General features: G+C 43.3%; 2 protein-coding genes and 1 pseudogene across 2 annotated transcripts; 1 reads left to right on the plus strand and 2 right to left on the minus strand.

Annotated features, from left to right (window-relative positions):
- Nucleotides 1–6,566: 6,566 nt before the first annotated feature.
- slc6a14 (solute carrier family 6 member 14) lies at nucleotides 6,567–30,354 on the minus strand. The gene is made up of 15 exons (XM_020484140.2): nucleotides 30,169–30,354; nucleotides 29,571–29,745; nucleotides 22,539–22,670; nucleotides 19,886–20,047; nucleotides 19,512–19,650; nucleotides 19,214–19,346; nucleotides 17,715–17,855; nucleotides 17,499–17,634; nucleotides 17,284–17,376; nucleotides 17,060–17,185; nucleotides 13,076–13,194; nucleotides 12,871–12,970; nucleotides 9,569–9,678; nucleotides 9,264–9,431; nucleotides 6,567–7,052 (listed from the first exon to the last, which is right to left on the minus strand). The coding sequence occupies exons 1-15, from the start codon at nucleotides 30,229–30,231 to the stop codon at nucleotides 6,891–6,893; spliced, it is 1,959 nt and encodes a 652-aa protein (XP_020339729.1). The 5' UTR covers nucleotides 30,232–30,354; the 3' UTR covers nucleotides 6,567–6,890.
- Nucleotides 30,355–31,705: 1,351 nt separating this feature from the next.
- On the plus strand, nucleotides 31,706–35,069 carry LOC109891614 (piggyBac transposable element-derived protein 4-like; annotated as a pseudogene).
- A 9,065-nt stretch (nucleotides 35,070–44,134) lies between these two features.
- Nucleotides 44,135–48,955, minus strand: LOC109890259 (fibromodulin-like). The gene is made up of 6 exons (XM_020482249.2): nucleotides 48,795–48,955; nucleotides 47,023–47,437; nucleotides 46,771–46,893; nucleotides 46,397–46,537; nucleotides 45,960–46,227; nucleotides 44,135–45,265 (listed from the first exon to the last, which is right to left on the minus strand). The coding sequence occupies exons 2-6, from the start codon at nucleotides 47,392–47,394 to the stop codon at nucleotides 45,114–45,116; spliced, it is 1,056 nt and encodes a 351-aa protein (XP_020337838.1). The 5' UTR covers nucleotides 47,395–47,437; nucleotides 48,795–48,955; the 3' UTR covers nucleotides 44,135–45,113.
- Between the last annotated feature and the right edge of the window lie 23,134 nt (nucleotides 48,956–72,089).

The raw sequence follows: 72,089 nt of genomic DNA on the forward strand, positions 1-72,089 counted from the left end.
TCAGTGTCATATCATGTACAATATATGGAAAGATCTAGGCAATGGGGACAGTCTAATTGTTATGATTTGTTACAATATTGCAGAAATGCAGAGAATTAAGTTGGTTAACTTAGTAACTTTGGGTTACTCCTAAGTTATCATCTTCAATATTGTGACCTTCCATTATAGAGCTTTGATTTGGTGTTGCTATACATTCATGGGCAATTGATGTGGCCTGTTATTTGTGTCCAATGAAATATTTTATATTTAAAAAACTATAAATACAAAAAATCTTCTTACAGTACATTTCTACATGTTCTGTTTTATTTGGCACTGCATCAATTTATCACAAGGAATGATCCATTTTTACAGTTATGGCATATCAAACTGTAAAAATGTCATGTGGTGGAACCGTCCAAGGTTGAATTTCAACAGAAAAAGTGTTGTGAAATTGTTGTAACCCAAAAGAAAACTGCAAATATTTAACTATGTGATTATATAATGAAATATTGTCAAAATATTGAGTTTATCAGGACTCAGGCTAAAACCCAGATGCAGACACAGGGGTCTCATAGTTTATTACAGTACAAGGGGCAGGCAAAAGGTAAGTCAAGGCAGGCAAAGGGTCATAATCCAAATCAGATTGTAGACAGGTACAGGACAGCAGGCAATCAGTAGGTGCAGGCAAAGAGTCATAATCCAAATCAGAGTCAGGCAGGTACCGGACTGCAGGCAGGATCAAGGTTAGGAGGACAGGCAAAAAGGTCAGAACTAGGAAGACCAAGAAAAACAAAAACTAGAGCACAGGAATCACTGCAACACGCTGGTAGGACTTGATGGGACAAGACGAACTGGCAACAGACAAACAGGAAACACAGGTATAAATACACATGAGGTAATGGGAGACACCTGGTGGGGGTTTGAGACCATCACAAGACAGGTGAAACAGATCAGGGTGTGACAGATAGGAAGGAATAATTTTATTTTAAATACTTTTGTCTGAGCATTTGAAAAACACTAATATCATATGGTGCAACCAACATTACAAAGCCAGTTTTGACTACATAACATCATTTTTCTCCATGTGTTGTGATATGACATCAACGACTAAACTGTAGGAAACCATCCTATTCAGCGGAAAGATATCAAATCTCCCACAAATTTCACATCTCTTTCCTCATTCACCTAACTAGACTGATGATGTCATCTCATTTGCATAGCCAGGTAAACAGAAGAGGGAACAAGATAACTTGCAGTGATCAGTAGTGTGGGTAAAATCATTTGCGGAAGCCTAGCTTCCATTGGCATCCATGAATACATTCCACCGGCAATGACAGCTACTGAGAGGCAGTTTAGGATAATTTAATTACACATTATCCATCTCGATAGCTGGGTTTATTAGCTATACCATTATATAGCTTACTGTGGATAAAATTACAACTCTTTAGCTAGCTAGATTAATATGATGAAGCATATTCACTAGTTAGTTTAGTTAGCTTTCTTATTAGCTATAGCTTACAGGCTTAAATGATTGCTTATTAGCCTATGTTTTCTAGATGGTTTACCAAATACCTTTCTAGCTAGCTATGATCAGGGGTGGAAATGGGCCGAACAAATGGGAAAAGGCAATAGCTTCTATCCCTAGCCAGCAGGGTATTCCCTGAAAGATGGTTTAACAAATTCAGGATTCCCTGAACATATCCGCCTTCTCTAAACCAGATAAGGGAGTCCGGGATTTCTTGGTTCCAGAACAGCTACTTCTCGTTTAACCCCCTATAGTCGATTGACACACCGGTGCATCAACCTAATTAACATAATAACAAAATCCCCATCAAAATGTGTCAATTTAAGCTAGAGATATCTGTTATTTTGCACTTTATATATGGCTGCATTGTAATACATTATTACAATTACACTACAGCCAGATAAACCAACCTAACTATTTGGCAAGTACCAAAACTTTTGCCAGGCAGATCATGAGGTTACACAGGTCTGTCTTAAGCCCGTTCATTTTTAAATCAACCCCTTGTCCCTTACCCTTTAGTCACTCCTCATACCCCTATCCCAGAGGCACTTCCCTACCCCAACCTCCAGCCTACTGCAAGTAGAACAGAAACATAAGATAGGTATATGGGCTGAGCTCAACCTTGAGCTGGACTTGGTGGAATGTTCACCATATCATTTACATCTATCCCATTTCAAGGTCAATTTTTACAAGTATATAGGGGGTTGGTGGTAGGAGAAGGGGGCTAGCTAAGGTGCAAGGGCTAGTTCTAGGGGCTAGGGTGTACTGAAAAGGCTAAGGGTTTATTAATTATCCCGTCCCTATGGTTGTACTTTTCTGCAAATTATTACAACTGAAAACAGACTTGCTTTTTAATTGTCAGCTAATAATATCTTAAAACAAGGATGTATGAAGTTTATCAGAGTTTTAGTGAAGGCAGCAGAAACCCTTGTTCAAACAGGTGAATGAGGCTTATTGAGTTTTGTTGTATAATGGAAAAGCCATAGAGATATGAGAGAGATAGGAGAAGTCACTGAGAGTATAAAAGGGTTCAGCAGCCCATGGAGCAAAGTACAGAGCAACCATGGAGCAAAGTACAGAGCAACCATGGAGCAAAGTACAGAGCAATCATGGAGCAAAGTACAGAGCAACCATGGAGCAAAGTACAGAGCAACCATGGAGCAAAGTACATAGCAACCATGGAGCAAAGTACAGAGCAACCATGGAGCAAAGTACAGAGCAACCATGGAGCAATGTACTCATTGGCATTGGTAAGTGGAAGCACTTTCTGGCTTATTTAGCTTATAACTAAATGTACCAAAGCTAAAATTGTATTTATATTTTAATTGTAATGACAATCACCGATTGAATCCGGAACATTCAAACATACAAGGCTCTATACTAAGGCTCTGGCTCCCTGGTGAGGGAATAGGCCACTGGCAAATGTCCTCTAGCTATGCATTTTGTCAATGCTGCTGTGGTCAGTCTGTTTCTAAGGACTGGGGTTGCCAGCCCCATGAACAGCCTACACTCTGTTCTAAAAGGGTTCTTTGGCTGTCTCCAGAGGACAACCCTTTTTGGTTCCAGTATAACTCTTTTGGGTTCCACGTAGAAGCCTCTGTATAAAGGGTTCTACATGGACCTCAAAAGGGTGCTACCTGGAACCAAAAATGGTTCCTCAAAGGGTTAACAGCTTCTACCCCTAAGCCATAAGACAGCTGGACAATTAATCAATTGGCCACCCAGACTATTTACATTGACCCCCCACCCTTTGTTTTTACATATCAGCTATTCGCTGTTTATTATATATAGTCACTTTACAAAATTACCTCGACTAACTTATTAGATTTTTTTTACTTCAGTTTATTTAGTAAATATTTTCTTGACTCTGTTTCTTGAACTGCATTGTTGGTTAAGGGCATTTCACAAGTAAACATTTCACGGTAAGGTCTTCACCTGTTGTATTCGGCGCATGTGACATTTTTGTATTTATTTGAGGTACTGAGAGGTTGCTACCAGATAGACGTCCTCACGGTCTGCTAGAACCAAGGGGTTCACAGAGGAGACAGCATTCCGTGGAGCCCAGAAGACGGTAACCCGGAAGAGGTCTCCTGGAGGAGACCAGTTTCTTTTATTTTTCACTTCCGGGTTACCGTCTTGTGTTTATAATTACGTGATTAAATGAATCAGGTAATTATTAATTCAGTAACCTGGGGCACCATGGGAAGGTTTGGCTTTATTGAGTTTCTATTTCCCAAATTAACTCAAAGAATATCAGAACATTGATTTTACAACAGTCGCTAATTAATTAATTTCCTCTACTGTCTCATTCTGAATGTCGCATAATCCGTGAATCTGCACTAACCTGAGTCACACTAAATAAATCCATACCACACCAATTGAGTTGATTATTTATTTACTATCAAGATAAAATGATAATATAAGATACACATACACAAACACACAGTCTAGGTTATTGAATAGATCTTAGTACACTGAAACAGGTCCCTAGCGGACCAACACAATATGACACGTGTTACACAAAATGGGGATTTCAAAAGAGAGAGAGAGAGGGAGAGAGTACAAGAGAAAAGCACACTTGGGTACATTTGTAAACTATGCTTAGTTTAACCCTAACCTTGACCCGAACTGCCGCTCTTATGGGTCAGAATATAATGATGTAATGATGTGTCGAAGGTCTCCAATGGGGTGCCTCTTCGTGGACTGGGTTCGCCTTCTCCTCAGATGACGGCACTTCTTCAGTTACCGGGTGTAACTCTCTGATTGTCCTCAAGATGTCAGTGTCCTTTCTCTTAGTGGTCTGTAACTCTGCATTATGTCGTTGTTTAACCTTTAATAACATAACAAAAACGACATTCATTTTCATATTCCATCTATCGTCATTACTCCATTTTGGCTGGCGAAACTTATTGTCCCAAAGTCCATTTATTGCATGTTACTGTTCTGAGGTAGGTTCTCCATAGGCCCATCATACATTACATTCCTTCACAGTTTAATTTTTTATTTTAATTTTACTAGGCAAGTCAGTTAAGAACAAATTCTTATTTTCAATGACGGCCTAGGAACAGTGGGTTAACTGCCTGTTCAGGGGCAGAACGACAGATTTGTACCTTGTCAGCTCGGGGATTCGAACTTGCACCTTTCGGTTACTAGTCCAACGCTCTAGCCACTAGGCTACCCTGCCGCCTCAAAGTATCTGGTAGTGAAAAGGACAAAGGGAGAGGACAAAGGGATTTTGTCTGCTACTTTAAGATTTACAATGGGTGTGAGGTGTCAGAACTCCCCACCTCCATACCTCTCCATCTCTCCCCCTCTGGCGGGTGTGAGAGATGTCTCTTGTAGAAGTGTGGTACACGGTAACCTGACCCAAACAGGCTAGTCATGACACACCCATCTGTGTGCTGTCTCCCTCTAGGAGCTGATGGCTGTCTTCGAGGTTGAGGGAAAGATGACCAACCGTCCTCGTCTGATTCTGACTGCAGCTGTGTCCGGAAAGAGGACCATTGACACTGCATACCAGATCCCCAAGATTGGACGGTCAGTACATACACACTGGGCCTCAATGATATCAATTCTCATGCAAAATGTGTACACAAAAACATGCACTATCAAATAATACCTTGCATATTGGAAATAGTTTGTTTATTCAAGCCACTAAATATATATTTGTATCTCTCTCCCTAACACTCAGGCTGCTGGCCTTCTGAATGTGATGACCTATGACTTCCATGGATCTTGGGAATTCAACACTGGAGAAAACAGCCCTCTACCAAGGACCGGCTGATCAGGGAAACCATATCTACTACAATGTGGCGAGACACTTTCACTCTACTTCCCTCTTTATCTCCCTCATATTTCTCTCTACCCATCTCTTCCCCTGTTTATCAAATCAGTCTCTTCCTGCCTGTCTAGGTTCCAGTTGAGTGTGAGTAACATCTTTATTTTTCCAACCTTTGCTCTCTAGTGTTTTCACTACCAGATACTGTGTGTTCTAAGGACTATGCCATGAAGTACTGGAAAAGCAACAGTGCCCCTGCCGAGAAGCTCCTGGCTGGATTTGCCACACCTCTCAGCAGGCCAGTGGCTCTAACACTGCTGTGGGTGCTCCCACCATTGGCCCCGGCCCTGCCGGACTCTTCACCAGACAGGCTGGCTTCTTGGCCTACTATGAAGTAACTGACACAGGACCAGGATACAGTAGGTGTGAAATGACACCCTATTCCTGCCATACTTGTGTACTCTGGTTAAAGGTAGTGTACTATATGGGGAACAGGGTGCCATTTTGGACTCAAACACAGTGTGTGTGTGATTACATCTGCAGCTTCCTGAAGCAGGCTTCCCTTTGAAGATGATGTAAACTCCCAACCCTAACGTAAGTGTGTCTTTAGATCTGCACCTTCCTGAAGCAGGGAGATCGAGGTCTGGGACTCTACCCAGATGGTGCCCTACAACAAGCAGAACGTGCCGGTCAGATACGATAACATCAAGAGCTTCCAGATCAAGATCTGTGTTTGTATATGTGGGGGAAAATATATGACTAGAGGGTAATGGAGTAGCATACTACTCTGTTACATTCACAACCCTCTCCATCACTATCTCAACCAGATCTGGGTTCAAATAGTAGTTGAAATGATATCAACCCAATCTCATCTCTCCCAGGTCGTTTCATCAGCTTCATTAAATAGTTCCGACTCCTAAGTATGTCATGAAGGAGCTGGGTTTAAAGGCTGTGTTGTTGTTAGGGCCAGTTGTCATGGCCCATTCTAACATCTGCACCATGTAATGTCTAACCCACTCTAATAAACTCCCAAAATATGAATGCATCCTGCTGTATGTCACTTTACTTCCTTTGTGGTCAACTACATTGCACTTGAACTGTGCAGAATCACTGATCTACAAATCACCTTGCATCCCACATAACTACTCAGTAAGTGATCAATATTAGCAACTCAACTTTAATAAAATAAAATGTTTAAGTATTCAACTAGAGATTATTATTATTATTATTTCCAATGACGGCCAACCTTGCTCAAACACCCTCTGTCAGTTTAGTTTCAATAGAATCCATTTAACAAACAGCGAATAGCAGAGAGAGTAGTCCTTTATTACGGTCAAACGTTACCAGGCTAAGTGGTCATTAACATGACAGTTTAAGTTAAGGCATTGACATTTAACAAGTAGAAAACATGTACACAAAAAAAAAAACATTTAAAATCTGTGATGTTAAAATTTTAAAAGCTGACCACACCACAGTGCAAAGTGAAACAAAGCATGAATCATTGTGATCAGATAGTGGTAAAAAGAAATAAGTATACAACGCTTATAAAAACCTTATGAAAAGTGGTGATACCAAATGTTGACACACACACACACACACACCAGGGGGTTAGAGGCGTGTGAGGTGGTTGGAGATGTGGTAAACATTGTTGTCTGGCAGGTGGAGAGAGTTCTTCCTATAGTACCGTTGTCCGTCTGCATAACGCCCGCCACGGTGGACCTCCAGGTATGGACCCCAACCCTCCACAGGAGAACACACAGCACACATACGCTGCAGACAGAGACACAATGCACTGTAATAGAGAGGATGCTTGGAGATACACAGGCAGAATCATATGACCCACCCTTCAGTGGGTCATATGATTGAATGTAGTCTGGCCCAGGAGTGGGAAGGTGAACGGAAAGGCTCTGGAGCAACGAACCGCCCTTGCTGTCTCTGCCTGGCCGGTTCCCCTCTTTCCACTGGGATTCTCTGCCTCTAACCATATTACAGGGGCTGAGTCACTGGCTTACTGGGGCTCTTTCATACCGTCCCTGGGAGGGGTGCGTCACTTGAGTGGGTTGAGTCACTGATGTGATCTTCCTGTCTGGGTTGCCCCCCCCCCCCTCCTCTTGGGTTGTGCCGTGGCTGAGATCTTTGTGGGCTATACTCGGCCTTGTCTCAGGATGGTTAGTTGGTGGTTGTGCTTTGGCAAAGTGGGTGAGGTTATATCCTTCCCGTTTGGCCCTGTCCTGGGGTGTCCTCGGATGGGGCCACAGTGTCTCCTGACCCCTCCTGTCCCAGCCTCCAGTATTTATGCTGCAGTAGTTTATGTGTCAGGGGGCTAGGGTCAGTTTGTTATATCTGGAGTACTTCTCCTGTCCTATTCGGTGTCCTGTGTGAATTTAAGTGTGTTCTCTCTAATTCTCTCTTTCTTTCTTTCTCCCGGAGGACCTGAGCCCTAGGACCATGCCTCAGGACTACCTGACATGATGACTCCTTGCTGTCCCCAGTCCACCTGGCCGTGCTGCTGTTCCAGTTTCAACTTCCACCTGACTGTGCTGCTGCTCCAGTTTCAACTGTTCTGCCTTATTATTATTTGACTATGCTGGTCATTTATGAACATTTGAACATCTTGACCATGTTCTGTTATAATCTCTGCCCGGCACAGCCAGAAGAGGACTGGCCACCCCACATAGCCTGGTTCCTCTCTAGGTTTCTTCCTGGGTTTTGGCCTTTCTAGGGAGTTTTTCCTAGCCACCGTGCTTCTACACCTGCATTGCTTGCCGTTTGGGGTTTTAGGCTGGGTTTCTGTACAGCACTTTGAGATATCAGCTGATGTACGAAGGGCTATATAAATACATTTGATTTGATTAACACTAGAAATGCTAAAGAAGTAACATTGGCTGCATTTGATTCTTTTTTTATTACTCCACCATTAAAGTCAAGCCCCCTGACGACCTTCATTTTTACTAAATAAGTCTATATTACACACTGCAGTTAGAATCTTAATATCGCAAACAGAACTGGAGTTATAACCAGTTTTAGAAGGGAATGTCATTTTTCGTATGGTTTTGCTGTAAGTTATGATGGGGAGAAAGGGTGCGTTGATGAGCGAGGGGAAGCGAATAATGCATAATGAAGAACAGGGTGGGCCATTCTATTGCATTGGCATATTCTAATCATAATCTCAATATGGTATGTACCTTATATCAGTCCACTGAATCCAAGCAGTCTTAGTCTACTCTGGTCTACTTGGAGTACACAGTGAGATCGTGTGTAATTTACAATAAGAAGACCAAGACGAATGGATGCACATGCTGCGTTAGCGCCGCTACAAGATCTGAATGAAAATGACTCGGATGGTGGGGAAGAAATGAATCATGACATATCTGATGCTGACCGTCAGCCTGAATCTACAACTCATAACATGCCACACACATGCTACTGTCTATCTATCCTTTTGCCTAGTCACTTTACCCCTACATATATGTACACAGCTAACTCAATTACCTCTGAACATCGACTTGGTACTGGTACTCCCTGTATACAGGGCATTAGGAAAGAATTCAGAACTCTTGACTTTCCACATTACTATGTTACAGCCTTCTAAAATGGAATTTGTTTTAATCCCTCAATCTAAAACACAATACCCTGTAATCACTAGGAAAAACAAAAAACAGGTTCGTAGTCATTTTTGCAAATGTATTAAAAATAAACAGAAATGTCACATTTACATAAGTATTACATAAGACCATTTACGCAGTACTTAGTTGAAGCACCTTTGGCAGCAATTACAGCCTAGAGTCTTCTTGGGTATGACACTACAAGCTTGGCACACCTGTATTTGGAGAGTTTGGTTTGATAAACTGCATGCTTTTGACCTGAACTTTCCAGGACCTGGGTTTGATACCTGGCTAAAAAAAGGATTGACAATTCCAGGAGAAGTTCCAAACACTCTCAGAAGTCCTAAGCATCCACATCTCTGCCAGACACACCTACCTGCCACGGGTTTCCTTGGGCACAGAGTATTTTCCAGACGGCGACGAGGGGTATCCAGATGAGACAGAAAGCGATCATACACCATCCCAGAGCCACACCCCACGCAGGGTACTGCACCGTACCGTAGGATGGCGGACGGAAAGTCAACAACGACCACACCAAGATCACCTACACAATACACACATGCATTAGAGAAGTGTGTATGCGTGCCAGAGAACAGGGGTTAAAGAAATGAGGACCCTGGAACAGAGAGCCAGGTAGGATAGAATCTAAATTATTAAGAGAAAGACAGAGAGATTACTCACAGTGATGACAGCAGGAGTGATGAAAAACCAGCATGCTCTCCACCACAGCCAGAAGAGAGAGCTCCTCGTCCCAATCATCATCTCTATGTCCTTAATGAAACGATTTCCTCCTTCAAACAAACACAGAATGTGCCATACTCTATAACATGTACTATACTGTATATAGCTATAATATAACATGCAATATATACACTGAGTATACAAAACATTGAGAACACCTGCTCTTTCCAATGACCAGGTTAAGCCAGGTGAAAACGATGATCCCTCATTGATGTCACTTGTTAAATCCACTTCAAAATCAGTATAGATGAAGAAGAGACAGGATAAAGGATTTTTAAGTCTTGAGACATGATTGTGTATGTGTGCCATTCAGAGGGTGAATGGGCAGGACAATATATTGAAGTGCCTTTAAACGGGTTATGGAGGTGCACCAGTTTGTGTCAATAACTGCAATGCTGCTGGGGTTTCATCCACCACCCAAAGGACATCCAGCCAACTTGACAACTGTGGGAGGCATTGGAATCAACATGGGCCAGCAGCCCTGTGGAACGCTTTCGGCACCTTGTTGAGTCCGTGCCCCAATGAATTGAGGCTGTTCTGAGGGGGAAAATGGGGGAGGGGGGCACCCTAATGTTTGGTATACTCAGTGTATGTGCATTGTGATTGGACAAAAGCAATGACAATACAGCCCCTCCATAGCCTCTCTTGAAAAAGCCCAACCTTGACCCAGAAAATAGAAAAAACTATTGGCCTATATCGAATCTTCCATTCCTCTCAAATTTGTTTGAAAAAGCTGTTGCGCAGCAATTCACTGCCTTCCTGAAGGCAAACACTGTATAGGAAATGCTTCAGTCTGGTTTTAGACCCGATCATATAACTGAGACTGCACTTGTGAAGGTGGTAAATGACCTTTTAATGTCATCAGACCGAGGCTCTGCATCTGTCCTCGTGCTCCTGTCCTCCTCCTTTTGATACCATCGATCACCACATTATTTTGGAGAGATTGGAAATGCAAATTGGTCTACACGGACAAGTTCTGGCCTGGTTTAGATCTTATCTGTCAGAAAGATATCAGTTTGTCTCTGTGAATGGTTTGTCCTCTGACAAATCAACTGTAAATTTCGATGTTCCTCAAGGTTCCGTTTTATGATCACTATTGTTTTCACTATATATTTTACCTCTTGGGGATGCCATTCAAAAACATAACGTTAACTTTCACTGCTATGCGGATGACACACAGCTGTACATTTCAATAAAACATGGTGAATCCCCAAAACTGCCCTCACTAGGAGCCTGTGTTTCAGACATAAGGAAGTGAATGGCTGCAAACCTTCTACTTTTAAACTCGGACAAAACAGAGATGCTTGTTCTAGGTCCCAAGAAACAAAGATCTTCTGTTGAATCTGACAATTAATCTTGATGGTTGTACGGTCATCTCAAATAAAACTGTGAAGGACCTCTGCGTTACTCTGGACCCTGATCTCTCTTTTGACGAACATATCAAGACTGTTTCAAGGACAGCTTTTTTCCATCTACGTAACATTGCAAAAATCTGAAACTTTCTGTCCAATGATGCATACAAATGTATCCATGCTTTTATTACTTCTAGGTTAGACGACTGCAATGCTCTACCTTCCGGCTACCCGGATAAAGCACTAAATAAACTTCAGTTAGTGCTAAATACGGCTGCTAGAATCCTGACTACAACCAAAACATTTGATCATATTACTCCAGTGCTAGCCTCCCTACACTGGCTTTCTGTTAAGGCAAGGGCTGATTTCAAGGTTTTACTGCTAACCTACAAAGCATTACATGGGCTTGCTCCTACCTATCTCTCTGATTTGGTCCTGCCATACATACCTACACATACGCTACGGTCACAAGACGCAGGCCTCCTAATTGTCCCGAGAATTTCTAAGCAAACAGCTGGAGGCAGGGTTTTCTCCCATAGAGTTTCATTTTTATGGAATGGTCTGCCTATCCATGTGAGAGACGCAGATTCGGTCTCAACCTTGAAGTCTTTCCTGAAGACACATCTCTTCAGTGGGTCATATGATTGAGTGTAGTCTGGCCCAGGAGTGTGAAGGTGAACGGAAAGGCTCTGGAGCAACGAACCGAACTTGCTGTCTCTGCCTGGCCGGTTCCCCTCTCTACACTGGGAATCTCTGCCTCTAACCCTATTACAGGGGCTGAGTCACAGGCTTACTGGTGCTCCTTCATGTCGTCCCTAGGAGGGGTGCGTCACTTGAGTGGGTTGAGTCACTGACGTGATCTTCCTGTCTGGGTTGGCACCCCCCGTTGGGTTGTGCCGTGGCAGAGATCTTTGTGGGTTATACTCGGCCTTGTCTCAGGATGGTAAGTTGGTGGTTGAAGATATCCCTCTAGTGGTGTGGGGGCTGTGCTTTGGCAAAGTGGGTGGGGTTATATCCTTCCTGTTTGGCCCTGTCTAGGGGTATCATCAGATGGGGCCACAGTGTCTCCTGACCCCTCCTGTCTCAGCCTCCATTATTTATGCTGCAGTAGTTTATGTGTCGGGGGGCTAGGGTCAGTTTGTTATATCTGGAGTACTTCTCCTGTCTTTTATCCGGTGTCCTGTGTGAATTTAAGTATGCGCTCTCTAATTCTCTCTTTCTCTCGGAGGACCTGAGCCCTAGGGCCATGCCTCAGGACTACCTGGCATGATGACTCCTTGCTGTCCCCAGTCAACCTGGCCGTCCCCAAGCCACCTGGCCGTGCTGCTGCTCCAGTTTCAACTGTTCTGCCTGCGGCTATGGAATCCTGACCTGTTCACTGGACGTGCTACCTGTCCCAGACCTGCTGTTTTCAACTCTCTGGAGACAGCAGGAGTGGTAGAGATACTCTTAATGATCGGCTATGAAAAGCCAATTGACATTTACTCCTGAGGTGCTGACTTTCTGCACCCTCGACAACTACTGTGATTATTATTATTTGACCATGCTGGTCATTTATGAACATTTGAACATCTTGGCCATGTTCTGTTATAATCTCCACCCAGCACAGCCAGAAGAGGACTGGCCACCCCTCATAGGCTGGTTCCTCTATAGGTTTCTTCCTAGGTTTTGGCCTTTCTAGGGAGTTTTTCCTTGCCACCGTGCTTCTACACCTGCACTGATTGCCGTTTGGGGTTTTAGGCTGGGTTTCTGCCCAGCACTTTGAGATATCAGCTGATGTACGAAGGGCTATATAAATACATTTGATAACATAAAAAAATCCTCTATATGTACCCATCACACAATATATTCTGTAGATGTAGCTATAACATGTAATATACTTCCATTTACCGTAGAAGTAGAAAATCCCAACAAGCTCCAGCAGAGCAGCGATCAGTAGAACAAAGCCAGCACAGAACTGATCCATCAGAGTCACCCAATATATCCCTGCCTGGAGTGACACACAGACAGTAATCACACGCATTCGCAAGAAATTAATGTGAACGAAATTGTGGTATCTAAGGACCTATTTTAGTTATGGTAACTAAGGACTTACCTGGGTTACGCACGGCAGGCCGAGCAGGAAAAGGATGGCACAGGTTCCCACAGAGATGATAGAGCGTTTTGATTTGAACCTTTCAGGGAAGGCATCCTGTAGGCAGGTGGAGATGACCTCTGAGGGAACACGGCAAGAGTCAGAGGTCACTGTCCAGGTCTAGTTAGTAGTGTGTGTGTGTGCAAACACACACACGGAAAGTATTCAGACCCCTTCACGATTTCACGTTACATTTTAGGCTGTATCAAAACTTTTCCCCATCAATCTACACAATACCCCATAATGACAAAGCACAAACAGTTTATTTTAACACATTTATAAACAAATGTAACCTGAAATATCATATATTCATATGTATTCAGACCCTTTACTCAGTACTTCGTTGAAGCACCGTTGGCAGCGATTACAGCCTTGAGTCTTCTTGACTATGACGCTACAAGCTTGGCACACCTGTATTTCGGGAGTTTCTCCCATTCTTCTCAAGCTCGGTCAGGTTGGATGGGGAGCGTCACTGCACAGCTATTTTCTGGTCTCTCCAGAGATTGGGTTCAAGTCCAGGGTCTGGCTGGGCCACTCAAGGACATTCAGAGACTTGTCCCGAAGCCACTCCTGCATTGTCTTGGCTGTGTGATTAGGGTTGTTCTGTTGGAAAGTGAACCTTCTACCCATTCTGAAGTCCTGAGCAGGTTCTCAGCAAGGATGTCTGCACTTTCCAGCGTTTATCTTTCCCTCGATCCTGACTAGTCTCCCAGTCCTACTGCTGAGAAAATAAAAATAAAACTTCACACAGCGTGATGTTGCCAGATTTCCTCCAGACGTGACATTTGGCATTCAGGTCAAAGAGTTCAATCTTGGTTTCATCAGACCAAGGAATCTTGTTTCTTATGGTCTGAAAGTCCTTTAGGTGCCTTTTGGCTAATTACAAGCACGCTGTCATGCGCCTTTCACCGAGGAGTGGCTTCCGTCTGGCCACTCTACCATAAAAGGCCTGATTGGTGGAGTGCTTTAGAGATGTTGTCGTTCTGGAAGTTTCTCCCATCTCCACAGATGAACTCTGGAGCTCTGTCAGAGTGACCATTGGGTTCTTGGTCACCTCCAAGGCCCTTCTCCCCCGATTGCTCAGAGTTTCCGTGCGGCCAGGTCTAGGAAGACTCTTGGTGGTTCCAAACTTCTTCCACTTAAGAATCATGGAGGCCACTGTGTTGTTGGGGACCTTCAATGCTGCAAAAAGGTTTTGGTACCCTTCCCCAGATCTGTGCCGACACAATCCTGTCTCAGATCTCTACGGACAATTCCTTCAACCTCATGGCTTGGTTTTTGCTCTGACATGCACTGTGTAACGGATATCGTCCTCTTCGTCTGAGGAGGAGTAAGGATCGGACCAAAGCGCAGCGTGGTACGTGTTCATGATGATTTTAATAAAAGAAAGCACTGAATCAAAACAATAAACGATGACGTGACTATACCAAAGCCGAAACAGTACCATGTGACCAAACACTCACACGGAAACAAAACACCCACAACCCAACAGTGAAACCCAGGCTACCTGAGTATGATTCTCAGTCAGAGACAACTAACGACACCTGCCTCTGATTGAGAACCATACAAGGCCGAACACAAAAACCAACATAGAAAAACAAACAGACTGCCCACCCCAACTCATGCCCTGACCATACTAAAACAAAGAATAAAATAACAGAACTATGGTCTGAACGTGACACACTGTCAACTGTGGGACCTTACTTAACAGGTGTGTGCGCCTTTCCAAATCATGTCCAATCAATTGAATTTACCACAGGTGTACTCCAAATCAAGTTGTGGAAACATCAAGGATGATCAATGGAAACAGGATGTGCCTGAGCTCAATTTCAAGTCTCACCTGAACAGAGCAAAGTACAGAGAGAGATCATTGATGAAGTCCTGATCACTCTAGAGCAGGTTCTCACATTGGGGCGAAGTTCCACCTTCCAACAGGACAACAACCTTAAGCACACAGCCAAGACAAAGCAATATTCTTGAGTGGCTCAGCCAGAGCCCGGACTTGAACACGATGGAACATCTCTGGAGAGACCTGAAAATATCTGTGCAGCAATGCTTCCCATCCAACCTGACAGAGCTTCAAAGGATCTGCAGAGTAGAATGGGAGAAACTCCCCAAATACAGGTGTGCCAAGCTTGTAGCGTTATACCCAAAGAATACTTGAAGCTGTATTCACTGCCAAAGGTGCTTCAACAAAGTACTGAGTAGAGTAATTACACTACCAGTCTAAAGTTTGGACACTCACTCAAGGGCTTCTTTATTTTTTATTACTTTCTACATTGTAAAATACATCAAACCTAAGCAATATGGAATCATGTAGTAACCAAACAAATAGTGTTAAACAAATCAAAATATATTTCACACTTGAGATTCTTCAAAGTATCCACCCTTGCACACTCTTTGCATTCTCTCAACCAGCTTCATGAGGTAGTCACCTGGAATACATTTAAATTAACAGGTTTGCCTTGTTAAAAGTGAATTTGTTGAATTTATTTCCTTCTTAATGCATTTGAGCCAAGCAGTTGTGTTGTGACAAGGTAGGGGTGGTTTACAGAAGATAGCCCTATTTGGTAAAATACCAAGTCCATATCATGGCAAGAACAGCTCAAATAAGCAAAGATAAACAGTCTACCATAACTTTAGCACATGATGGTCAGTCAATCTGGAAAAGTAAGAACTTTGAAAGTTTCTTCAAGTGTAGTCACAAAAACCATCAAGGGCTATGATGAAACTGGCTCTCATGAGGACCGCCCCAGGAAAGGAAGACCCAGAGATACCTCTGCTGCAGCCCAAATAAATGCTATTCAGAGGAGACTATGTGAATCAGGCCTTCATGGTTGAATTGCTGCAAAGAAACCACTACTAAAAGGACACCAATAAGAAGAGGAGACTTGCTTGGGCCAAGAAATATGAGCGGTGGTGTGATAGTGCTTTGCTTGTGACACTGATTTATTTAGAATTCAAGGCACACTTAACCAGCATGGCTACCACAGCATTCTGCAGCGATACGCCATCCCATCTGGTTTGCGCTTAGTGGTACTATCATTTGTTTTTCAACAGAACAATGACCCAACACATCTCCCGGCTGTGTAAGGGCTATTTGACCAAGACGGAGAGTGATGGAGTGCTGCTTCAGATGACCTGGCCTCCACAATCCCCCGACCTCAACCCAATTGAGATGGTTTGGGATGAGTTGGACCGCAGAGTGAAGGAAAAGCAGCCAACAAGAGCTCAGCAAATGTGGGAACTCCTTCAAGACTGATGGGAAAGCATTCCAGGTGATAACCTCCTGAAGCTGATTGAGAGAGTGTGCAAAGCTGTCATGGTGGCTACTTTGAAATATCTCAAAAATATTTTTTTGTTGAACATTTTTTTGGTTACTACACGATTCCATGTGTTATTTCATAGTTTTGATATCTTCCCTATTATTCTACAATGTAGAATAAAGAAAAATCCTGGAATGAGTAGGTGTCCAAACTATTTGTTGTTTAAATACTTATTTTTCTGTGCATTTTAGTATTTTGTACACCAACGTCAAAAAGCTGAAAATACAATATTTTTTGTTATGGAAAATATATTTCATAGCGTTTTAGATGCTACAATGACTCTCTACACTATACTTGCTTGTTTTGGCACAAACTGAAATTAGGTGAACTATTCCAATTTTAGCAGTCAGGAAGTGGCAGAGCAATTTCTACATAGTGCATCTTTAAAAATGCATGGGAGTGTATGAGTATTTTCAAAAACTTTCCAAGTGTATTTCCAAATACATTCCAATATTCACCTACTGGTCTTTAAAAAAAAATATATATATATATATATATATCTAAATACTTACTTCCAAATGTTTTTGAAAGTAATTGAAATACCCCAAATAGTTGGCAGTAAGTGAAATACCCTGGCGTGTGTGTCCCATGTGCATGGGTGTGTGTGTGTCTGACTGACCTATGCCAGCGAACTGCGAGTCCAGTCCAAGGGTGAGCAGCATGAAGAAGAAGAGGATGGACCAAAGAGGAGAAATTGGCAGCTTGGACAGGGCATCAGGGTACGCAATAAATGCTAGGCCAAAACCTACACGCATGCACACGCGCACACTTTGTTAGTGTTTGTTAAGTGGCTATTGTGTCAGTAAGGTAAAGCTAAACACAGTACAGTGGTGTACTACTCACCTGCCTGGGCCACCTCGGATACAGGCTTTCCATAGACATGAGCCATGTGACCTAAGATGGAGAAGATGGCGAAGCCTGCAAACACACTGGTACCTATAGAGTGCCATTAAACGGGAAAGGAAAAACGATGTACTGGAACAGAATGAAACCTTGAAAGTTCTTCTTTATGATGCCATTAGCATCCATCTGGTGCGTGTGTGGTGTTTGAGTCATACCACAGTTGGTGAGGCAGACCGTCAGTGCGTCCTTGAACACATTGTTGTGGAACTTGTTATATGAAGACAGGGCCGTGACACCACCCCACGCTACTGACAGAGAATAGAAGATCTGTGTGGCTGCATCTCTCCACACCTGCCAGAAATACCTACTATTTAGTTATTTCAGTCAAGCATGTGTATTTTGAGTTGACAGGTAAGAGGTTAGGCTCTAACCTCTGCCTCGCCCAGTTTTGTGAGGTTGGACTGGGAGCCAATGTAGAACTCTATCCCGTCTCTGGCGCCCTCTAGTGTAACTCCCCGGATCAGAAGAATCAGCAACACCACATAGGGAAACGTAGCGGTGAAATACACAACCTGGGGACAGACACACACAAAAATATTAGAGGGACACATGCACATCCGAAAGACACACATTAGAAAGACAGGACCAACTCACACACTAGTGGGGAGCAGGTCAGCTCTTTGTTCGCCCGCAATTGCTAATAACCCATCGACAACCACCCAAGTATATGTAATAAGTTTAAATCGAAGGCCCGCACCCGACCCTAACCCTCTAATATAGAGAATGTTGTAGGTTACCGTTAGGTTTTTTTAGTACTAAGTTTGCCTGATTTCAGATATGTTTTTGCTTGTAACTTCTAATGATTTGGTAGGCTATTTGTAAGTCAACTTGTCTATAATTAGATATGTGCAGCATCTCTTCTGTCATTGTTGCCCAAGACTAAATAAACCCTTGCTTACCAGAATCTAGTTGATATCGATAAAGTTCTCAGTCATCTCTGATACTTCCATGGAGCAAAGATGTTTAGGGCCCGGCAAGAAAATGAAATAACTAAAACTTAAAAGATGTGTAAAATTTCCAAATAATATCAGTTTGACCGGTTGTAAGGAAATAGAAAGCTGTGAAAACAACCCAACGTGTTTCTCATAAGATTTCAGTTCAGCTTGGATGCATATTTTGTGGTTGAAATAGTATCAGCTTTTATGATGCTGATAAAGATTGCACTGCGACAAACTGTATCTAACTGCAGATTTGCATTCTCTCAAGAAGCTGAAAGAAAGAAATCATATTTCTCCACTCCACTTTTCCCACTGTGAGTAAAAATGGTGCCTACATTTGTATCATGCTGTATCATTTTACTGCAAGAAATGCTTAAATTCTGCAGTTGTTAATATTAAGGCTAAGTGAGAGGTTATAGACCTACAGTCAGTTTCCATTTAACCCATCAACAGTAGGCTACAATTCCCTTGACGTGCCATAGGCCTATTTGAAGTCCCCGTCTTGTGACTGTGAGGCACTGTACAAATTTGACAACCACACATAACATAGCCAGCACTGCTATCATCCTCTTTGACCACTTCAAATATTACTTTTCTGGCCCTCCCTTGTCTTTATTTTCAACTCTCCATTTCACAGCTTTTCTCTAAACTCAGACATTGTCCTTTTTTTCCCTCCGTGGATCGACGTTAACTTGTCCTGCCCGTTCCAAATGCATTTGGCGACTGACATGTAAGCTACTTGGTGCACGTACAGTTAGGCCCTAAAGCTTATGCCAGCTAGCCTAAAATAATGAAAGGTAGCATTTTCCCTTTAAACAATATTTCATGACCCTAAACCTGCTTGCCTCGTGGATATAACTGCGGCGATTGTGGGTTATGGGTCAACCCGCACATCACTATCACACACACAAACAGGAAATGGTCATACAGACTTTTCCTGAGGACTTGATGCCTTTGTAAAGGGCAGCAGCGATGAGCAGCCATCCCAGTAGCAGACAGAGAGCCAGATGCCAGACCACCGGACCGGTCTCATCCAGACCACTAGACCTTTGTAAGGCCACCAGGCTGGGGATAGACAAAGAGATTGTCTGACTGTAAGGTGGTCAATCTTACAGACAGGATCAGTTTCAACATAGCATTATAGAGACAACCTGGCATTCAACACAACCTGTGTGACCTCTGAAGTATTTTCAACTTAGTGAAATTGAATCAAGTGTGTGTGTTACTCACTCCCAATACTGTTCGCTGGGGCTCTGTACTGGGATGCTGATGATGTTTTCCTTTGGGCAAGTCTCATTCTCCCACAGCGTCATGTTGGCTACAATTACTGGTTCACTCCAGTTGGTAGCTAGGGTATTGTTGCACACTTCTGTAGAGGTCAGAAGCCATTGTCAGAGTGGTAACGTTACATGGCACTCTGTTCAGGTTCACCTAGGTCATGTTCATTAAAGCATATCATGGAAAACATTAATGTCAGGTAATGGAAAATATTGGTCAAGGTTATTTTGTTTGGAGCCTAATTAACATGATAGAAGAGTAAAAGCTGCACAACAGGGCAACTTCACTACATCTTTAGATGTGACACTACATTATAAAACAGGTACCTCTAGGTGTGAGGCTACAGTTGCTGTTGGACCAGTAGAAACAGTCACTCCATGGCAGAGGGGACTGGAATGAGGCAAACATGTAGTAGAGACTGTAGGAAATGATGACGTTGTAGTAGATGCCTACTAACGTACTGACCAAAACCATAGCTACACCCACACCTGGAGAGGATAGGGAAAGGGAGAGTGAGGAGAGAGAGCAGGAATTGAGTTAGATGTAAATCAAGGCGGATTCTTCAATATTTGAATTTCAATTAACTTTCTGAATAGATTGAATCGTCACCATCCCTGATAGCAGTGACTTTATTGACAAGTTCTGTGAAGTTCCATCTTTATCACATACTGATTCAGCCGAAGGTAAACAGCCAGAACCAGTGCTTCCTGGTATACTGGTCAACCGGTCACATTGTAGTTCCTCATCTTGAGATTTATCTAATCAAGGAAGTCCCATTGAGGAAAACATTCTATTTTCCAAGGAAGACGTAACAGAGAACACATGATAAGTGAGACATTCTATGGCAGGAGGTATCCGCCAAAGCATGTGAAAGAATAACTACAGTGGCAATGTACAAAAATTACACTGACCACAAATACACAATTCGAAAGATTTTACTGAGTTACAGTTCATATAAGAAACTCAGTCACTTTAAATAAATTCATTAGTCCTTAATCTATGGATTTCACATGACAGGGAAAACAAATATGCATCTGTTGGTCACAGATACCTTAAAAAAAGAAAAAAAGAAATAAAAGTAGGTGCGTGGATCACCATTTGCCTCATGCAGTGCGACACATCTCATTTGTATAGAGTTGATCAGGTTGTTGATTGTGGCCTGTGGAGTATTGTCCCACTCCTCTTCAATGGCTGTGCGAAGTTCCTGGAAATTGGCGGGTACTGGAACACGCTGTCGTACATGTCGACCCTGAGCATCCCAAACATGATCAAGGGGTAATTTCATTTTCATCTGTGTACATTCAAATTGCCAGTAATAAAATGCAATCGTGTTCGTTGCCCGTAGCTTATGCCTGTCACCACATGACACTCATCAAATCAAATTGATTTATAAAGCCCTTCTTACATCAGCTGATATCTCAAAATGCTGTACAGAAACCCAGCCTAAAACCCCAAACAGCAAGCAATGCAGGCGTAGAAGCACTCATCACCATGTGCCCGGTACAGTTGAAACAGGGAATCATTCATGAAGAGCACACTTTTCTAGCGTGCAAGTTGCCATCGAAGATGAGCATTTGCCCACTGAAATCAGGTAAAACGCCAAACAGTAGTCAAGTCAACGAGCAAGCTGATGAGCTTCCATGACACGGTTTGACAGTTTGTGCTGAAATTCTTCAATTGTGCAAACCCACAGTTTCATCAGCTGTATGGGTGGAAGTGAAAAAGCTGGATGTGGAGGCTGGCGTGGTTGCAGGTGGTGTGCAGTTGTGAGGCCAGTTGGACGTACTGCCAAATTCTCTAAAACATAAAATTCTCTGGCAACAGTTCTGGTGGGCATTCCTGCAGTCAGCATGCCAATTGAACACTCCCTCAAAACATGTGGCATTGTGTTATGTGACAAAACATTTGTGGCTTTTTGTCCCCAGTTCACCTGTGTAATGATATACCACACTTATCAGGTGGATGGATTATCTTGCCAAAGGAGAAATGATGAGGATGTAAACAAATTTGTGCTAAACATAATAACAAAATAAGATGTGCTTATGGGCAATTTCTACAATTTCTCTTTTCAGAGAAATTTTCAGCTCACAAACAAGTATTACTAAGAAATTGCTTACATGCACATCCTAGAGCAATTTTTCTTAATCCTGGTTCCGGGGATCCAAAAGGGGTGCACATTTGCTCTAGCGCTACACACCGGATTGAAATAAACAACAAATGTGAATCAGGTGCGTTACGTTGTGCTAGGGTTAAAAACAAAAAACAGGATTTGGAAACACTACCCTTGACAGTTTTATAACTAACCAATAGCAGTAGAGAAGGACTTGGTCCAATATGCACCATGAATGTGTTCTGTGTTTTGGCACATTCAGCAGCTAGAGGCCAGTCTGACAGAGTGATACAGTAACCCATTGGGCTTCGTAGGGTTATAGGTTAGCTCAGGGGCTGGGTACATACAGTAAATGGACTAGCAGCCTTATAGGGTTAGCCCTGGGTATAGACTGATAGTTCCTCCAGCTCATACATCGAGTTTAGATTCAGGTCATATGGTTAACCATTAATACACTGCTCAAACAAACTTGATACAATTTTCCTCTAAGGTCAATAAAGCTGATCCCGTGGTGTAATGGGCTGTCTGCTCACACAACATTCAAACAGAGAGTAGTAGCAAACACTCCCCAAAAGGTCTGAGTGGTGAAGGGAATGGATGAGTTCCTAGAAGTGGAAAGAAAGTCATACAGCTGGTCCCAATCCACTCCTTAACCATTCCCTTTGGCCCTTTACCCTTCAATGTCTGCAGATCTGAAGAGTCTGGCTAGGTATAAGCAGTGCAGTGGTGAAGGTTCCAAAAACATAGCTTATACCTTACATACTGTATCTGCAAACATCGAAGGGTTGAGACGAAGAGTAATGGGTAGACATTGAATTGGGACCGGTTTGGGCTTAGGTGGTAAATTAGGGGTACAGGCTTAGTCTTACCCTGAAATATGGGCAGAGCCCGCCACACATTGACAGGGCCTTGGCTGCAGAACTGACCAAAGGAACTCTCCAGGAAGAACAGAGGTATACCAGCAACAGCCAGCATGATGACATACGGGATGAGGAAAGCACCTAGAGACAGAGAGGACAGAAAACTTGACACTAATAACAAATGAAGGATTATGAGGTAGCCAGCAGATGGTGGAAGCGTATATGGGCTTAACTACAATAATCTGAAATGAATCTTTAAGAATGTTCTGCCATGGTCTAGTTTATAAGTTATTATAGGGTAGGATTCCCAAATAGGCGGCCTGCGGGACAGAGTTGGCCAGTAGGTGATTTTATTAGGCCCCCCAAGTTCTGACACTTATAATTATTTTGGGACATAAGACTAAAATCACCAGGAAATAAGCTTCAAGTGATTTTAATTTAGGAAATCTATTGCCATGTAAACCCACACATAAAGAGGCATGTGAGCTTATCAAGGTTTTAAATGATTCCGTTTTTTGTCAAATATGTGATCGGTTAGTTTTTTTGCAGTCAATTTGCAATGTTGAAATTTAAACTCAGCAAAAGAAACGTCCATTTTCAGGACCCCGTCTATCAAAAATAATGAGTAAAAATCCAAATAACTTCACATATCTTCATTGTAAGTGGTTTAAAACACCGTTTCCAATGCTTGTTCAATGAATTAATGAACATGCCCCTGTGGAACAGTCGTTAAGACACTAACAGCTTACAGACGGTAGTCAATTAAGGTCAGTTATGAAAACTTAGGACCCCAAAGAGGCCTTTCTATTTACTCTGAAAAACACCAAAAGAAAGATGCCCAGGGTCCCTGCTCACCTCCGTGAATGTGCCTTAGGCATGCTGCAAGGAGGCATGAGGACTGCAAATGTGGTCAGGGCAATAAATTGCAATGTCCATACTGTGAGACGTCCAAGACAGCGCTACAGGGAGACAGGACGGAGAGCTGATCGTCCTCGCAGTGGCAGACCACGTGTAACAACACCTGCACAGGATCGGTACATCCGAACATCACACCTGCGGGACAGGTACAGCATGGCAACAACAGTCAGAGTTACACCAGGAACGCACAATCCCTCAATCAGTGCTCAGACTGTCCGTAATAAGCTGAGAGAGGCTGAACTGAGGGCTTGTAGGCCTGTAGTAAGGCAGGTCCGCACCAGACATCACCGGCAACAACGTCGCCATTGGGCACAAACCCACCGTCGCTGGACCAGACAGGACTGGCAAAAGTGCTCGTCACTGACGAGTCGCGGTTTTGTCTCACCAGGGGTAATGGTCGGATTAACGTTTATCGTCAAAGGAATGAGCGTTACACCAAGGCCTATACTCTGTAGCGGGATTAATTTGGAGGTGGAGGGTCCGTCATGGTCTGGGGCGGTGTGTCGCATCATCGGACTGAGCTTGTCATCATTGCAGGCAATCTCAATGCTGTGCATTACAGGGAAGACATCCTCCCCCCTCATGTGGTACCCTCCTGCAGGTTCATCCTGACATGACCCTCCAGCATGACAATGGCACCAGCCATACTGCTTGTTCTGTGCGTGATTTCCTGCAAGACAGGAATGTCAGTGTTCTGCCATGGCCAGCAAAGACCCTGGATCTCAATCCCATTGAGCACGTTTGTGACCTGTTGGATTGAAGGGTGAGGGCTAGGGCCATTCCCCCCTGAAATGTCCGGGAACTTGCAGGTGCCTTGGTGGAAGAGAAGCAAGCAAGAAGCAAGAACTGGCAAATCTGGTGCAGTCCATGAGGAGGAGATGCACTGCAGTACCTAATGGAGCTGGTGGCCACACGAGATACTGACTGTTACTTTAGATTTTGACCCCCCTTTGTTCAGGGTCACATTATTCAATTTCTGTTCGTCACATATCTGTGGAACTTGTTCAGTTTGTCTCAGTTGTTGAATCTTATGCTCATACAAATATTTACACATGTTGCTGAAAATAAACGCAGTTGACAATGAGAGGACGTTTCTTTTTTTGCTGAGTTTATAACTATGTTCCGGCCCCCGACCATCTGCTCAAGGAAATAAAATAAAAAGAATTGGCACACGGCTGAATGCAACTGGGGACCCGTTATAGGGTATTGAGTTACTATTGAACAGGTGTGTCATTAGCGCACACTAAGCAAGCTTAGGTCACTGTGTAGGTGTGTGTCAGTGGAGGCTCCTTCTCAGATGAAGGGGAGGACCATCCTACTCAGTGAATTTCAGAAAAACCTAATGTCAACATAAGATAAAACTATACTAAATATATTAATTTTACCAAAATTATTAAAACTGTTTTGAAATGAGGGTCTTCAGTAGCCTCAACAGCACCTTCTAGGGTAGAATAATAATAGTGTAGGTGGAGGAAAAATATATTTTCCATCCTGCTCTTGGTACTTTGACTTCAATACAAAACCTAGGAGGCTCACGGTTCTCACCCACTTCCATAGACGTACACAGTAATTATGACAACTTCCGGAGGACGTCCTCCAACCTCAGAGCTCTTGCAGCATGAATTGACATGTCCATCCAATCAAATGATCAGATATTAATCTGGAACTGAAAGCAGAAGCTACAGCTAGCTAGCACAGCCGTGCATCAAGTGTGGTGTGTTGTTGACTCAGAAAGTTGAACAGTTCTAAACAAATTATTTTCCTAAATTAAGGATAAGCAGTTCATTACCTTTCACTTACTTAGCTAGCTAAGGCAGCTAATATAGCCTACTCAACACCCTGACTCAAACAGCGAGGAATGCCATTTATGTTAGCTAGCTGGCTAAGGCAATCCAACACTGCAACTCTTCCAAGTCAAGGTAAGCTTTCGGTTTTAGTAATGTACTGCCGCCGATGCCTGCCAGTCTAACTGCTAGCTGTACACATAGATTGGATTGTGGGTTTACTAATGCGTTAGTTCTAGTAGGCCTAGCTATGTTGACTATGACAATAGCAAATATGGTACGTTTACATGCACACTAATAATTTCATATTAAACTGGTTATGGTACTAGGCAGATTATGCAATTTAAAAAATTCAAAAAGGCATTCCAGCAGTGTATTTGTTCTGTGCGTGTGCTTACACCTGCCAAGCGAGCCTCCCTCTTTAGGGCTAGTGAAGTGTGTTGGGCGCAACAATGTACAATACTGTTCAAAGGTTTGGGGTCACTTAGAAATGTCCTTGTTTTTGAAAGAAAAGCTCATTTCTTTTGTCCATTAAAATTACATCAAATTTATCAGAAATAAAGTGTAGATATTGTTAATGTTGTGAATGACTATTGTAGCTGGAAACGGCTGATTTTTATGGAATATCTACATAGGCGTAGATAGGCCCATTATGAGCAACCATCGCTCCTATGTTCCAATGGCACATTGTGTTAACTTATCCAAGTTTATCATTTTAAAAAGGCTAATTAGTCATTAGAAAATACTTTTGCAATTATGTTAGCCCAGCTGAACTTCTTTAGTGCTGACTAAAAAAAGCAATTAAACTGGCCTTCTTTAGACTCGTTGAGAATCTGGAGCATCAGCATTTGTGGGTTCAATTACAGGCTCAAAAATGGCCAGAAACAAATAACTTTCTTCTGAAAAGTCTGTTCTTGTTCTGAGAAATGAAGGCTATTCCATGCAAGAGATTGCCAAGAAACTGAAGATCTGGTATAACGCTGTGTACTACGCCCTTCACAGAACAGCGCAAACTGGCTATAACCAGAATAGAAAGAGTGGGAGGCCCTGGTGCACAACTGAGCAAGAGGACAAGTACATAGAGTGTCTAGCTTGAGAAACAGATGCCTCACAAGTCTTCAACTGGCACATTCATTAAATAGTACCCGCAAATCAAATTAAATTTTATTGGTCACATACACATGGTTAGCAGATGTTAATGCAAGTGTAGCGAAATGCTTCTGCATCTAGTTCCGACCATGCAGTAATATCTAACAAGTAATCTTACAATTTCACAACAACTACCTTATACACACAAGTGTAAAGGAATGAATGAGAATATGTACATATAAATACATGGGTGAGCGATGGCCGAACGGCATAGGCAAGATGCAGTAGATGGTATAGAATACAGTATATACATTTGAGATGAGTAATGTAAACATTATATTAAGTTGCATTGTTTAAAGTGACTAGTGAGACATTTATTACATCCAATGTTTTATTATTAAAGTGGCTAGTGATTTGAGTCAGTGTGTTGGCAGCATCCACTCAATGTTAGTGATGACTGTTTAACAGTCTGATGGCCTTGAGATAGAAGCTGTTTTTCAGTCTCTCGGTCCCAGCTTTGATGCACCTGTACTGACCTCGCCTTCTGGATGATAGCGGGGAGAACAGGCAGTGGCTCGGGTGGTTGTTGTCCTTGATGATCTTTTCGGCCTTCCTGTGACATCGGGTGGTGTAGGTGTCCCGGAGGGCAGGTTGATTGTGCCCGGTGATGCGTTGTGCAGACCTCACTACCCTCTGGAGAGCCTTGCGGTTGTGGGTGGAGCAGTTGCCGTAGCAACTTTTTGCCTCTAAAAGTTTGTGTTTTTGGTGACAAGCCAAATTTCTTCAGCTTCCTGAGGTTGAAGAGGCGCTGTTGCGCATTCATCACCACGCTGTCTGTGTGGGTGGACCATTTCAGTTTGTCCGTGATGTGTACTCAGAGGAACTTAAAAACTTTCCACCTTCTCCACTACTGTCCAATCGATGTGGATAGAAGGGTGCTCCCTCTGCTGTTTCCTGAAGTCCACAATCATCTCCTTTGTTTTGTTGATGTTGAGTGTGAGGTTATTGTCCTGACACCACACTCTGAGGGCCCTCACCTCCCTGTAGGCCGTCTCGTCGTTGTTGGTAATCAAGCCTACCACTGTAGTGTCGTCTGCAAACTTGATGATTGAGTTGGAGGCGTGCAAGGCCACGCAGTCATGGGTGAACAGCTTAATGACGAGTTTGGAGGGTACTATGGTGTTAAATGCTGCGCTGTAGTCGATGAACAGCATTCTTAAATGGGTATTCCTCTTGTCCAGATTGGTTAGGCCAGTGTGCAGTGTGATTGCGATTGCATCGTCTGTGGACCTATTGGGGCGGTAAGCAAATTGGAGTGGGTCTAGGGTGTCAGGTAGGGTGGAGGTGATATGGTCCTTGACTAGTCTCTCAAAGCACTTCATGATGACGGACGTGAGTGCTACAGGGCGATAGTCGTTTAGCTCAGTTACCTTAGTTTTCTTGGGGACAGGAACAATGGTGGCCCTCTTGAAGCATGTGGGAACAGCAGACTAGGATAGGGATTGATTGAATATGTCCGTAAACACACCAGCCAGCTGGTCTGCGCATGCTCTGAGGACGCGGCTAGGGATGCCGTCTGGGCCGGCAGCCTTGCAAGGGTAAACACGTTTAAGTGTTTTACTCACGTTGGCTGCGGTGAAGGAGAGCCTGCAGGTTTTGGTAGCGGGCCATGTCGGTGGCACTGTATTGTCCTCAAAGCGAGCAAAGATTTTGTTTAGTTTGTCTGGGAGCAAGACATCGGGGTCCGCGACGGGGCTGGTTTTCTTTTTGTAGTCTGTGATTGACTGTAGACCCTGCCACATACCTCAGGTGTCTGAGCCATTGAATTGCGACTCTACTTTGTTAGAGTAACAATGATCCAGAATTAGTCCAGCCCGGGTCGCGCATTCGATATTCTGATAAAAATTTAGGGAGCCTTGTTTTGATCCATTGTCCTGGGTGGTGGACCAAACAGAGGATCCGCTTCGGGAAAGTCGTGTTCCTGTCTCAACGTCAACAGTGAAGAGGCGACTCCGGGATGCTGGCCTTGTAGGTAGAGTTGCAAAAGAAAAAGCCATATCTCAGACTGGCCAATAAAAAGAAAAGATTAAGATGGGCAAAAGAACACAGACACTGGACAGAGGGAGCTCTGCCTAGAAGTTCAGCATCCCGGAGTCGCCTCTTCACTGTTCTGGTTAGAGCCAGTTTGCTTTGTTCTGTGAAGGGAGTAATTCACAGCACTGTACCAGATCTTCAGTTTCTTGGCAATTTCTCACATGGAATAGCCTTCATATCTCAGAACAAGAATAGACTGAGTTTCAGAAGAAAGTTATTTGTTTCTAGCCATTTTGAGCCTGTAATTGAACCCACAAGTGCTGATGCTCCAGCTACTCAAGCAGTCCAAAGAAGGCCAGTTTTATTCCTTCTTTAAATCAGAACAGGTTTTCAGCTGTGCTAACATAATTGCAAAAGAGTTTCCTAATGATCAATTAGCCTTTTAAATTGCTAAATTTTGATTAGCTAACACATTGTGCCATTGGAACACAGGAGTGATGACTATCCACAATAGTCGCATTATTGTATGCATGTAACCGCACTCGATGTAGGCTGTGCAGTGGTTAGCAGTTAGGGTATGAAGGTTTGACTCAGATACGTTTTTTTCAACTGGTCACAGACAGCTGTTGTGTTGTGCACTTAACACCAAGCAAAGGGAAAAGGTGAGAGGAGAGAGAGCGGAGATCCGAGAAGGAATGTGCATGCTATGAAGGTGAACAGGTGATCAGGGGTTGATTCATTTCACCCATTCTGTTGCAAAACATTTCTTAAACAGAAGGAAACGGAACAAAACAGGATGAAACTATCAGAATTTGTCCAATAGAAACTCTACTTTTAGATGTTCCGTGTTGCCACTGTTTGGACTAGTGACTACAGCCTAGATCAGCTAGATGATGGCAAGAGTGTGCAAGGCGGTATTGAATGTGTCACCATCCGCCACCTTGGTTACTCCAATTTGTCTCTCAACCTGTGTACCTACGTTATAAACTTTCATTGGTAGGCTAGGTTGTAGCAACCTCATGATGGGTATTGGGCAAATTCGAGTATCATATAATAGACTAAACATTGAGCTGGGTGAATGGAGTATGAATGACAGTCATCCAATAGGCTGTAATAGAAATTAGGCCATGCTCAAAAATCATCATCCCTAATCTTAAACTGCACCGAGAGCCACTGGTGTGTGTGTGTGTGTGTGTACAAGTGTGTCCCCACTTACCTCCTCCATTCTTATAGGCCAGGTAGGGGAACCTCCATACATTCCCCAGACCCACAGCATAGCCAATCATAGACAACATATACTCCCTCTTATTGGTCCAGTTCCCCCGGTCAATATTCTCATCATTGCTGCCCACATAGGAGTCCTGCTGCTGCTTCTCATGGTCATCCTTAACCTGTATCACAGACAGATAACGCAAGCACGCACATAGTAAGTGAGAGCATATTTCATAAAGCTTAGAAGGCAATGTCAAGCCATTGTTACATACGTGCAACACACTGGAATTCGTTTTTATTCATTTACAGTGAATAGCATCCCAACCGTGACAGAGAAGTAGGCTATACAGTTAAATTCTCCATTCCAGATTAATTAGAATTCTACCTGTTTGTTTTTTGGACCGCGCAAATAACAGCATATTTACCCATTAATCGCTTCATACATTTTAAGCGTTTATCTTTATAAGTAGGCTAATCTCCCCAATTAAATAAATAAAAAGACAGTCGTCCGAATGAAGTTGCTTTGGTCAAAATATCGTTCCTCCCGCCAACAACCATGACTTAATTAACTGTTACACCAAGACAGTTGCATATCATCCTACCGTGTCAGTGGCCGCGGGGTTTGTAAATATTACGTCTGTGAAACTGCTCCAATATTTCCTCATTTTGCTGCTGTTTGTCACATTAAGAAGTGATGTGATGAGAAGCGTTTGTTCGGGACAGACAGGTACACAGTTATTTAAACTCCCTTGAGCCTGAGTGACACGCTCGTCTCTCTAGCCAATCGCCGCTCGGATCCCGGAATCATCTGCATTACCCGCCCACCAAATTATAGCTTGAGTGAAACTTTTGAAACCGCGTGCGCCCGCATGCGTGTGTGTGTGTGTGTGTGTGCGTGTGCGCGCGCGTGTTTCCAACCAGAGTGGTAAGACATACTGTACCTATAGTATTTTCTTGTAAATAGACCTAAATCGTTCATTATTTTGTCCTCGTCCAGATATGACTAACTATTTCCAATGGTGTAAAAAGTACCCAATTGTCATACTTGAATAAAAATAAAGATATCTTAATATAAAATGACTAACGTAAAAGTAAAAGTCAATGCAGTAAAATACAACTTGAGTAAATGTCTAAAAGTATTTGGTTTTAAATATACTTAAGTATCAAAAGTAAATGTAATTGCTAAAATATTAATTATTCCACATTCCTTATATTAAAACCAGAAGGCACAATATTCTTGTTTTTTATTTATTTACAGATAGCCAGGGGCACACTCCAACACTCAGACATCATTTACAAACGAAGCATTTGTGTTCAGTGATTCTGCCAGATCAGAGGCAGTAGGTATGACCAGAAAGGCTCTCTTGATAAGTGTGTGAAATGGACCATTTTCCTGTCCTGCTAAGCATTCGAAATGTAACTATTACTTTCGGGTGTCAGAGACAGTGGAGTGAAAGTAAAAGTTGTCAAAACTATAAATATTAAAGTAAAGTACAGATACCCACAAAAACGACTTAAGTAGCACTTTAATAAGTAGTTTTACTTAAGTACTTTACACCACTACTTTTTAAGTAGTTGTACTTAAGTACTTTACACCACTGACTATTTCTAGTGGGTTTATTCTATCAATGCCAAACAAAACAGGTTACCTATAATTTTTGTCAAGTGCGTTGTAGTTTTTTCTTTGTGTGAGTATGTGCTTATGTGTATGTGTGTGTCTGCATGTGCATGTGTTTTGGATGCATGTGTGGATCTGTGTGTGTGGATCTGTGTGTGTGTGTGTGTGTGTGTGTGTGTGCCTTAGACCACAATGATACTATTAAGGAGCCTACTCCTTTAAAGTCCAAATAACTTATATGTTACGTTCAGAGGTAAACTGGTTCTGTCAGCAAAAACAGCCAAACATTCCATCTAAATGTCAATCGATTCTCAATAGTGATACGGTTCTAAAACATAAAGCCCTCCGTTTTCATATCACATAAAAAATAATTGAGCAAATGCAACATAAACACTTACTGTACACTGTTTTAACCGGTTTTAACACAGTTGCAGCTGACAGTATTTTCTGGCATCCTTCTTCCAATTGGTTGCCTCTGTCTTCCGTCGGTCTTCCTTTGACATGCGCTGTAACATTGAAATATGGCTGTGTGGGAACTCTAACCCTATAAAGGTGTGTAGTAATTTAACCTTTTGTTTTATGAAAAACTTTCTTGATTATATGACAGTAAATATCCAAAGGTTTCCAAAGCCGTATCATAAGCAAGGGTTTCAACATGTAGACAAAGTGTTGGGAGTATTGTACACAGTCCTGCACCATCGTCAATGCTTCAGCTGAGAACCACAGAGGGAGCCCTCTTTGTTAAACAAAAGCTAGTGTGTGCCTATGTCACAGGATCTGATAGTTGTTGAGAATCATCTTGTAAAAACATACCTGCCTCACAAACAAATCTGGGTTGTGTGTTCTGTGTGACTGCCATGGGTTAGCTGATTTCCTGGTATGTTTTTAAAAACATACTGATGGTGTTTTATGAATAATGTAGTGATGCATTGCAACAGTATTGGAAACAATAAGAGAAGCAGGTGTTTTTTCTGGACTCTTTTGACTGATTCTATTGTATTAGGGGATAGTGTCATATCTGTCTCTAAAATAACTGTTCTCAAAAGTTAAGATATGTCATATCACTTTGGTGATGTATAACTAACTGTTTTACACCATCACTAAATACACCAACTTAGTTGCCGGGGACAATGCCAATTTGTTTTCACATTCATTAGAAGGTATTTTGGTATTTTATTAGCGAAAGCAGCAAGTACTCTCCCTGGGTTCCACACAAAACATGAAACATGACATAATACAAAACATTAATAGACAAGAACAGAACTACATATATTTAACCCTCCCGTGGTCCTGGGGTCAGGGTGACCCAGGTCCTGTGTGTGGAGGGCTCCCCTTTCTGTGCTCGCGGGTCAGAGCGACCCAGGCCCTGTGTTTCCAGGGCTCCCGCTCTGCGCTGGCGGGTCAGAGCGACCGTGCCAGCCACTGGCGAGGCGTGTGCCTTTGAGCGTAGTAGAGAGTCTGCGAGTGTGGTGAGGCTGTGCCCGGCTCCCCGCTCTGCTCTCTTCGCTCTGCGCTCAGAGCGACCCTGGCAGCCACTGGCGAGGCGTGTGCCGTCGAGCGTAGTAGAGAGTCTGCGAGTGTGGCGAGGCTGTGCCCGGCTCCCCGCTCTGTGCTCTTGGCTCACCGCTCTGCGCTCGTGGGTCAGAGCGACCCAGCCAGCCGGGGCACGTCCCCGCTGTGTGCTAGAGAGCAGCCGAGTGTTGTAGTTGCGCTCTGCGCTCGTGGGTCAGTGCGACCCAGGCCCTGTGTTTCCAGGGCTGGCCCTCTGCGCCAGGATTGCCGGATTGCCAGGAGGAGGAGGAGGAAGAGGTTTTGGAAGACAAAGATGGGGAGGAATACAACCCCGAACGCCGCGAGGTCGACGATGCCTCTTCTCTCTCTTCTGAGGAAGAGCAGCACGAGGAAGAGCCGCCCGAGGACGAGCACGAGGACGAGCACGAAGAGATCTCCTCGGTCCCGGACCAAAGGGAGCCGCCGTTGCTGTCGGAAAACGGCAAAATCGAGTGGTCCCCCGTGGCCTATGGCCGCCACCGCGGGCCCCTCGCGATCTGCCACGCCGGGCCGGACCAGACTCCAGGCCCCATGGCCTATGCCGCGACCCAGGCCCGCGACATCGCATCCGCCTTCCACCTGTTTGTTACACCGGCGATAGAAAGGATAATTGTGGAAATGAGGAACATGCACGGGGCCAGAAAATACGGCGACGGCTGGCGACCCATGGACACCACGGACCTGCGCGCCTACATAGGGCTGCTGATCCTAGCGGGTGTCTACAGGTCCCGACCCATGGACGCCACGGACCTGCGCGCCTACATAGGGCTGCTGATCCTAGCGGGTGTCTACAGGTCCCGACCCATGGACGCCACGGACCTGCGCGCCTACGTAGGGCTGCTGATCATAGCGGGCGTCTACAGGTCCCGACCCATGGACACCACGGACCTGCGCGCCTACATAGGGCTGCTGATCCTAGCGGGTGTCTACAGGTCCCGACCCATGGACACCACGGACCTGCGCGCCTACATAGGGCTGCTGATCCTAGCGGGCGTCTACAGGTCCCGACCCATGGACGCCACGGACCTGCGCGCCTACATAGGGCTGCTGATCCTAGCGGTCGTCTACAGGTCCCGGGGCGAGGCCGCGGCAAGCCTGTGGGACGCTGAGAGCGGCAGGACCGTGTTCCGAGCCACCATGCCGCTCAAGGTCTTTCACAGGTACTCGAGGCTGCTGCGTATCGACGATCGCCAGTCGAGACCCGCCAGACTCGCCACGGACAAACTCGCAGCCATACGCGGCTGCCGGCCCTCTACAACCCGGGACCCGACGTGACGGTGGATGAGCAACTGGTCCCGTTCAGAGGTACTGTGCTTGTGCGTGCGCGTGTGTGCGCATGTGCTTATATGTCTATACAGAGAGGCAGTGCTGCCGTAGCAGCGGTACAAGCAGCGGCTGTAGCAGCGCTGGCAGCGTGTGTAACACAAAATTTGGCCCTTGGCCCCCGTGACACAGTAACCACACTAATCTCTTGTCCCCTTTCCAAAAGGCCGCTGTCCTTTCCGTCAGTACATCCCCAGCAAGCCGGCCAAATACGGCATCAAGTCGTGGGTGGCCTGCGAGGCCAAGTCCAGCTACGCTTGGAAGATGCAAGTGTACACCGGCAAGGCGTCCGGCGGAGGCCCCGAGAAGAACCAGGGGATGCGCGTCGTCCTCGATCTGACAACGGGCCTGATCGGTCGCAATGTCACCTGCGACAACTTCTTCACCTCTTACGACCTGGGCCAGCGGCTCCTCGAGAGGAACCTCACCATGGTGGGCACGGTGAGAAAGAACAAGGCCGAGCTCCCGCCCGCGCTGCTCGAGTCCAGGGGCAGACAGGTCCTGTCCTCCAGGTTCGCCTTCACGCCCACCGCCACTCTGGTGTCCTACCTGGCAATGAAAAACAAGAACGTGCTACTTTTGAGCACGCTGCACACAGAGGGCCACATTAGCGATCGCCGCGACAGGAAGCCGGCTCTCATCCTAGACTACAACTGCAACAAGGGCGGCGTGAACAACCTAGACAAGGTGGTCGGCATCTACAGCTGCAGACGGATGACTGCCCGCTGGCCCCTGGTCGTCTTCCACAACATCCTCGACGTGTCCTCCTACAACACCTTTGTCATATGGCGAGAGATCAAGCCTGACTGGATGCCTGGCAAGCGGAACAAGCGCAGGGTGTTCCTCGAGCAGCTGATCCAAAGAAGGCAGCATCTGCCCCGCACCGAAGCGGCGTCAGCGCTTGTCAAATCCTACAGAGTGCTACGGAGGCGGTGGCGGCGGCGCCTTGTGATCAACGGCCGCTGGCACGGCCGCTGCCCCGCTCGTTGCCCCGGCCACCGGGGCAAGTAAGAGGAAGAGGTGTCAGCTCTGCCCACCCAAGAAGGACTCCAAGACACACACGGTGTGCTGCAGGTGTAAGAAATACATCTGCAAAGGCTGTTCACACGCCTACTGTCACACTTGCGCACATTGGGCCTTTAGCCAGGACGGGACAGGGTGACCCGGAGGATGCGGGGACTAGACACAATACCAGGACAATGGGAGGGTTAAAACATCACATATAGCCTACAAATCAGTACATACACACAAAATATCTAGGTCAAACAGGGGAGAGGCGTTGCGCCATGAGGTTATGCTTTATCTGTTTTTTTTAAACTGGGTTTGCTGTTCACATGAACAATCACAGATGGAAGGGAGTTCCATGTAATCATGGCTCTATATAATTCTGTGAGTTTTCTTTAATTTGTACTGGATTTGGGAACTGTGAAAAGCAGTGCCTAAAATACAATTTGTGATTCATTTTTGCACACAAATCCTTTGTGTGCAAAAATGACACCAACAAAACACCCCGAAATGGATGTCCATGCTTTGTAATGTTTCTAAAACAATATATGTATTACTTGTAAGAAGTAATGTGGTAAGTAAATGAACTTTTAACCTAAATATTGGATACAAAAATGTTCACCTACCCCTTTAAGGGTGGGAGGTTACCGTGGTAACACTACTCCAGTCATTGTCTTCTCTTCCCTAGCTGTTGAAACTCAAACATTGAAAAACAACCTAGCTTGTGAACAAAACAATGTAAATAGCCAAGAAACACCAGGACAAAGTCTCACTTCAGTAGACTTTCATTTCAAATTAATGAGACCAACTTTTATGGGTTGCGCAGCACTTCTAAAAATGAGTCTTTCACTCAGCTCTTCACATGTGCACAGCTCCCAGCCAGGCAGTGTTGCAGTGCAATGTGGAACAGGCTATATGATTCCTAGTTCTTTGACTTTGTGCGATGAATTGACCAACTATGAAACTAAACGGCAGAAATACTTTGAAAACGGCTACTACAGCATTTATTTAGCAATAAATGTGACCATACTTTACTATTTTTATTCACAAATGCGAGTGAAATGCTCACAGTGTGGAGCCTTGACCACCTGCCAACGTGTTAGCCACCAAAGCCAAAATCGAACCACATTTGATAGGTGGCAGGTGTTAATTTTAGGCCCTGGTGAAAAGACCCCAGGTGGCGGGGCAAGTGCATGTGTGTAAATTGACTATGCAAACAATTTTGGATTTTCAACACATTAATGTTTCTTATAAAAAGAAATGATGCAGTCAGTCTCTCCTCTACTTTTAGCCAAGAGAGACTGACTGCATAATGTTGATATTAGCCCTCTGAATACAGTGAAAAGCAAAAAGTGCTGCTCTCTTCTCTGCCAGCTGCAGTTTTTCTTGTTATTTTTTTGCAGCAGCTGACCATATGACTGGGCAATAATGAAGATAAGATAAAACTAGGATTTTCTTTGTGGAATGTGGTGTCAAAAAAGAAGAGCATCTCTTTGTCACTGTCATTGTCTCCCCATCTTTACAGCCATTGAAATAATATGTTTTGAGCATGACAGTTTACAATCCAAGGTAACACTAAGTAATTTAGTGACCTCAACTTGCTCAACAGCCACATTATTCATTATTAGATTCAGCTGAAGTCTAGAACGTAGAGAATTATTTTTACCAAATACAATTCTCTTAGTTCTAGAGATGTTCAGGACTAGTTTATTATTGGCAACCCATTCTAAAACTGACTGCAATTATTTGTTTAGGGTTGCAGTGATTTCACTAGCTGTGGTCGCTGACTCGTATAGGGTTGAATTATCAGCATACATAAACACACAGGCTTTGTTTAATGCCAGTGGCAGGTAATTAGTAAAAATAGAAAAGAGTAGAGGGCCTAGAAAACGGCCGTGTGTTTCACCACACTTTATATCTTTTTAACATTAGAGAAGCATCCATTAAAGAAAACCCTCTGTGTTCTATTAGATCGATAGCTCTGAAATCACAATATGGTAGAGGTTGAAAAGCCTCAACAACAGGTTCTGGTCAATAATATAAAAGGCTGCACTGAAATCAAACAGTACAGCACCCCCAATCTTATTATTATCAATTTATTTCATTTGTGTAAGTGCAATACATGTTGAGTGCCCTTCTCTATAAACATGCTGAACGTCTGTTGTTAATTTGTTTACAGAGAAATTGCATTGTCAAAAACAGCAAGCTGATTGGTCGGCTGTTATAACCAGTAAAATGTGATTTACCATTCTTGGGTAGTGGAACGACTTTGACTTCCCTCCAGGTCTGAGGATAAACATTTTTCATATGACAAATAGGAGTGGCAATATAGTCCGCTACTACCATCCTCAGTAGCTTTCTCTCTTAAGTTGTCAAGACTAGGTGGGTTGTCATTATTGATGGCCAACAATAATCTTTCTACCTCACCCACACTAACTTTACAGAATTCAAAATTACAATGCTTTTCTTTCATTATTAGGTCATTTATGAATGCATGTGAAGGCACACAGTTTGTTGTTGGCATTTAATGCCTACATTTGCCTACTTTGCCAATTAAATAGTAATTAAAGTAATTGGCAACATCAAAATGTCTTCTTTCTCTTTGTTCAGTTTAGTCACATCATTTCTCAATTGACAGTAAATTTGCCAATCAAATGTGCAGCCAGATGTATTCACCACTCTGTTTGCCTCGTCCCTCTCAACCATACAGCTTTTAAATTCCTTATCAATCCACGGGGCCTTAACAGTGCTAGCAGTCAATTTCTTAATAGGTGTATGCTTATCAAGAACTGGAAGAAACAATTTCATAAATTCATCAAGTGCAGCATCTGGATGCTCCTCATTACACACTATAGTGAGAAGCTTCCTCTTGAGCGGACAGCTTGATGAAAAGCAGTCTTTATTCAGGTCACCCAGAAAATATAACTCTCTGTTAACATCACACACAATATCAGGCATAGCACATATATAGTTGAAGTCGGAAGTTTACATACACTTAGGTTGGAGTCATTAAAACTAGTTTTTCAACCACTCCACAAATTTCTTGTCAACAAACTATAGTTTGGGCAAGTCGGTTAGAACATCTACTTTGTGCATGACACAAGTCATTTTTCCAACAATTGTTTACATACAGATTATTTCACTTATAATTCACTGTATCACAATTCCAGTGGGTCAGAAGTTTACATACACTAAGTTGACTGTGCCTTTAAACAGCTTGGAAAATTCCAGAAAATTATGTGATGGCTTTAGAAGCTTCTGATAGGCTAATTGACATCATTGGAGTCAATTGGAGGTGTACCTGTGGATTTATTTCAAGGCCTACCTTCAAACTCAGTGCCTCTTTGCTTGACATCATGGGAATATTGTTTTTAAATCAACCAAGACCTCAGAAAAAAATTGTAGACCTCCACAAGTCTGGTTCATCCTTGGGAGCAATTTCCAAATGCCTGAAGGTACCACGTTCATCTGTACATACAATAGTATGCAAGTATAAACACCATGGGACCACGCAGCTGTCATACCGCTCAGGAAGGCGATGCATTCTGTCTCCTAGAGATGAACGTACGTTGGTGTGAAAAGTGCAAATCAATCCCAGAACAACAGCAAAGGACCCTGTGAAAATGCTGGAGGAAACAGGTACAAAAGTATCTATAGCCACAGTAAAATGAGTCCTATAACCTGAAAGGCCGCTCAGCAAGGAAGAAGCCACTGCTCAAAACCACCATAAAAAAAAGCCAGACTACAGTTTGCAACTGCACTGTTTGGCCATAATGACCATGGTTATGTTTGGAGGAAAAAGGGGGAGGTTTGCAAGGCCAAAGAACACCATCCCAACCGTGAAGCAGGGGGTGGCAGCATCATGTTGTTGAGGTGCTTTGCTGCAGGAGGGACTGGTGCACTTCACAAAATAGAATGCACCATGAGGCAGGAAAATTATGTGGACATATTGAAGCAACATCCCAAGACATCAGTCAGGAAGTTAAAGCTTGGTTGCAATTGGGTCTTCCAAATGGACCATGACCCCAAGCATTCTTCCAAAGTTGTGGCAAAATGGCTTAAGGACTTAAGAACTGAAAAGGTGTGTGCGAGCAAGGAGGCCTACAAACCTGACTCAGTTACAGCAGCTCTGTCAGGAGGAATGGGCCAAAATTCACTTAACTTATTGTGTTAAGCTTGTGGAAGGCTACCCGAAACATTTGACCCAAGTTAAAAAATTTAAATACAATGCTACCAAGTAGTAATTGAGTGTACTTCTGACCCACTGGGAATGTGATGAAAGAAATAAAAGCTGAAATAAATCATTCTCTCTACTATTATTCTGACATTTCACATTCTTAAAATAGTGGTGATCCTAACTGACCTAAAACAGGGAATTTTACTCTGATTAAATGTTAGGAATTGTGAAAAACTGAGTTTAAATGTATTTGGCTAAGGTGTATGTAAAGGTGTATGGCCTATAGTAGCACCCCAAAAGAAGAGGCTTTAGGTGAGGCAGGTGAAAGTGGAATTGAGTCTGAGATGAGCAATATATGAACGTTATCTGATTTTAGCAAGTTATTGATTTCATAAACCTTATTTCCGTGGCAATATTTAATATGTACAATGTTTTGCTCTTTCCTGGGTAGCTTATCGGAGATAGACATAATATGAAGAAAAAACAGAAAGCATGACAAGAACATTGTCAATCAGGCACTTTTGAGTATCAATTGGTGTATGTACTGTATATGTGATGTGGAGCTGAAGTTGCTGACCCGAAGCTCGGCTCTCTCACTGCTACAAGTATTTTGGGAGGGAGGGTGGACAATGAGCCTGTCATAGTGGATGTAAGCAATGTTCCCACGCTCTCTGGCAGCGATAAGTACTTTACACCTCTGGCGCAAATCGCTTCCGAGTAGTCCTGATTAAGGAAGAGTTCTTGGACCTCTCCAGAACAGCCATCTTGTCCTTAAATTTAAGTAATTTAGCAGATACTCTTATCCAGAGCAATTTACAGGAACAGTTAGGGTTAAGTGCCTTACTCAAGGGCATGTCAACAGATATATCAGCTAGTTGGTTTGGGGATTTGAACCAGAAACCTTTTGGTTACTGACCAAACACTCTGAACTGCTATGCTACCACTATCGCTATCAGCCACCATCGATGTCAGGGAAGTGGTGAGAAGTATTGTTGATGTTCTCACACTACCTGTAGCAGTAACAGCAGAGGCAGAGGAGGCGAGGTAGGGACAGAGAGGATGTAGTCAGATATATAGAGATACTGGATGTAGTCTACTGTAGTAGGCCTACAGGTTGGAGGTGGTTCTCAGAGCTGGGCTGTATAGACAATAGTTTCTATGGCATCACAAATACACACCTATAGAGTAAACACGCAATTGGAATAATGTATATTAAGCTATCGACAAATATATTTAAGCACTGAGTTACCTCATTCATCCGTCATGACTGACTGTTGCACTGCATGATTGTTGTGTATGTGAGCAAGGGTGAAGTGAGTTCATTACTCATCTGCTGACACAGAGAGAGATGGTCACATTACAGTAGCAGCACCCTCATCATAGGATTAGAGGTTAGTTGGCCACACACACACACACACACACACACTACATCATGTTGTTGCCATTGTACAGGACACTGTATTTTTCCAGGACTGTGAGATTACAGTATGGTTTCAGTCTTAAACAGTCATTTACGGTAATCCTGACCGCAGAAAACTAGTAAAGACAACAGACATGTTACGCATCAAAATATTGTTAGTTTAAAGTTCATTGAGAGTCAAAATCAGGTTTTTGATGAAATTGGATCATATTTAAAGGAAACCAGATCAAAGTCTTCTTGGTCATGGAAACTTGGCCATGGAAACCAGATCATCTTGACCATGTTCTGTTATAATCTCCACCTGGCACAGGCCTCATAACCTGGTTCCTCTCTAGGATTCTTCCTAGGTTCTGGCCTTTCTAGGGAGTTCTTTCTAGCACCCGTGGTTCTACACCTGCATTGCTTGCTGTTTGGGGATTTAGGCTTCTGTACAGCACTTTGTGACATCAGCTGATGTTAGAAGGGATTTTTAAATACATTTTATTCATTGATTGTTTGATTTTGTTGTCCTTAAGCCATTTTGCCACAACTTTGGGAGTACGCTTGGGGTCATTGTCCAAAAAGAATGATCTTTGTCCCCATGTGCAGTTGCAAACCGTACTCTGACTTTTTTATGGCGGTTTTGGAGCGGTGGAATCTTCCTTGCTGAGCAGCCTTTCAGGTTATGTTGATATAGGACTCGTTTTACAGTGGATATAGATACTTTTCTACATGTTTCCTCCAGCATCTTCACAAGGTCCTTTGCTGTTGTGCTGGGATTGATTTGCACTTTTCGCACCAAAGTACATTCATCTCTAGGAGACAGAACGCGTCTCCTTCAGTCTCCTTGCTCCAAAGGATGAACCAGACTTGTGGAGGTCTACAAAAAATGTTTTGAGGTTCTTGGTGATTTCTTTTGATTTTCCCATGATGTCAAGCAAACGGACACTGAGTTTGAAGTTAGGCCTTGAAATAAATCTACAGGTACACCTCCAATTGACTCCAATGATGTCAATTATTCTATCAGAAGCTTCAAAGTCATTACATAATTTTCTTGAATTTTCCAAGCTGTTTAAAGGCACAGTCAACTTAGTGTATGTAAACTTCTGACCCACTGGAATTGTGATACAGTGAATTATAAGTGAAATAATCTGTCTGTAAACAATTGTTGGAAAAATGACTTGTGTCATGCACAAAGTAGATGTCCTGACCAACTTGCCAAATCTGTAGTTTGTGGTGGTTGAAAACCGAGTTTTAATGACTCCAACTTAAGTGTATGTAAACTTCTGACTTCAACTGTATATTTTCCAACAACAAACGGGGCTATACATTTGGGTGAGGTTTTTTTCTGTCCTGAGTAGCATCATTTCACTTCCAAAAATAAAATTAAACAATCTAGTGTTTAGCGAACAGTAGTACCCGCAAAACACCAGTCTCAACATCAACAGTGAAGAGGCAACTCTGGGATGCTGGCCTTCTAGGCAGAGTTGCAAAGAAATAGCCATATCTCAGACTGGCCAATATGGCAAAATAACATAGACACTGGACAGAGGAACTCTGCCTAGAAGGCCAGCATCCCAGAGTCACCATTTCACTGTTGACGTTGAGACTGGTGTTTTGCTGGTACTATTTAATGAAGCTGCCAGTTGAGGACTTGTGAGGCATCTGTTTTTCAAACTAGACACTCTAATGTACTTGTCTTCTTGCTCAGTTGTGCACCGGGGCCTCCCACTTCTCTTTCTATTCTGGTTATAGCCAGTTTGCGCTGTTCTGTGAAGGGAGTTGTACACAGTGTTGTACCAGATCTGCAGCTCCTTGGCAATTTCTCGCATGGAATAGCCACTTCTCAGAACAAGAACAGACTGACGACTTTCAGAAGAAAGTTCTTTGTTTCTCGCTATTTATCGCCTGTAATCGAACCCACAAATGCTGATGCTCCAAATACTCAACAAGTCTAAAGACGGCCAGTTGTATTGCTTCTTTAATCAGAACAACAGTTTTTAGCTGTGCTAACATAATTGCAAAGGGGTTTTCTAATTATCAATTAGCCTTTTAAAATGCTAAACTTGGATTAGCTAACACAGGGTGCCATTGGAACAAAGGAGTGATGGTTGCTGATAATGGGCCTCTGTGTGCCTATGTAGATATTCCATATAAAATCAGCCATTTATATCTACAATAGTCATTTAAAACATTAACTATGTCTACACTGTATTTCGGATCTATTTTATTTTATTTTAATGGATGAAAAAATTGCTTTTCTTTCAAAAAGAAGGACATTTCTTTAGTATATGTCCGTTACGTGTATGGGGGGTCAATTAAGGAAGATATCCTCTTCTGGAAACCAGGACAACAGGAGATTATATTTTTAAGGTACTGGACATCTTTGTGACATCAAATGGACTCTGGTGCTCAAGATGTGTTGGTATCTGTACTGATGGCACAAAAGCCATGACAGGGAGACATAGTGGAGTGGTAATACGCGTGCAAGCAGTTGCTCCCGACGCCACTTGGGTACACTGCAGCATCCACCGAGAGGCTCTTGCTGCCAAGGGAATGCCTGACAGTTTGAAAGACATTTTGGACACTACAGTGAAAATGGTTAACTTTGTTAAAGCAAGGCCCCTGAACTGTCGTATTTTCTACGCTATGCAATGATATGGGCAGCAACCATGAAACGCTTTTACAACATACAGATGTGCGCTAGTAATCAAGGGGCAAAGTATTGACAGGCTTTCACGATGACAAGTTTCTCACATGACTGGCCTGTCTGGGTGAGGTTTTTTTCTCGCCAAAATGATCTGAATCTAGGATTACAGTGTCTTCACTGACATTTTCAACCTCTGCCTGACCGAGTCTGGGATACCTACATGTTTCAAGCAGACCTCCAACGTTCCTGGGCCCAAGGAAGCGAAGGTATCCTGCTTAAATGATTAGTGCCCCGTAGCACTCACTTCGGTAGCCATGAAGTGCTTTGAAACGCCCAGTACATCACTATTGCCGAGCTTTTATTATCTATGCATAGTCACTTCACCCCTACCTACATGTACAAATGACCTCGACTAACCTGTACCCCCACACATTGACTCGGTACCAGTACCCCAGGTGGGTGATAGACATTGATGGTGGACAAGGTGGACAAGGTTTTCCCACCTTACCATTCAAAGCACTTACCTTGGAAGTGTGTGATTTTGTGTGTGCAGAAAGAGTCTATAGAAAATAGTGTGTTTGTAAGCGTGTATATGTGTGCGCCATAGAGACATTGTTGGGTGATCGGGTATCGGTCTCTGTTTGTGTCTCTGTCCCTGTCCTTGTCCCTGCCTCTGTCTCTCGTATCACAAACTGCAGACACAACCCAATGAAAGCTAATTTCTGGGTATCGTCTGGCCCAGTGGATTTACTGTGACACTCAAGTTACATTTTTTGTCCCGAAAACTATATTGATTTTGTGAAACAAGAGATTGAACCTAAACAATAATCCAAAATCAAAACCGGTTAAGTCTTAGTAAAACATGAATACCTTTATTAAGTCAATAAGAAACATCAAAACACCAAGGCCCTTAGTCAATACTAATACCAATACATGCAGTAGGCCTACATGTCTTTCATATCATAAATCATATCATAAATCACAACAGTTACATCCCTACTCGGATTAGGGCCGGAACACAGAGATCTGATCCTATGGTATTTCTCTGAGGCTCATATGTTGTCAGACAATGTAAATTATGGCCAGAACCACCATTCGTCCATAATTTTTTTCTGACCGTCAAAAGTTGACATGAAGTTGACTTTGGAAGCTCTTTCAACATGCTTTGAACATTCTATTTCTAACTTGTCCTGATATGGAGATGTATGCTAATGTCCTTTTGAATGATATTAGTAAAACAAACTAAACCAAAATAAACTTGGTGTGCCTTTGTGTCTCATACCCCTCTGCTACCCCTTCTTGGTGAGATTGGGGAATTGCAACGTGATGCTAAAGTTAGGACTGCTGCTTTGATACTAGTTATCACAGCCACCGAGTCGAAATTGGCTATATTGTCAAAATTAATGAAAGCAAAAATGTTCTTCTCAGTCTTCATTTAAGGTTAGGGTTAGGCATAAGTTTAGCAGTGTGGTTAAGGTTAAGGTTAGGGTTAGGTTTAAAATCAGATTTTTGGCAGAAAAATTGTTGCTCAGTTGGCAGCGCTTGGCAAGATTCCCAGGACAACCCATACTTCAAATGTATGCATGCATGACTGCAAGTAATTCTGGATAAAAGCGTCTGCTAAATGGCTAATATATTATAGAAATAGGTGGGGTTTAGCCATAATTATGACTTTGTGGCTTTGGTAACTAGTGACGATCAAACTGCTGCCCTCCGTTCAGGAAATAGGGGAGTTGCAGATGTGTACTGGAAATGCTGCATTCCAGTGTTGAGATGGTTGTTCACACCTTGACGGTGCTGCAGCCTGGTGGTGAGATGGGAGCATTACACCTCGATGGTGTTGGCCATGCGCAGACAAAGGACTGAGTCGGAGGGGACATCCGCGGTGCTGATCTCATTCCCATCCAGACGCACCGTCCTCAGTTTGGAGAAGTTAATCACGTCCACGACACTACAGAAACTACCCAGGGTAAACTCTACAAAGAGAGAGGGAGAGAGCAACAGAGAGGGGAGGGAGACAAGTGTGGGAGAGAGCCAGCGAGAGAGGTAGAGACAGAGAGTGATATTGTTTACATTCTGGCATTCAAACAAAGAGCAAACGTGTTTCTTCAACTTCTAAGTGCTGCTGGAATCACATCATTAGACTATGGACGTGTCCTACCTGCAGCATTGTGTAAGGGAATCTGTGCACCACAACCACACTATGCTGCACAACCACATCACATGACCTGTCCCAAGCACCTTCCCACCTACTGTAACCTACTTTCCCCCCAACCTCAATGGAGCATTGTCATTATGGACTTCAATGGAGCATTGTCATCATGGACTTCAATGGAGCATTGTCATCATGGACTTCAATGGAGCATTGTCATCATGGACTTCAATGGAGCATTGTCATCATGGACTTCAATGGAGCATTGTCATCATGGACTTCAATGGAGCATTGTCATCATGGACTTCAATGGACAGCCAAGATGTTGTGTGCTCATACATGTGCATGTGTATATTCGGCTTGCATGCAAACATGCATACTGTATACAGTTTAAGGATATGATATGTGGTTGCTGTTGATCCTCAGGGGCCTCCGTAGTTCATGTCATGATGAGATGACTCATAAATCAGTTTTGATTATGCTTAATTAGGTTGTCAGACATCACTAATTACACACACCTTTGATGTGGTTGGCCTGTAGGTAGAGGTGCTCTAGCGTCTGGCTGACGGGGGGGATCCTCTCCAGCTGGTTAAAGCTGAGGTCCAGCTCCACCAGGCCAGTCACGTTGAAGGTGTTGGGGGGGATGCCCTTGTCCGTCAGCTGGTTGTGGCCCATGCGAATGTATTGCAGCTGGGAGAACTTACTGAGGAATCCCTCTGGGACAACGCTGATGGCATTAGACTCCAGGTACAGCTGGTGGATGTGCTCTGGGAGGCTGTCTGGAACCTGGAGGGGTCAGTCAGTCAATCAATAGATCACTTGATCAATCAATACAAATGTATTTATATATTGTGTTTTTAAAAAAGTATTTTTGACTAAGTGTTTCACAAAGAGAAGACAGAAAGGTGAAATACACACACACACACACACGCACACACCCGTTACACTACGGTACCTTTTTCAGCTTGTTGCCGCCGATGTCGAGGAGTGTGAGTGAGTTCAACCCCCTAAGAGATGTGCCCATCTCCGTCAGAGCGTTGTCATGGAGATACAGGATGGTCAGGTTGTCCATGCCCTCCAGGGCCTCTGGTGTAATCTAGGCAACCACAACAAAACAAACTTTATTGAAATGATTGCATAAAAACAGTGATGAGGCCCAGAACGCTTGTGGTCTTTCCAAGAGTGTGTTTTTTTTACATGCCTCTTTGACACTTGATTGAAAAACATCTGGATGCACTTCACAATCAAAATAAAGACTGAATACAGATGAAGAAGAATAAAAGTGTTTGAAAGTGCAGTGGTGATGAAGGGTGTGAATGATGCCGTTACCTTGTTGATGTTGTTGTTGTTGAGTCTGAGGTCTCGTAGTGAGCGTGGCAGGTTGGGGGGAACACCAGTCAGGTTGTTATGTTGTAGGTACAGACGCTCCAACCCTTGCAGCTTGGCAAACGCCTGGAATACAATGATGAAAAAAGTATGTTATAATCTATGTAATGATTGGTTGATCGAAGCCTAGTGTAGTGTAGTCTAGTGCTGTATTGTGACGTGCAGTGAAGTGTCATGTTATATAGAGTAACCTACCCTCTTGCCGATTTTGTCTGTAGACAGCGCGTTGTGATGCAACATGACCCAGACTAGGTTAGTAGTGTTAGCCAGGGCGGAGTCTGGCAGGGCGGTGATCTCGTTGTGCTGCAGGTACAGGTACTTCATCCTGGAGGGCACGGTGGGCATGGCTGTCAGCCCCCGTCCGTCACAGTACATAGCGATGGGAAAGGAGGGCGGGCAGTCACACTCATCAGGACACTCCCCCCCGGTGGTGTCGGCCAATAGGGATCCCTCGTTGTAACCGCGACCATGCAGGGCGGACAGCCAGAGAAACGGGTCCTGCCTGTCTGGCATGGCAACGGATAGCGCCATGATGCATACCAAAAGGAACACGCACACACCGCGCATGGTCACACACGCAGGAAAGAACTCACACACAAGTCTGCTGCAGCTAAGAGGAGAGAAAGAGAGGAGACTTACCCAGAGTTCAGAAATGTGAGTTAAACCTACCTGAACATCCTGGAAAATACTCCAAATGACAGTGGAAAAATAATCATCAACCAACCTATACCTACTGTATAAAAAAGGGGCCCAAAGAAATGATAGAACATTGTAAAGGACCCATACTCTCCCATTGGGAGTTGAAACTCATAAAGTACCATCAAGACATTTCTCTGCCCCCCTTTGTAAAAACAACACATATGAAAGTAATGCATTCTTGCTACCAAAGCTTTAATACATAATAAACTCCTGGAATGACTGGAAAATGTAGATGCTAAACATCAAAACACCATAACCAAAGAAAAACCCAAGTCAAATGTTATCTATCAAAATGTAATCTATCACCACATGAAAAGAGAGGAGAGCTACAGGGGATCAGCACACACACACACACACACACACACACACACACACACACACACACACACACACACACACACACACACACACACACACACACACACACACACACACACACACACACACACACAAAACAGATATGAAAACAAGCCAAAGAGCAGCTGCCCATCCAAACAACAGGCACCATTGACTCAACACTAGATATACTGCATGTTAAATACTGTACATTACCTTAGGGGCAGTATTTAAGGATCTTTCTTCATCAGGTAATGGATCCACAGAGGAGAATGTAAATGAATGTACACTCTTAGAAAAAAGGGTTCCAAACGGCTTCTTTGGCTGTCACCACTGGTAGAACTATATTGTGTTCCATGTAGAACTATCTGGAAAAGGGTTCTACAGCCCAATAGGGTTCTACCTTGAACCAAAAAGGGTTCTACCTGAAACCAAAAAGGTTTGGGGACAGCCAAATAACTCTTGTACAGCTAACCTTGTGGGGATACACAATTCAGTCCCAGTATTTTTAACCCCTAAACCTAACCCTAACCCGTACTTTTACCCTAACCCTAATCTTAACCCTAACCCTAAAACCTAACCTTAACCCTAACCCTAATCCTAGCTCCTAAACCTAATTCTAACCCTAACAATAATTCTAACCTTAACCATAAACCCACTAGAAATAGCATTTCACCTTGTGGGGACCAACAAAATGTCCCCAGTTGGTAAAATGTTTGTTTGTTTACTATTCTTGTGGGGAATTCTGGTAGTTAAACATGTTCACACACACACACACACACACACACACACACACACACACACACACACACACCCATACAATATTTGTGCACACACGCACGCACGCACGCACACACACACACACACACAAGAAAACACACATACAATGCTCATGCACACATGCACACACACAAACACACACACCTACCTACCTGACCAGTGAGAACCAGTACCTCTTGAGTCCCTCTTGAGAGGCTGTGCAGGACTGAGAGGGTCTTTGCCAAACACTTTATGAAAACCTCTCTCTCCTTCACTTCCTTCCCTCCTCCATCCCCCTCTCCACCCATCCATTCCATTCCTCTCGACCCCCCCCACTCTACTTTTGCTAGCGTCCCCCTGCCTTTTCTTTCCTCCCTCACCCTTTCCTTTTACCACACACAACCCTGCCCATCTGCTCCCTCCTCTCCTCTGCTGAGTGTCTCTGTTCTTGTCTCAACAGGCATAGTGTTTGGTTGTTCAGAACATAAGAAGACGATCACTGAAAGAAGCTGAATACTGTATTTGGAAAACACATTCAGATGCTGTACTCTACTGATTCTGCAAAGCTGTTCAACCATGAAACTCAATAGAAACTGAACAAAATTAAAACTGACGTAAAAGCATTCCAAAAAGACCACAGTATTGTCCTTCTCCTGAATCTCTTTGGCCTTTCTCTACTTCCTCACTCTTTATCTCTCTCTTTCCCTGCCAGGGCTCTCTTTATCTCTCTCTTTCCCTGCCAGGGCTCTCTTTAGCTCTCTCTTTCCCTGCCAGGGCTCTCTTTATCTCTCTCTTTCCCTGCCAGGGCTCTCTTTATCTCTCGCTTTCCCTTTCTGCCCCTCTTCCCCTGTCAGGGCTCTCTTTATCTCTCTCTTTCCCTGTTTGCCTCTCATCCCCTGTCTGCCTCTCTGAATCTCTCTCTACCCCTGTCTGCCTCTCTGAATCTCTCTTCACCTGTCTGCCTCTCTTACCCTGTATGCCTCTCTTTATCTCTTTCTTTACCTGTCTTCCTTCTCTTTATCTCTCTCTTTCCCTATCTTCCTATCATTATCTCTCTCTTTCCCTGTCTGCCTATCATTATCTCTCTCTTTCCCTGTCTGCCTCGCTTCCCCGTATGCCTCTCTGAATCTATTACTTCATCTGTCTGCCTCTCTTACCCTTTATGCCTCGCTTTATCTCTCTTGTACCCTGTCTGCCCCTGTTAGTCTATCGCTTTTTTCCCTGTATGCCTCTCTTTATCTCACTCTTTACCGGTCTGCCTCTCTTTCTCTCTATTTCTCCGTCTGCCTCTGTCTGCCTCTTTAGCTCTCTCCTCACCTGTCTGCCTCTCTTTACCTCTCCTTTTCCCTGTCTGCCTCTCTTTCTCTCTATTTCTCCGTCTGCCTCTGTCTGCCTCTTTAGCTCTCTCCTCACCTGTCTGCCTCTCTTTACCTCTCCTTTTCCCTGTCTGCCTCTCTTTCTCTCTATTTCTCCGTCTGCCTCTGTCTGCCTCTTTAGCTCTCTCCTCACCTGTCTGCCTCTCTTTACCTCTCCTTTTCCCTGTCTGCCTCTCTTTACCTCTCTTGTACCGACTGTCTCTCTTTATCTCTATTTAACCTGTCTGCCTCTCTTAGTCTCTCTTTTTTCCCTGTCTGTCTTTCTTCATTTCCCTCTTTACTTATTCTCCTCTCTTTATCTCTCTCTTCCACTGTATGCCTCTCTTTATCTTTCTGCCCCTGTCAATCTCTCTATCTGCCTCTTTGTCTATCTGTGCCTTTCTCTGTGCCTCTCTCAATCCATCCCTCTTTTCCCAGTGGAATCCTGCTGGTTTTGATGAGAGGAGATTGGATGGGCAGCTGTCAGGAGATAAAAAAACAGAGAGATGGAGAGGGAGAGGGAGGATAGATGAGGAGAAGGGAGACGATGATGAGAGAAGAGAGCAGACAGTAGATACAATATACGTAGGATATATATTTTAAAAAATTCCCGTTTTGCATGTTATTTTGACGTGAATACGTGTCACATATCCGTTTGCAGACAATGTAAAACAAATGCAATAATTATTGACTTAATAAAGCCGCATACCAGCATGGTCTCTTTTTTACATTCGTGAGTAAGGCAGCTCCAAAATGCAGGTGTTCCAGCCTGATTATGTCCATCCAAGAAGGCTCATGGTGATTGGTCACAGATAAAATGATGTCAAATCACATTATATCTACTGTAGTTTTGATTGGACTGATCATGACAACATCATACTTTCAGAATCTTAGCTAGCAAGGTAAACAATCAGTCAACATCATGAATCACAATCTGCAATCTCCTGGCAAATCCTTTTCAATCCTTGTCATATGAAGAGAAATTATAGATCAAACGTATCGAAGCTCATCGGCCATTGGACATAAACATTACACAACAAGTTAGTCATCGCAAATTCAACAATGAGTGGTTTGGAAGGAATCAGTGGCTAAATGCAAGCGTTCACATTCAACACCATGGGCCAGTAAAGATTGAATACATTGGCCATGCTGTTAACCTGTTGAGTGTAGGGGGCAGTATTTTGATGTTTGGATGAAAAACGTACCCAAATTAAACTGCCTATTTCTCAGGCCCAAAAGCTAGAATATGCATATAATTGTCAGATTAGGATAGAAAACACTCTAAAGTTTTAAAAACTGTCAAAATATTGTCTGTGAGTATAACAGAACTGATATTGCAGGGGAAAACCTGAGGAAATCCAACTAGGAAGTGCCTCTTATTTTGAAAGCTCCCTGTTCCATTGCATGCCTTCCCTCCATTTAAAGGGATATCAACCAGATTCCTTTCCCTATGGCTTCCAAATGGTGTGAACAGTCTTTAGACATAGTTTCAGCCTTTTATTCTGAAAAATGAGCGAGAACGATTACATCGCTTCAGTGGATGGCTTGGTGCCAGCAGAGTTTTGCATGCGCAACAGCTTGGAGGAGACATTTTCTCTCTCTCTCCTATTGAAAAAGCTACGGTCCGGTTGAAATATTATCGATTATATATTGTAAAAACAACCTGAGGATTGATTATAAAAAATGCTTGACATGTTTCTACGAACTTTACGGATACTATTTGGAATTTTCGTCTGCCCCGTCGTGACCGCTCGAGCCTGTGGATTTCTGAGCAAAACGCGCCAACCAAAGGGAGGTATTTTGGATATAAAAATAATCTTTATGGAACAAAAGGAACATTTATTGTGTAACTGGGAGTCCCGTGAGTGCAAACATCTGAAGATTATCAAAGGTAAGCAATTCATTTCTGACTTTAGTGACCAATATACTTTGCTGCTAGCTGTTTGTAATGTTTTGTCTGCTGAGAGAGATGTCCTTACATAAACACTTGGTTTGCTTTAGCTGTAAAAAAAAAAAAGAAATCTGACACGCCAGGTGGATTAACAACAAGCTAAACTGTGTTTTGCTATATTGCACTTGTGATTTTATGAAAATTAAATATTTTTAGTAATTTAATTTGAATTTGGCGCTAACGTGATGGGTGCGCCAAGAATTAATCCAGTATAATTTCTGCCGTGGGAACTTGGAACTGGAAAATCTCAAACTTCAGTGAGTTCAAGACAATTGGGAACTCTGAGAAAAACGAGCTACTATTGGGAAAATACATTTTGAACGGTTATCCAACTCAGAATTCCAAGTCAGGAACTTGGGCCTCTTTCTAGAGCTCCGACCTGAAAATCACTGACGTCATGATTCGACCTTGTTTTGTTTTTTTGTTTCCATTTGTCTTGAAAGCACCATAAATCCAGAGAATGACACACTTCGATGAAAAAGGGTGGTGACAGAATTTGCCCAGAAGAAGGACTGCGGTGCCACCTTGCTGTTCGAGTCTGCACAGCACAATCGTGAGTCCATAAATGTATTCTATGCTACTGCATAAATTATGTAATATGCCAGGGATATGTTTATACTGTAGCTAAGCTGTTAGTGTGCCTCATCCTAATAATTTGGTCCCTTCCCCCTCATAACTTAGCCTACTGTTCTGATGGTGGTGCACATGTAGCCTATAGCCTGTTTTAGAGAAATTTCCTCATTGAATATTGCAAGAGTGGAAGGTGCCTCACTAGGATAAGGTAGGTGCAGGAGTCAGGAGCAGGAGAGCACTGAAGTCCAAATAGTAAAATATTTATTTGGATGTCCAAAACACAACAAAACTGGTCAGGAAAGAAACCCGACGAAGGCGCCCAACAAAACAGGAACTCGAAGTGACAACAGGAAGAAAAAAACGATCTACTCCTAAATAAATCACAATGGCACAAAACGACCGTGAGAATAGCCTGTGGCGCAATCTAGCACATGCACCAAACAAACACAGAAATAATCCAGCACACGACCACCTCCCGAACAGGGAGAGGAGACACCTTCGGTGGAAATCGTGACAAAGAGCTGTCATTCTTTGCGTATATGGCCCTTTTATTTATCCTACGGTTCTGACTTGGTGTACAGGGAAATGGCCCATGTTCTGAATTAATTCGCTGTACATTTCAAAAGTGCTGATCCAATAGTTACAGTTGAAGTCGGAAGTTTACATACACTGAGGTTGGAGTCATTAAAACTCGTTTTTCAACCACTCCACAAATTTCTACAATTTTCTGTAGACCTCCACAAGTCTGGTTCATCCTTGGGAGCAATTTCCAAATGCCTGACGGTACCACGTTCATCTGTACAAACAATAGTACGCAAGTATAAACACCACGGGACCATGCAGCCATCATACTGCTCAGGATAGAGATGCATTCTGTCTCCTAGAGATGACCGTACATTGGTGAGAAAAGTGCAAATCAATCCCAGAACAACAGCAAATAAAAGGGCCAATATTGAAGCAACATCTCAAGACATCAGTCAGGAAGTTAAAGCTTGGTCGCAATTGGGTCTTCCAAATGGACAATGACCCGAAGCATACCTCCAAAGTTTTGGCAAAATGGCTTAAGGACACAAAGCCCCCTTAATCCTATAGAAAATGTATGGGCAGAACTGAAAAAGCGTGTGCGAGCAAGGAGGCCTACTGGAGGAATGGGCCAAATGGGCCAAAATTCACCCAACTTATTGTGGGAAGCTTGTGGAAGGCTACCCGAAACATTTGACCCAAGTTAAACCATTTAAAGGCAATGCTAACTAATACTAATTGAGTGTATGTAAACTTCTGACCCACTGGGAATGTGATGAAAGAAATGAAAGCTCAAATAAATCATTCTCTCTACTATTATTCTGACATCTCACATTCTTAAAATATAGGGATGACCCTAACTGACCTAAAACAGGGAATTTTACTAGGTTTAAATGTTAGGAATTGTGATACTGAGTTTAAATGTATTTGTCTAAAGGTGTATGTAAACATCCGACTTCAACTGTGTATATATGTCACGTTCTGACCTTAGTTCCTTTGTTTTGTCTTTTGTTTTAGTATGGTCAGGGCGTGAGTTGGGTGGGTTGTCTGTTAGTTTTTCTATGATTTGCTATTTCTGTGTTTGGCCTGATATGGTTCTCAATCAGAGGCAGCTGTCAATCGTTGTCCCTGATTGAGAACCATATTTAGGTAGCCTGTTTCCTATTGTGTTTTGTGGTTATTTTCAGTCTTTGTGTCTGCACCAGATAGAACTGTTTCGGTTTTCACATTGTTGTTTTGTTTTTGAAAGTGTTCAGTTTCATTAAAATAAGATGAACACTAACCACGCTGTGCTTTGGTCCTCTCCTTCTTCCCAAGACAACCATTACAATATATATATATATATATATATATATATATATATATATATATAAACTCAGCAAAAAAAGAAACCTCCCTTTTTCAGGACCCTGTCTTTTAAAGATTATTCGTAAAAATCCAACAAACTTCAGATCTTCATTGTAAAGGATTTAAACACTGTTTCCTATGCTGGTTCAATGAACCTGAAACAATTAATGAATATGCACATGTGGAATGGTTGTTAAGACACTAACAGCTTACAGACGGTAGGTCACAGTTATGAAAACTTAGGACACTAAAGAGGCCTTTCTACTGAATCTGAGGAGGACTGCAGATGTGGCCAGGGCCTAGAATTGCAATATCTGTACTGTGAGACGCCTAAGACAGCGCTACAGGGAGACAGGACGGACAGCTGATCGTCCTCGCAGTGGCAGACCATGTGTAACAACACCTGCACAGGATCGGTAAATCCAAAAATGACAGGTACAGGATGGTAACAACAACTGCCCGAGTTACACCAGGAACGCACAATCCCTCCATCAGTGCTCAGACTGAGAGAGTCTGGACTGAGGGCTTGTAGGCCTGTTGTAGTAAGACAGGTCCTCACCAGACATCACCGGCAACAACGTCGCCTTTGGGCACAAACCCACCGTCGATGGACCAGTCAGTACTGGCAAAAGTGCTGTTCACTGACGACTCGTGGTTTTGTCTCACCAGGGGTGATGGTCGGATTCACGTTTTATCGTCGAAGGAATTATGGTTACACCAAGGCCTGTTCTCTGTAGCGGGATCAATTTGGAGGTGGAGGGTCCGTCGGACTCAGCTTGTTGTCATTGCAGGCAACCTCAGCGCTGTTCGTTACAGGGAAGACATCTTCCTCCCTCATGTGGTACCCTTCCTGGAGGCTCATCCTGACATGACCCTCCAGCATGACAATGCCACCAGCCATTCTGCTCGTTCTGTGCGTGATTTCCTGCAAGACAGGAATGTCAGTTTTCTGCCATGGCCAGGGACGAGCCCGGATCTCAATCCTATTGAGCACGTCTGGAACCTGTTGGATTGAAGGGTGAGGGCTAGGGCCATTCCCCCCAGAAATGTCCAGGACCTTGCAGGTGCCATGGTGGAAGAGTGGGGTAACATCTCACAGCAAGAACTGGTAAATCTGGTGCAGTCCATAAGAAGGAGATGCACTGCAGTACCTAATGCAGTTGGTGGCCACACCAGATACTGACTGTTAATTTTGATTTTGACCCCCCTTTGTTCAGGGACACATTATTCCATTTCTGTTAGTGTCATACCCTGACCATAGTTTGCTTTGTATGTTTCTATGTTTTGTTTGGTCAGGGTGTGATCTGAGTGGGCATTCTATGTTGTGTGTCTAGTTTGTCTGTTTCTGTGTTTGGCCTGATATGGTTCTCAATCAGAGGCAGGTGTTAGTCATTGTCTCTGATTGGGAACCATATTTAGGTAGCCTGTTTGGTGGTGGGTTTTGTGGGTGGTTGTCTCCTGTGTCAGTGTTTGTACCACACGGGACTGGTTCGGATTTTCACATTTATTGTTTTGTAGTTTGTTCATGTATAGTTTTCCTTATTAAAAAACCATGAACTTCAACCAGGCTGCGTATTGGTCCGCCTCTCCTTCGACGGAAAAATCCCGTTACAGTTAGTCACATGTCTGTGTTTTTTGTCTCAGTTGTTGAATCTTGTTATGTTCATACAAATATGCATAAATGTTAAGTTTGCTGAAAATAAACGCAGTTGACAGTGAGAGGACGCTTCTTTTTTTGCTGAGTTTATATATATATATACTATATATATATATATAGGGGGGGGGTGACCTCCCCTCTCCCTTCTAATGACCGTCTCATTCTATAGGTCTTTATCTCATCACTGTGATGCTGGGACACGCCCAGATCCACAGTGGAATTTAGAATTCACTCTTCCTTCTGAAACACATTCAGAACCACAGATATAATTAAACACGGCTTACCCCTCAGGACATCAATACAGAGATATTATTACACAACACTTTTCCCTCCGAACTCTTGGAATGTGTTTGTCCCTGTAACAGGGCCTGGCTAGTCCTGCTATTCTTAACAGAGCAGCTTTGTCTCATATTGTAGTTTTTATAACGTTTTGTTTTAATTTGAGGGAGACTCTGAAGAGGTCCATGATATAAGCGCCCTGGTATGGTGGACCAGATGTCATGTCCCTTCATAGTAAACAGAAACAGTCAGTGATTGTGTATATTACATATCGTACATTAGTTATTTCAGTGTTGGTATTTTTTGTTCAACACCCCAAAGCCACCAGCACCCCTCCTTCTGTCCTCCTAGCCGGTGTGTCTCTCTAAGTGTCTTTGACACACTCTGGACTAGAGGTCGACCGATTAATCGGAATGGCCGATTAATAGGGCCGATTTCAAGTTTTCATAACAATCGGAAATCTGTATTTTTTAACACCGATTTGGTCACTTTTTTTGTATTTTCTTTTTTACAGCTTTATTTAACTAGACAAGTCAGTTAAGAACAAATTCTTATTTTCAATGACGGCCTAGGAACAGTGGGTTAACTGCCTGTTCAGGGGCAGAACGACAGATTGTTACCTTGTCAGCTCGGGGATTCAAACTTGCAATCTTACAGTTAACTAGTCCAACGCTCTAACCACCTGCCTCTCATTGCACTCCACGAGGATCCTACCTGTTACACAAATGCAGTAAGAAGGCAAGGTAAGTTGCTAGCTAGCATTAAACTAATCTTATAAAAAACAGTCAATCAATCAATCAATCATAATCACTAGTTAACTACACATGGTTGATATTACTAGTTTATCTAGCGTGTTCTGCGTTGCATATATTCGATGCGGTGGGCATTCGCGGAAAAAGGACTGTCGTTACTCCAACTTGTACCTAACCATAAACATCAATGCCTTTCTTAAAATCAATACACAGAAGTATATATTTTTAAACCTGCATATTTAGCTAAAAGAAATCCAGGTTAGCAGGCAATATTAACCAGGTGAAATTGTGTCACTTCTCTTGCGTTCATTGCACGCAGAATGTTTTCGAAATTATAGTTTCGGGATTCGACCATATTCATTCAGTATTGTTAAATTGTCATTATTACAAATAAATATAAAAAATCTGCCAATTAATCATTATCGTCTTTTTTTGGTCCTCCAATAATCTGTATCTGTATCAGAGTTGAAAAATAATAATCGGTCGACCTCTACTCTGGACAGATACGCCCATATTACAGCTTTATAGGGCTGTTTGGTTTTAGTGCATCTTTATCCAACTAACACTCTCTTTATGTGTCTCTCTCTGTGTGTGTGTGTGTCTCTCAATCTCTCTCCCTTGCTATATTTTCTATTTTCCCATTACTCTTAACTTGCTTGGTTACCAGATACACACACCTCAAGGGTACGATGGACATTTTTTCTTTCTTCAGTGAGGTTGGTTGGTAGACTCAGTGGCTCCTTTAGTAACCGGAACCAGAGAGCCTGAGGGTCAGACATACCGCTATACCCAAAACAGATGTCTCTTCATCACATCACACAGCTGCTTCAGCTGCTCTGCAGGAAATGCATTGCCTGAATCGGTAAACGTTCTCTTTTGGGTTCTATTCACAGCGAAACTGGAATATGATGTATTTGCAGAAATTAATTTAACATTTCACAATTTACAGAAGACTGTTAGTCCCCTAATATAATCCCTACATTGCCTAGACTTTAGCTCAGTGGGCCAAAGTGTTCTTGAGGCTCATGGACGACCAAGGTTTGATAGTGGTCCTGCAGAGCTATCTTCTGTTCACATCCTGTTTGGGATGTAAAAGACACAGGCCCAGAAATCACACACATATCATCAAGAAGTGTGTTTGACTGAGTCTGGGCCATGTCCCAGATGTGTTCCATACCCGCACATTTACACGTTTTCACACTTATGCATGTACGCACACACACATACATGCACACATGCACATTTTTACATACACATGTATGCACACACACGCAGGCACATGCACACACACACACACACACACACACACACACACACACACACACACACACACACACACACACACACACACACACACACACACACACACACACACACACACACACACACACATATTCACACAGACAGATGTTGGTGGTGAAAAGCCTCTCAGAGTGGCAGAAACATTAAACAGTGTAACCATGGGAACTATTCCTGCCTGATTGATAATGCCAAATCATAGAAATGCATTGAATAGAACATGAAAGATTCTGATTAGAACAGCACTCAATGGGAATGACCATTCTACACACCCACATTCTATGCTAGACTAGTGCATATTGAAATGGCGCCCTCTAGCCGCAATAAGAGGGAGGGCCCTGGTGTATGATTAAATCATAAACACATCTGATTCACACAGTGAGGATGGTGTTTTTTGTTGTTGGATTTAAACATTTTGATAACCTTTTGAGGGTTGAGCTAAAATATCTGGTGGTGACCCATGGAGTTGCAGGACTGACAATGGCAAGTGTTTTATGCTTGGATTGGCTTTCTTTAGCTGAAGATGTGCTGGAACTTTGCAATTCCATGGTAACAGAATGATGCTGAACACAGATTTCTCTCTGAAAAAAATGTATGTTAAAAAAACAAACAATGATTGCAAAGTTAAACAAACCATACAATTTTATGCACAAAGACTACCTTTAACAATTTCTGCACTGTTTTTCAAGTAAATGTGTTTTTGTAAAATGTCTAAATGTTTTAGGATTTTTTTTTAAATGTGTTTTTGGAAATTGTTAAGTCATCCTTGTGCATAGGTTTGTGTTCTGTTCTATGGTTTGTGTATCTTTGCCATTGTTGGTTGAGTTTGACATACATTTTTAAAGAGAAAAATCTGTCTCAAGATCATTCTGCTACAGTGGAATCGCCCATTTAGAACAGAGTAAAGTTGGACAGCAGCAGAGAGAAAGCAGAGGTCTGGACAGACTGTAGAACTCATAGAACTTAGTTGAACTGGAACCATAAGGACTGGAAATCATCCAGAAGACATCGCACTGCTCAGATATGAGGCAGCTCTGTCTTTCTGCAACACAGCAGTTAGGAGAGAATTACATCTGGATTGCATGTGTGTCTTTATATGTCAGTGCACGTGTTCTAACATCAGATCAGAGACAGTTATCTGTCTGTTGATGATGTATGACCTCATCAGCTGTATCTGAGCAGACTGCTGGTGATTTAGTGCTACCACTCACATACTGTACACACCCAAGTATCTGACAGCGCTGATGGAGAGAGTGGGAGGGTTGGCTGGGGTACATATGGAGGGGAATGGGAGACTGAGGAGAGAGTGGAGGAGATAACGGTGGGGATATAGGCAGTACAGTTTTGGAGGGTCTGGGCAGGGGAATAGGTACCACATGGAGAGAGCGAGAGAGAGAGAAAGAGGGGGAGAGAGTGAGAGAGGAAAGAGAGAGAGGTTTTAATTTAAAGTAGGCAGACAGCCATAACTTCACTCTTTGTCTGCCTGGAGAAAAACTATGGACTTGGTCCTTTCACATTGGCTCTTTCTCAGCCTGTACTGGCTCTCCTTCACTGTATACTGTTATATTTTAGGACTTTTCCCTCTATCACTCTGTCTCTTGTAATCACAAGGTTGCTGGTTCAAGTCTTGTTCCAGCTGTTACCTCTCAATCGTTACACATATGGGTAAATCTGAAAATGAGCATGGGTCATACTTGGTTACTGTACTAAACTTGAATGAATGTTTTTGGTGTGAAAAGTGAATATTGCATGGTACTGTTGCTGTCGACCTACACTCCCCTACGTATGTATATATTTTTTCTCCATTTTTTATTTGTCTCTATACACCATATCATATATTTATTATGAGAGGACAGTACCTCATAGGCATTGAGGAGTACACCACATCAGTCACTGGCTTCATCAATAAGTGCATTCATGACGTCGTCCCCACAGTGACTGTACGTACATACACCAACCAGAAGTGATGGATTACAGGCAACATCCGCACTGAGCTAAAGGGTAGAGCTGCAGCTTTCAAGGAGCGGGACTCTAACCTGGACGCTTATAAGAAATCCCGCTATACCCTCCGACGAACCATCAAACAGGCAAAGCGCCAATACAGGACTAAGATTGAATCGTATCACACCGCCTTCGACACTAGTCGGATGTGGCAGGGCTTGCAAACTATTGAAGAGTACAAAGGGAAGCGCAGCCGCGAGCTGCCCAGTGACATAAACCTACCAGACAAGCTAAATCACTTATATGCTTGCTTTGAGGCAAGCAACACTGAAACATGCATGAGAGCACCAGCTGTTCCGTAGCCAATGTGAATAAGACCTGTAAACAGGTCAACATTCACAAGGCTGCAGGCCCAGATGGATTACCAGGATGTGTACTCCGAGCATACACTGACCAACTGGCAATTGTCTTTACTGACATTTTCAACCAGTTCTTGACCGAGTCTGTAATACCAACATGTTTCAAGCAGACCACCATAGTCCCTGTGCCCAAGAACACTAAGGTAACCTGCCAAAATGACTGCTGACCCGTAGCACTCACGTCTGTAGCCATGAAGTTCTTGGAAAGGCTGGTCATGGCTCACATCAACACCATTATCCCGTAAACCCTAGACCCAGTCCAATTTGCATACTCCCCCAACAGATCCACAGATGATGCAATCTCTATTGCACTCAACACTGCCCTTTCCCACCTGGACAAAAGGAACACCTATGTGAGAATGCTATTCATTGACTACAGCTCAGCATTCAACACCATAGTGCCTTCAAAGCTCATCACTAAGCTAAGGACCCTGGGACTAAACACCTCCCTCTGAAATTGGATCCTGGACTTCCTGAAGGGCCGCCCCCAGGTGGTAAGGGTAGGGAACAACACATCTGCACGCTGACCCTCAACACGGGGGCCCCTCAGGGGTGCCTGCTCAGTCCCCTACTGTACTCCCCGTTCACTCATGACTGCATGGCCAGGCATGACTCCAACACCATCATCAACTTTGCAGATGACACACCAGTGGTAGGCCTGATCACCGACAACGATGAGACAGCCTATAGGGAGGAGGTCAGAGGCCTGGCCGTGTGGTGCCAGGACAACAACCTATCCCTCAACTTGCTCAAGACAAAGGAGATGAATGTGGACAACAGGAAAAAGACGACCGAGCACTCCCCATTCTCATCGATGGGGCTGTAGTGGAACAGGTTGAGAGCTTCAAGTTCCTTGGTGTCCACATCACCAACAAACTATCACGGTCTAAACACACTAAGAGAGTTGTGAAGAGGGCACAACAAAGCCTACTGCCCCTCAGGAGACTGAAAAGATTTGGCATGGGTCCACAGATCCTCAAAAGGTTCTACAGCTGCACCATCAAGAGCATCCTGACTGGTTGCATCACTGCCTGGTATGGCAACTGCTTGGCCTCCGACCGCAAGGCACTACAGAGGTTAGTGCGAACAGCCCAGTACATCACTGGGGCCAAGCTTCCAGCCATCCAGGACCTCTACACCAGGTGGTGTCAGAGGAAGGCCCTAAAAATTGTCAAAGACTTCAGCCACCCTAGTCATAGACTAGTCTCTCTGCTACCGCACGGCAAGCTGTCCTGGAGCGCCAAGTCTAGGTCCAAAAGGCTTCTTAACAACCTCTACCCTCAAGTCATAAGACTCCTGAACATCTAATCAAAGGGCTACTCAGACCCCTCTTTTACGCTGCTGAAACTCTCTGTTTCTAATCTATGCATAGTCACTTTAACTCTACCTACATGAACATATTACCTCAATTGCCTCGACTAACCGGTGCCGCCGCATATTGAGTCTGTACTGGTACCCCCTGTTTATAGCCTCGCTTGTAATTTTACTGCTGCAGTTTAATTATTTGTTACTTATATTTTCTATTTTCTATTTTTTACTTAAAACATATTTTCTTGAAGCATTGTTGGTTAAGGGCTTGTAAGTAAACATTTCACTGTAAGGTCTACCTGTTGTATTCGGCGTGACAAATACAATTTGATTTGATTTGACATAATGGCACCTTTTATTTGATGGTAGTTTCATACATATCTGATTTACCATTTAAAAATTAAAGCACTTTATATATTTAGTTCCCACATTTGAAGATGTCATAAGTATTTGACTACTTCAAGTTTAGATGCATTTAGCTTATAGTTTGCTTTGGTTGTGTTTCAGATTATGTTTTGTCCAATAGGAAGTGAATGGTGAATGCTGTATTATGTCATTTTGGAGTACATTTTTATTGTAAGTAAGAATAAAATATGTTTGTGAACACTTCTACATGAATGTGGATACTACCACGATTATGGATAATGGCTCGAGGGCGCCAGGCTGCCCATCATTACGCATACCTGTCACCTTCGTTATGCGCATCAGCGCTTCATTGGACACACCTGTACTTGCCTTCCCTATATCTGTCTGTTGTAATGTTTTTCATGTCCAGACTCTGTCCTGTCCTGTTTCATGTCTGTTTATTAATTAAATGTTCACTCCCTGTACTTGCTTCTCATCTCCAAGCGTCTGTCCTTACAGAATGATGACAACCAATATTGGAAGCATCAGGATCACTTTTTTTGTTTTTGTTGGTGATGTTGGGTCCGGGTGCCGTTGCCGATGCCGATGGAACCGGGGGTGCCTCAGCTGGCTCTCTGGGCTTCCATGCCTCCGCTGGCTCGTTGGGCTTCCATGCCTCAGCTGGCTCGTTGGGCTTCCATGCCTCAGCTGGCTCATTGGGCTTCCATGCCTCAGCTGGCTCGTTGGGCTTCCATGCCTCAGCTGGCTCGTTGGGCTTCCATGCCTCAGCTGGCTCGTTGGGCTTCCATGCCTCAGCTGGCTCGTTGGGCTTCCATGCCTCCGCTGGCTCGTTGGGCTTCCATGCCTCAGCTGGCTCGTTGGGCTTCCATGCCTCCGCTGGCTCGTTGGGCTTCCATGCCTCAGCTGGCTCGTTGGGCTTCCATGCCTTAGCTGGCTTGAAAGGTTTCCTGGCATCGTTTGGAAGGCTGGAAGGCTCCCATCCCACGTCGTGCCTCAGCCGGCTCGTCAGTCTCCCACTCCTCAGCGGGAACGTCAGGCTTTCACGCCTCAGCCCGGCTCATCAGGTTCCTACGCCTCAGCCCGGCTCATCAGGCTCCTACGCCTCAGCCCGGCTCATCAGGCTCCTACGCCTCAGCCGGCTCATCAGGCTCTCACGCCTCAGCCGGATCATCAGGCTCTCATGTCTCATACCCCCCCCCAAAAATGAGAGGTTAGCATGCTTTGTTGTAGTCTCTAACATTCTCACTCATCATTATCCATGATTCATTAATTATATTTTTAATCATGGCATTATCAGGATTGATTTAGAAGTATTTAGAAACATGTTATCTACCACTTAGAAAGAAAATTCCTCCAGTCACCATTCACCATTCAGTTCTTATTGGGCAACACATGATCTGAAACCCAACCAAAACAAACTGCAAATGCACCCAAAGAGTTTGTAGCGACCACAAGATTTATGTAGTCATTGAGTGATAAGAATATGTCACAAATGCTACATTTGATGATATACAACAAGTGAAATTTGTCCAAATACTTATGACATCTTTAAATGGGGGGACTATAAAGTGCTTTGATTTCTAAACAGTAAATCATATACAGTCAGAAGTTTACATACACTTAGGTTGGAGTTATTAAAACTTGCTTTTCAAACACTCCACAAATTCATTGTAAACTAACTATAGTTTTGGCAAGTCGGTTAAGACATCTACTTTGTGCATGACACAAGTCATTTTTCTAACAATTGTTTACAGACTTATAATTCACTGTATCACAATTCCAGTGGGTCAGAAGTTTACATACGCTAAGTTGACTGTGGCTTTAAACAGCGTGGAAAATTCCAGAAAATTATGTCATGGCTTTAAAAGCTTCTGATAGGCTAATTGACATAATTTGAGTCAATTGGAGGTGAACCTATGGATGTATTTCAAGGTCTACCTTCAAACTCAGTGCCTCTTTTCTTGACATCATGGGAAAATCTAAATGAATCAGCCAAGACCTCAGAATTTTTTTGGGACTTCCACAAGTCTGTTTCATCCTTGGGAGCAAATTCCAAACGCTTGAAGGTACCACGTTCATCTGTACAAGCAATAGTACGCAAGTATAAACACCATGGGACCACGCAGCCGTCACACCGCTCAGGAAGGAGATGAGTTCTGTCTCCTAGAGATGAACGTACTTTGGTGCGAAAAGTGCAAATCAATCCCAGAACAACAGCAAAGGACCTTGTGAAGATGCTGGAGGAGACAGGTACAAAGTATCTATATCCACAGTTAAACAAGTCCTATATCGACATAACCTGAAAGGCCGCTCAGCAAGGAAGAAGCCACTGCTCCAAAACCGCCATGAAAAAGCCAGACTACAGTATGCAACTGCACATGGGGACAAAGATCGTACTTTTTGGAGAAATGTCCTCTGGTCTGATGAAACAAAAATAGAACTGTTTGGCCATAATGACCATTGTTATGTTTGGAGGAAAAAGGGGGAGGCTTGTAAGCCGAAGAACACCATCCCAACCGTGAAGAACGGGGGTGGCAGCATCATGTTGTTGGGGTGCTTTATTGCAGGAGGGACTGGTGCACTTCACAAAATAGATGGCATCAAGAGGAGGAAAATTATGTGGATATATTGAAGCAACATCTCAAGACATCAGTCAGTGGCAATCACAAAGCCCTGACCTCAATCCTTTATAAAATGTGAGGGCAGAACTGAAAAAGCGTGTGCGAGCAAGGAGGCCTACAAACCTGACTCAGTTACACCAGCTCTGTCAGGAGGAATGGGCCAAAATTCACCTAACTTATTGTGGGAAACTTGTGGAAGGCTACCCAAAACATTTGACCCAAGTTAAACAATTTAAAGGCAATGCTACCAAATACTAATTGAGTGTATGTAAACTTCTGACCCACTGGGAATGTGATGAAAGAATTAAAAGCTGAATTAAATTATTCTCTCTACTACTTTCTGACATTTCACATTCTTAAAATAAAGTGGTGATCCTAACTGACCTAAGAAAGGAATTTTTACTCGGATTACAGTTTTTTACAATCACTTTGGCACTAATTTCAGAACCTTGTGGTCATTTTTCAAAACTATGGACACAAAACTCAAAACGGTCACCACTTGTAACACAGGCTGCCCAATGTTCAAAACATTGCATTGTGCATTCATATCTTTAAAGAAACCTTACACTTGCAGAATAATTGGTTAAAATAACTCATTTATCATGAAATACCATAGGAACATTCATTTAGATCACCCACACACAAGATACAGAGAGTTACACTGTGTAGTTGTTCGTACAGTCATTAAATATTGTAGTACAAAATATGTGATAAATGTTTCATCATGCTACTACATGTAAATACATCAATGTGAAAGGACTAGTAGAGAGAACTACAGACACAGTGGAATCATTGAACAAAATATGAAATTTATTGATGAAATGCAAAATAATTAGCTACAAAAAAATGAAAACTACAGTACAACGTCAGCTGCAGCGTTCCTCACCTGGCTTACTGTAAAAAAAAAAAACAAAGGATTGATTACTGTACTTCTATATTTCCATCAACCCTGACTTGTGGATTTGGCCACAGGTTCTCATCCACATCACAATGGATGTTTTCATTAGCCAAACATCTTGGGAAGTATCTTCGGGCATGGCGAATTCAGGCCTGACACTGGTCTGCCGTGATGTCATTGCGTGCATCATCCATGGCCTGGAGAAGGGCGGCTTGTTCATGAGGGCGCCTACAATATACCTTCCACCTCCATATGGAGAAAAATGTATATTGGGTTAAAAGGAGAGTATTGGGTAAGTACAGGGTGGTAAATTGTGGTTGGGCCTGAAACCATGCTTGCACCATTTGAGAATGGTATGATTGTTGATGCCACACATGGTGATTCCAGCATCTCAGAAACAGCTTCCCTCCTGGGATTTTTGCGCACTACAGTCTCTAGAGTTTTCAGAGAATGGTGCGATAAACAAAACACATTCAGTGAGCGGCATTTCTGTGGGCAAAAACAGTTATTGAGAGAGGTCAGAGGATAATGTACAGACTCATTTAAGCCAACAGAAAGGCCACAAATCCACAAATAACAGCTGTTTAAAACAGTGGTGTTATTAAAACAGTGGTCTCTTAACATACAACACCATGAATAATTCAGGCTGTTGTGGAAGCAAAAGTGGGTCCTACCCAGTACTAGATAGGTGTACCTAATAAAGTGGCCGGCGAGTGTACAGTGATGTCAAATCTGAAAACATGGTCTGGAAAAGTGGTATATGGGACCATAGAAACAGTGTCTGATAAAGAATGATGATTAAATATTACATCCATAGATAATGTAGTCCAATTGGTTCATGTTCCACGGTAATTGATGTCAATGGATCTCGTTGTCCTGAAACTTTCATGATCAAAACATGGAATATTGTTCGTCAGTTTCCATAAAACTATGCATTGAGAGTAACGCAACAGTTACTGAGCAGTTGTATCAATTGATAGTTAGATCATTGTAATGAAATGAATACACAGTCATTTCAGATGTAATGTGCGAATTGCATTTTGAAATGGTAATACTTGGATGTCAAGTTGTGTCATTTTGAACAGGTGATTTTAGTTCAATGAACAAATTATCTTAGTTTTATGTGTATTGTATCCAAGCAATTGGAAAAAGTGTTAGAGTTTTGAAAAATGTGCATTTTGATCATTGGTTGTGAGTTTTGTGTCTAGAGTTTTGAAAAATGACATCAAGGTTCCGAATTGTGAAAAACTGATTTTAAATGTATTTGGCTAAGGTGTATGTGAACTTCCCACTTCAAATGTACGTATGAAAATGCCTTCAAATTAAAGGAGGAATTCTGTACTGTCAACTCATATGAAACATTACATCTTGAATCCGAAATGCTGGAGTATAGAAACAGATTTAAGATTTTAGCATCACTGAATAAAGAAGTAAGTGAGTGCTTGTGGTTGTTTGACAGAGTAACTTATTCTAGTGGTTAGTTGGCTCTCATTGGCTGCCTGCTGGTGAAAAGACTGAAAGAACCTGGCCAAGAGACAATGGAAGGTTTCCTCATTTCAAGCTTTTGTTTATGGAAAAGCCATTAGCGTGTGTGTGTGTGTGTGTGTGTGTGTGTGTGTGTGTGTGTGTGTGTGTGTGTGTGTGTGTGTGTGTAGTAGCCTAGAATGGTATGTGCTACCTGTTGGCAGTCTGTCCTAACATAGGCCACAGCTTTAGAAGATCCGTCAAGGTTTTTGAAATATCTTTCATTCAATTATAAACCAGACAGACAAATCTTTTCATAACAATGTTATTGTGAAACTCTGCCAATATGGACCTAAGTTTCTGTTACCATGGAAAAGATTTGACAAATTATGATTCTAAAACGTTTTCTGAAGTTCTTCATTCTTGTTTGTCTGTCAAGCATCAGTTTGAACTTTGTATATGTTTATCAACAAGCAGTAACTGCTTTTCTCATCAAACTTTCCATCAGTAACATTACAGCTCATAATTAAACATATTATTGGAGATCAAAAGAATCCAATATCATAATAATAGTGCCCTATTTAGCCCCCTATTAATAATCCTCCATTTTAGCCCCCTATTAATAATCCTCCATTTTAGCCCCCTATTAATAATCCTCCATTTTAGCCCCCTATTAATAATCCTCCATTTTAGCCCCCTATTAATAATCCTCCATTTTAGCCCCCTATTAATAATCCTCCATTTTAGCCCCCCATTAATAATCCTCCATTTTAGCCCCCTCTTTCAGTCCCCAAATAACAATACACATTATAGTTCCCCCTTTAGTCCCCTATTTCAGTCCTCTGCTCATCATAATAGTCCCCTGTTTTAGTAGTCATAGCTAAACTGGGTGACATTATGTCAGACCTATGATGACACTGTTCCCCTGAGGAGGCTGTCATGTGAAACCCTTTGATTCTTCCTCTGGCAACATAGACAGAAACAGCATGTCTGACACTCAGAGGGTTGGGCAAAGTGCTTACACATGTACCCATGTGCACACACAGCCACACACACACAGACACTGTGGAACTGATGGTGGTGTTATGATATCTGTTTGTGCTAGGGGGTGCTCCTTCTGTGTCTTTTTCTCTCTCTATCGCTCTGTTCCCACACTCCTCTTTCCCTCTCTTCCTCAGTCCCCACCCTCTCTTTCTACCCATTCCCTCAGTCCCCATCCTCTCTTTCCTTCTCTTCCTCAGTCCCCACCCTCTCTTTCCCTCTCTTCCTCAGTCCCCACCCTCTCTTTCCTTCTCTTCCTCAGTTCCCACCCTCTCTTCCTCAGTCCCCACCCTCTCTTTCTACTTCTCTCCCTCAGTCCCCATCCTCTCTTTCCCTCTCTCCCTCAGTCCCCACCCTCTCTTTCTACTTCTCTCCCTCAGTCTCCACCCTCTCTTTCTACTTCTCTTCCTCAGTCCCCACCCTCTCTTTCTCCTTCTCTCCCTCAGTCCCCACCCTCTCTTTCTACTCACTCCCTCAGTCCTCCCAACCTCCCTTTCTCCCTTAATCCCCCACAAGATCGCCCTCTTCCAGTCCCTCCCTCTCTCCAACCCCTCCCTTCTTCTCTCTATCCCCACTGCCTTCCTCTTCTCTACCCTCCTCCCTCTCCCTCCCTCTGTCCTACCGTTTTTCTCTCTCCCTTTGTCCCCATAGTTACCAGCAGTAACCCTGGAAAGCGCTGGAATATTTCCAATGTACACAGCTGAGATGCACAAAAGATGCACACACACACATTCACGCACAAAACCTGGGCCTGTTGCCTGGATCATAATTCCAGAGATTGTCCCTTTGCATATTGATGAAGTACAGTGCATGCAGATTAAGGGCACTCCGAAGAGCACCTGATCCTGATGGCATGCAGCCTTTGAAAACTTGACCAGATTAAAATTCAAACCCCATGCCATGATATCACACATGTCTTTCTCCCTCTATCCTTTATAACCATTTCCCCCTTCTCTCGCTCTCTCTCTTCATTTTAGATAACATGTTTCCACCAAATGTTGCAGGATAGACAGTTACTATAGGGTGTTGTCTGAGTGGAAAGAGGGAGAAGAGAAAGAGGGAGAGAGAGATCGAAAGTAGAGAGAGAGAGAGCAAAAGTAGGTAGAGAGAGAGAGATGGTAGAGAGAGAGAGAGTAGAGAGAGAGTAGAGAGAGAGAGAGAGAGAGTAGAGAGAGAGAGAGAGAGTAGAGAGAGAAAGAGAGAGAAAGTGAAGGGTATCGAGGAGGTCAAGGACCTTGCCTGTGTACCTCAGGAACGTATTTGGCAGTTTGTTTAAATACTTCCGGCATCCTGAACACACACACACACACACACACACACACACACACGATTACCACCAACCACTATTATATGCTCATCGGTGCAGACCAGAGGTGGGACCTAGTCACTATTATTTGAGTCATATTCAGGTTTCAAGTCACAAGGTCCGAATCTCAAGTCGAGTCTCAAGTAGACCGGGTCGAGTCATGTCCAAGTCATGCATTCTAAGAGCAAGTTAAGTCGAGTTGAATCACAAGTTTTTAAGTCAAGTCTCAAGTCAAGAGGAAAAAAATCTATACATGCCATGAGTTATTCAGCTACAAAGTGGTGTCTATTTATTGAGGCTACCAGACAGCTCTTTTCATTGTTTTGTCTACAACACATTTGATTATGTCACTGTAAAATAGGGACCTTGTAGCAGTGGTAAGGGAAAAAACTGAGTTTAAATGTATTTGGCTAAGGTGTATGTGAACTTCCCACTTCAAATGTACGTATGAAAATGCCTTCAAATTAAAGGAGGAATTCTGTACTGTCAACTCATATGAAACATTACATCTTGAATCCGAAATGCTGGAGTATAGAAACAGATTTAAGATTTTAGCATCACTGAATAAAGAAGTAGGTGAGTGCTTGTGGTTGTTTGACAGAGTAACTTATTCTAGTGGTTAGTTGGCTCTCATTGGCTGCCTGCTGGTGAAAAGACTGAAAGAACCTGGCCAAGAGACAATGGAAGGTTTCCTCATTTCAAGCTTTTGTTTATGGAAAAGCCATTAGCGTGTGTGTGTGTGTGTGTGTGTGTGTGTGTAGTAGCCTAGAATGGTATGTGCTACCTGTTGGCAGTCTGTCCTAACATAGGCCACAGCTTTAAAAGATCCGTCAAGGTTTTTGAAATATCTTTCATTCAATTATAAACCAGACAGACAAATCTATTTCATAACAATGTTATTGTGAAACTCTGCCAATATGGACCTAAGTTTCTGTTACCATGGAAAAGATTTGACAAATTATGATTCCAAAACGTTTTCTGAAGTTCTTCATTCTTGTTTGTCTGTCAAGCATCAGTTTGAACTTTGTATATGTTTATCAACAAGCAGTAACTGCTTTTCTCATCAAACTTTCCATCAGTAACATTACAGCTCATAATTAAACATATTATTGGAGATCAAAAGAATCCAATATCATAATAATAGTGCCCTATTTAGCCCCCTATTAATAATCCTCCATTTTAGCCCCCTATTAATAATCCTCCATTTTACCCCCCTCTTTCAGTCCCCAAATAACAATACACATTATAGTTCCCCCTTTAGTCCCCTATTTCAGTCCTCTGCTCATCATAATAGTCCCCTGTTTTAGTAGTCATAGCTAAACTGGGTGACATTATGTCAGACCTATGATGACACTGTTCCCCTGAGGAGGCTGTCATGTGAAACCCTTTGATTCTTCCTCTGGCAACATAGACAGAAACAGCATGTCTGACACTCAGAGGGTTGGGCAAAGTGCTTACACATGTACCCATGTGCACACACAGCCACACACACACAGACACTGTGGAACTGATGGTGGTGTTATGATATCTGTTTGTGCTAGGGGGTGCTCCTTCTGTGTCTTTTTCTCTCTCTATCGCTCTGTTCCCACACTCCTCTTTCCCTCTCTTCCTCAGTCCCCACCCTCTCTTTCTCCTTCTCTCCCTCAGTCTCCACCCGCTCTTTCCCTCTCTTCCTCAGTCCCCACCCTCTCTTTCCCTCTCTTCCTCAGTCCCCACCCTCTCTTTCCCTCTCTTCCTCAGTCCCCACCCTCTCTTTCCCTCTCTCCCTCAGTCCCCACCGTCTCTTTCTACTTCTCTCCCTCAGTCCCCACCCTCTCTTTCCCTCTCTTCCTCAGTCCCCACCCTCTCTTTCCCTCTCTTCCCCAGTCCCCCACCCTCTCTTTCCCTCTCCCTCAGTCCCCACCCTCTCTTTCTCCTTCTCTCCCTCAGTCCCCACCCTCTCTTTCTCCTTCTCTCCCTCAGTCTCCACCGTCTCTTTCTACTCACTCCCTCGGTCCTCCCAACCTCCCTTTCTCCCTTAATCCCCCACAAGATCGCCCTCTTCCAGTCCCTCCCTCTCTCCAACCCCTCCCTTCTTCTCTCTATCCCCACTGCCTTCCTCTTCTCTACCCTCCTCCCTCTCCCTCCCTCTGTCCTACCGTTTTTCTCTCTCCCTTTGTCCCCATAGTTACCAGCAGTAACCCAGGAAAGCGCTGGAATATTTCCATTGTACGCAGCTGAGATGCACAAAAGATGCACACACACACATTCACGCACAAAACCTGGGCCTGTTGCCTGGATCATAATTCCAGAGATTGTCCCTTTGCATATTGATGAAGTACAGTGCATGCAGATTAAGGGCACTCCGAAGAGCACCTGATCCTGATGGC

Source organism: Oncorhynchus kisutch, linkage group LG5 (genome assembly GCF_002021735.2).
Source record: "Oncorhynchus kisutch isolate 150728-3 linkage group LG5, Okis_V2, whole genome shotgun sequence".
Classification (NCBI taxonomy): Eukaryota; Metazoa; Chordata; class Actinopteri; order Salmoniformes; family Salmonidae; genus Oncorhynchus; species Oncorhynchus kisutch.

What these genes read in the sequence shown, in the direction of transcription:
- slc6a14 (XM_020484140.2), bottom strand. Translation starts at nt 30,231, where the DNA reads ATGAGGAAATATTGGAGCAGTTTCACAGACGTAATATTTACAAACCCC. An exon ending in TGGGATTTTCTACTTCTACG is followed by an intron (nt 9,679 to 12,870) that starts GTAAATGGAAGT and finishes GTTTGTTTGAAG; the next exon opens with GAGGAAATCGTTTCATTAAG. An exon ending in CCCAAGGAAACCCGTGGCAG is followed by an intron (nt 7,053 to 9,263) that starts GTAGGTGTGTCT and finishes CTCTGTCTGCAG; the next exon opens with CGTATGTGTGCTGTGTGTTC.
- LOC109890259 (XM_020482249.2), bottom strand. Translation starts at nt 47,394, where the DNA reads ATGCGCGGTGTGTGCGTGTTCCTTTTGGTATGCATCATGGCGCTATCC. An exon ending in CAGACAAAATCGGCAAGAGG is followed by an intron (nt 46,894 to 47,022) that starts GTAGGTTACTCT and finishes ATTGTATTCCAG; the next exon opens with GCGTTTGCCAAGCTGCAAGG. An exon ending in ACAACAACAACATCAACAAG is followed by an intron (nt 46,538 to 46,770) that starts GTAACGGCATCA and finishes GTGGTTGCCTAG; the next exon opens with ATTACACCAGAGGCCCTGGA.